Source organism: Procambarus clarkii, chromosome 90 (assembly GCF_040958095.1).
Source record: "Procambarus clarkii isolate CNS0578487 chromosome 90, FALCON_Pclarkii_2.0, whole genome shotgun sequence".
NCBI classification, from domain to species: domain Eukaryota; kingdom Metazoa; phylum Arthropoda; class Malacostraca; order Decapoda; family Cambaridae; genus Procambarus; species Procambarus clarkii.
In genome coordinates, this window is record NC_091239.1 from 13,939,829 (window position 1) to 14,011,917 (window position 72,089).

Sequence of the window (72,089 nt, forward strand, 5' to 3'; positions counted from 1 at the left end):
CGTGATGCATGAAATGAACATATCCACATGGCCGTGACTCCTCGTCACGGCTCTTGTGGATTTGTTCATTAGTTTTGAAATAAAGCAAGATAATAGATACAACAATTTTGGGTTAGAAGATATACAAACAGGTATATTTAAGCAAGGATGTGGGTGAGTATATACATATTAGTAATCCAATATTAAATTTTAATATACTACATACCATATTAATAGACCCTGTACCAAGATTGGTCCAGGCCATCTTTCTACTGAATGAGGTAGAAGAGTCCACCACTTCCATGCTATTGGAGTGGGAGGGAGGCCCTTCACACTATTGGGGTGGCATGGGTGGGCACCCCATGCTATTGTAGGAGGGTGGAGCCCCCCCATTCATGCTAATGGGGTGGGATGGGCCCCCCCCGAATGCTATTGGGGTGGGGTGGGAGGGGGCACCCCACATGCTATTGGGGTGGAGGTGGAATGCCATGGTGGAGGTCACCCACCTCCACCATGGGTGGTGGTGGGTACAGGGCCCAACAACGCAAAAGGGTGGAGTCCCCCCAACCACTAGAGGGTGGGGGTGGAAGGTCCCCCCCCCCCCCCCAACACTGTAGGGTGGGGGTCGAGGCCCCCCACACTGGAGGGCCCGCCACGCGTGCCGCGGACCCCACGCCGCCGCCGCCCCCCACCCTAACAACGCAACAGTCCCCAACAAACCCCACCCCCACACTACCCACCACAGCCACCACCCCACCACCACCCACAGGAGCCACAAACCAGCCCAAAAAGTCAGTAAAAGAGAGCGTGGGGTCGGCGGCGGCGGCGCCACGCGGGGGTGAGGCTCAACATGGCGTCAGACGCCGCCGGTGCTCCTCATCCTTACCTCCGTCAGACATGACACAGCGGCGGCGGGCACGACGGTCGGTCTCTGCGGCGGCGTCCTCGCGGCAACCCTCGGCTGGCCCAGCTACACGATGCCACCAATAACCCAGAAAGTACAATGAGTGGGGCGATATACTAACCCGTGAGGCAGGAGCGTGAGCCTACTGGCGGGGTCAACAAGCGTCTGTGGCGGCCCGCCGCGGCGCGCGCCTCCCCCCCACCACCCGCGGACCAATACATCACCCGCCAAATTTGAATCAATTTTATAATAAAAATAATAATTTATTTAGAAACAGTACATATATAGTTGCAGAGTTACAGTACAAGGACGGGAGACATCTCCCGTCACGCAGTCGCACCTCCACAGATCTCCAGAATCAGCTTTTCAGATTCAGATTCAGATTCAGATGTTTATTCAGGTAAGGTATATACATACAAGTGATGTTACATTAATGGATTGATATATAGATAGAGCTAGTACATACTAGTACATGCTAGTACATACATATTTCATACTGGTAATGGCTCCAAAGGGCCACCACTTACGGGCTATTCATGCCCGTGCCACTTTTTGGATGGCTTAATCTTCATAATCATCATCATCGTCTACAGTACAAACATTCTGTTAGATTTAAAGATAGAGGTAGTACATACAATACCTAAAGCCACTAATATGCATAGCGTTTCAGGCAACGCTATCTCTCAATATGTTAAAATTCAAAATTCAAATTCAAATTTTTATTCAGGTAAAACTATATACTGTACATAGAAGATGAGTTAATAATATAAAGTTGGATTTACAGATAGAGCTATTACGTACAATACCTAAAGCTACTAATACGCATAGCGTTTCGGGCAACGCTATCAATATCTCCTCTCTGCCTGGCCATTCATATATTATTTTCATGTGTTACGGTGTTTCATGTTATTGTATCATCTAGTTTGGTGTTTTTTCTGCATCTTAAACACAGTTGGTATTTTCGTAGTCATCATACAGAGGCTAGTCTTCAGTACTGCGTCCATTCAAGCTTTTTACGGGACAATATTTTCCCGTACTCACGTTTTCTTCTGTACGATACTTCAAAAGTACTGTACATAAACCAACACTGATATATGTAAATCGCTCAGTAAGTCAGTAATTCATGATCTTAATATAATATAATAATTATTCAAATAAACCCATATGAAAACCAATATTTGAAAATAACGAAAATCACTCATAACTTTAGCTAAATGAATTGTGGGGTTCAGTCCCTGAACCCATTATGTGCCTCTAACCTTTTCCACTGCCGCCCACAGGATGGGTATACGGTGCATAATAAATGAACTAAACGAACCTGTTAGGCAAATATATATTACTACTAGTAAATGAACAAATCCACAAGGGCCGTGACGAGGATTCGAACCTACGTCCGAAAGAATCCCAGTCATCATAGTATACTACTAGTATACACTGTAGTGTATACTAGTAGTATATATATATATACTACTAGTAGTATATATATATATATATATATATATATATATATATATATATATATATATATATATATATATATATATATATATATATATATATATATACACACACACACAGTATAAATGAAAACTCCACACCCCAGAGGTGACTCGAACCCATACTGCCAATAGCACTATGCAACTGGTGTACAGGACCGCTCGACCATCACGACCGAACAAAAGATGATGGTAGCCGAGGCTATTTCTCCATCATCCTGCCGGCGCTCTGATGGTAATTTTGGGCATGGTATTTTATCAAATCACCTAATTTTTTGGGGAAACGTGAGCAACACAAATGCGAACAAGCGTGGCCCAAAAAAATGAGGTGATTTCATAAAATACCATTCCCAAGATTACCATTAGAGCACCGGCGGGATGATAGGGAAATAGCCTCAGCTACCTTTCCTGATATCCTTAAAAAAGCAAGAGTAATGCCAGTTCATAAAGGAGGCAATCCAGCAAACATAAACAATTATAGACCAATATCAACCCTACCCATACTATCAAAAATATTTGAAAAAATTAACTACAAATAACTCTACTCCTACCTCGTAAAATTCGACATACTCAGCCTCTATCAGTTTGGCTTCTGCTCCCAAAAGAGTACCAATGATGTAATTATTAGTCTCCTTGATATAATTTACTCAGCCCTTGAAAAAATGAGTTTCCAATTGGACTCTTCATTGACCTGAGAAAGGCCTTTGATACTGTTAATCACAACTACCTCTTACGTAAACTCCATCATTATGGAAGCCGAGGCCTTGCCCTGGACTATATCCGATTCTATCTTAGTGATAGACACCAATGTGTGGCCATCAATGATATAACCTCTCCCACTCTACCAATGACCGTTGGAGAGCCACAGGGCAGCATCTTGGGACCTCTCCTATTTCTTATATACTTCAATGATTTGCCTATGTCTCAAACATTCTTAAACCTATATTGTTTGCTGATGATACTACCCTCATCTACTCAGACTCCAACCCACACACACTAAATGTTGTGAATAATGAATTAAAAAAAGTCCACTCATGGATGTCAACCAACAAACTAACACTAAACATAGAAAAGACCTACTACATCTTATTTGGAAGCAAATCAACAAATGTAATTCAGCTTCAGATAGACAATGTTAACATCAGTAATAAAAATAATGGAAAGTTTCTTGGCCTATTCCGAGACAAGAGACACCAAAATCAGATACAGTATTATGTACCTAATTCTGCTCTCATCTCCCTATATTATGCACTAACCCTATCCCTATCTTAATTATGGTACAGTATCTGTGTATGGGGTTCATCCACTGCAAACCACCTCAAGCCCATCATCACCCAGTAAAAATCTGCTATCAGAACAATAACAAGCTCTGCTTTCAGACAACACTCAGCCCCTCTGTTTAAATCCCTAAACATGATAAACATAAACTCATTCTACACATTCTCTTGAGTCAATTACATTTACAAAGCCCTGTTCTTAAGTGAAAACCCTGTTCTGAAACTCTTCTTGGACAGATGTAATAGAACACATAATCATTACACCAGAAATAAATATATCTTTGATATACCCAGAGTCAAACTTAATCTGTGTAAACACTGTGTAAATAAAGGGACCAAGTCTATGGAACTTGCTCCCTAACGAATTGAAAAGCTGTCAAACTTTTGCCTTATTCAAAATAAAACCAAAAAATACCTAATTTCATCTTCATAGTTTCCTACCTAGTACTTGAAACTTGCACTGTATCTAGTGCTACTCAATTCCTCAATATATATGTACCTATGCCATACAACTTTACCATTGTAATCATTGCTGTTATCTTATATCATGTAATACACATAGTTTACTACATTATACCTTGTAATAATCCTCAAATTATGCTACAATGTACCTGTGGATAACCCTTTAAATTTACTTTAATATACCTACTAATCCTGTCAAATTTCTTATACAATGTATTTTTTTAAAACTTTCTTACAATGCATTTTTATACTTTTTTTACAATGTATTTTTATACTTTTTTACAATGTACTGTACCTGTAAACATTTTTTTAATTTTGCTAGATATTACCTTTTTAAAAATATATGTTAGATTAAGGATCTGCCCAAAACGCTACGCATTCTAGTGGCTTTACAAGAATGTAAAATTTCAATACTCTGTACCCTCATAAACCCAATGTACTACAGTACCTTCTTGTATATAAATAAATAAATAAATTTTATGTGAAGGGCTTCAAGGATTTGTAATTTTCTTACATATTGGGTTTTGTCTAATAGGCAAGTATTTTTATTCAGCATTTTGTTTTTGTAAGGGTGATGTCATGGGCCCCTTTCATGTGATTTTATGGGCACCTGATTGAAGATGATAGGTAAAACACCTCATGAGCTTGGTCAACGTCATACCTATGTACAGTACTGTACTTAGATTGAAGGCTACATCCTTTGTGAGGGCAGGTGTAAATACGTATATATATATGTACCACATTTGATTGCTGTAAAGGTTTCTCAGTTGGCTTCAGGCTCAATTTAATGTGGTGGTCAGTGGTCTTCTTTGTTTTAAAGTATATGATGATGTCTATGTTTTGGTTATGGGCTGTGCTTTCATTAGAATAATGAAATACCCATAAAGAAGTAAAAAGCACAACTGCTAATCAAAACAGACATCACCATCAGCCATACATATATCTCAAGTTATCATTAAGGATGCTAACACAAGCGCGGAAAGACAAGATAAGCAGTGTTAAATAAAGCAGATTCATTCAGTATATTACCGAGGAAGAAATGAGCAAAAGTGGCATCTTTATTTATTGTACAGTATTTACTTAATAGTTACGATCGCTAATTTAGTTATTTATTTATTTGTTTATATATATATACAAGAAGGTACATTGGGTTTGTGAGGATACATAGGATGGTGTTAACATTCTTGTAAAACCACTAGTACATGCATCGTTTTGGGCAGGTCCTTAATCTAACATATAATTTTAAGTACATAGGTGAATTTTAGCAAAATATATAAAGTGATAACAGGTACATTGCAAGAAAAAAAAAATGAGATGAGAGAGATTAGTAGGTATATTAAAGCACATCAGTAGCTGTGATTGATTGCATTGACAGCTTGATTGGTAATTTAACAAAGATTAATAGGCACAATACAGCATATTGATAGCACATAAGAAAAACAGCAATGATCACAATGGTAAAGTTGTTTGGATTAGGTACATAAAGATCGGGAGATTGGGTAGCACTAGATAGTGCAATTTTACAGCACAAGGTAGGACACTTATGACGATGAAATTAGGTACTTCTTGGTTTTGTTTTTGAATGAGGCAAAAGTTGGACAGCTTTTCAATTCATTAGAGAGTGAGTTCCATAGACTAGGTCCCTTTATTTGCATAGTGTTTACACAGATTAAGCTTGATTCTGGAGATATCAAAGAGATATTTATTTCTGCTGTAGTGATAATGGGTCTTATTACATCTCTCCAGGGAGAGTTTCAGAGCAGGGTTTGCATTTAAGAACAGGATTTTGTAAATGTAATTGACACAAGAGAATGTGTGGAGAGAAGTAAGTTTATGTTTAGCATGTTAAGGGATTTAAACAAGGGGGCTGAGTGTTGTCTGAAAGCAGAGTTCGTTATTATTCTAATTGTGGAATTTTGCTGGGTGATGATGGACTTGGTGTGTTGCGAACCAGTGTTAGCCTCAAAAGAAAGATTTCCTCTGTATATTTACTATGAACTCAATAACAATGCCATTTTCTTTAATTGGAGTAATGTAAAAAAATGTAAATGCCCAGTCATTTAGTTAAATTTGCAGATTATCTTTTATGGAATTTCTAAATGAAAGGTATTAGTCAATAATGTATATGTAATTTGTTTTTACTGTTATTACCAATTCATTTTTCGATCATTACTGGCTTCTTATCACAAACTTGGGTAGGAAACTTTTAAACTAAGATATCGCAAAAATTTTATTACTATATGCACAGTTGTAGATAAATATAACATAAATAAGTATTTACATACATGAGCATATGTACATTATAAAACAATATTCTTAATTACAGTATATTATATATGATCTTATAAGCTCCCAATGTACATTTACCCTATATAATATATACTTGGCAACAAAACATTAAAGTCTGGAAATACCCAGCACAAAGGTTCAAATTCTCATCACAGCTCCTGTGGAATTTCTCATTAAAAGTACTGTATATATACCTTTCATGATGACTGATATACAGTAATGAAAACAATTACTGTGTGAATGAGACCTTGAATTTGCATCTGCCCGTCCTCCCTATCTCTCAATTTCCCTCCCAGTGGGCAAAACATGCTCGAATAACATCAAGAGTTCATTTGAGTATGCTTTGGGTTTGGTCAGCTTTTATACTGTTGCTCCCACTTGCTGTGGAACTTTCAATGACTGGTGGATCAAAACTCCTAGGTCCTTTTCTTCAGTATGAGTGTGATGTGGATATGATAGTTGTGATGTGCATTATTATACCCTAAAAGCAAGGTCTTGCATTTTTCAGCACTTAAATGTATTTGACAGTTAGCTGACATTTGTAAACTTCATGTAGATCTCTTTGTTAGGCCTCAATATTGCTTTTACTTCCTAATTTGCCATAGATTTTTGCAACATTTGCAAATTTGATGATGTGGTTTGTAATATTCTTATATATGTCATTGATGTCCATAAGAGAAAAGGCAGACTCCAAAATGGAAACTTGCAGTATCTGATTGACAATGTTTTTTCCAATCAGATTCATTTCCATTTCCTTTACTTCCTATGCTCTAACCAATGTTTTATCCACTGTAGTATTTTACCATTTACTCCATTTGCTTGTAATTTCCTCTCCAATCTTTCCTGTACATGTAGTATCTCATCAAAATCTTTAGAAAAGTCAATGTATACTGCAGTAAAACTACTGAAAGTCCTTAGTCTGAATACCTGATTATCATTAAAATATTTACTATCATAGGAGCTACTTTTAAAGTGGTGTATGGTATTAACTCGGGACAATTTTTTCTTTACATCTCAGACCATCCACTGTTAGCAATTATGCCCTTTGTAGGCGATTTTCCGAAAGCTTACGAAGGGATATTCACCTAATCAACTATGTGACTGGTTCCTTCCCTTTCCTCATATAAGCAGCCTTTCTGTTCCACTTTTTGTTCAATATGGTCTCAGATTGAGACTAAATTACTATATTCAGTATTTCATTTCTATGCATTTTTATCACATTACAGTATATATATACTGGCAAACAATATATACACGCATCATAGCACACATCCAAAAATATAAGTTCATCACAGTACAGACACACGAGATCCATAAATTTTGACTTGCAGTATCATGACAACACCAACGGTCGTCCTCAGAGGCCCAGCTACCCGGTCACCATATTCTAAAACTACACAGTACAAAAAATTGTCCAACATATATGAAGGCAGATCTCTGCGATTAGAGGTTTGTGATTTTTACATGCCCATAAATTGCTCCGATTGCATAATTTTTGTTAATAGTGAAGATCTAGCTGCCATTACAATCTGCTACTGAGCCCATTCTAATAATTTACCATCTCACACCTGCCTTAGTGATTCCTTGTGTAAAATAGAGTACTTTGACCATTTCACTGGTTCCATCATACTGTTTCAAGAACATAATCTATAAACTGAAGTCCACTGAGACACTTTCTCTCGTCCACTCTGATTTTACTCATGTTGATGTTGTCGATCAGCACTGGAGAAAACGATGGCCTCCAGCCATTGATTAGTGAATGTAGAAATCTCCAATCTTCGATCAAGAGTGAATGCAGAATTCCATTCCTAGGTCACAAATCAGGAATGACCAGAGGAGCCTTTGTTCAAGGATCAAGAGTGAATGCAGGAACCTCTGGTCAGGATTCAGTTGTGACTGGAGAAGCTTCTGTTCAGGAATCAGGAGTGACTGAAGAAACCTCCAGTCAAGGATCAGGAGCGGTTGCAGGAGAATATCTCGAAATGCATGTTGTCTGTGAAGCCCTGATGTCCAACGTCAGCCAGGGTTACCTGCTCCTGTCCAGCTGAGAGAAAGCGACCTGTGAAAAGTGTGAAATTCAGTGATGGTTGTGTTGAAGGTCAGTGAGTGATTGGGAAGGTCACTGAAGATGATAGGATTAAATCAAGATACTTTGATAGTATTGATTATTATCTATTTGGAGACTAAGGTAAACAAAAGTCTCTATACCAACACCCACCTCTTCACTGGAAGAATAAGGATTAATTGATAACTTTAATACCACAATAAAGAAGGCATAAATTTATATGTTACTCCTACAAATTAGTAAGAAGTACTGAATTAGCAACTATGGCAGGAGGATATGATAATTGTTTGACGTGTGAGAGGAAAAATACTTTCAGGCAGCAGCCAACTGAATGCGGGCCTGGGAGTAATTGAGAGCATACAGTACCATAAAATATACCACAGCAAATGTAAAAAAATCTTAGATAAATTAATCGAAGCGTACAACAATGAGCAAACTGAAGGCAAATGCCATTTTCGTTTTTACTGCTTAACCTGCAATAATCGTGGCAATGGCCTAAATGACCCAAGCACCACTATCATTAATAAGGATGAAAGTAATGAGAAGAACAGGGAGAAAACTGGTAACATAATTAAAGAACTACAAGAAGGTCAGAAAGTTTTTATGAAACAGTTTATGGACTTTCAACACTCAATAATTAGCAATCGTGTCGTGCTAAATGGGAACAAACGAAGGGTCATGCTAAATGTGAAACAGTCTAACTGGAGAAATGTAGTGAGTGGGGTGCCACAGGGGTCCATTTTGGGGACAACCCTTTTTGTCATATACATCAATGACACAGATGAGAATATCATAAACCACATCATCAAATTTGCAGAAAACACTAAGAATTATGGTAAAGTAGGAAGTGAAAATGATATCGAGTCCTTACAAAGAGATCTACATATACTCCACAAATGGTCAGAAGACTAGCAAATGCTTTTTAATATCGACAAATGCAAGACCTTGTATGTGGGGCATAACAATCCACATCACAACTACCAAATTAACAGCATTACCTTGCAGTAGATTGAAGAAAAGGACCTTGAAGTCAGAATCTACCATTCACTGAAAGTTGCACAAGTGGGAGCAGCAGTAAAAAAAAAGAAAGCTAGCCAAACCTTAGGAATAATCAAGTTTACTTTGACTTTAAGGAAAAGAAGGTAGTTATTCAATTTAAGGCCTTCGACAAGTCGCCGGCTTCCTATCCTCATTGAGGCCACTAGTGTGAGTGGCTCTCAGGTAAACTCGAGTAAATTGTATAAGACTCTGGTGCACCCCATCCCCCTGGATTATTGTATCCAGACATATCTTGAGATCTTGAGATGATTTCGGGGCTTTAGTGTCCCCGCGGCCCAGTCCTTGACCAGGCCTCCACCCCCAGGAAGCAGCCCGTGACAGCTGACTAACACCCAGGTACCTATTTTACTGCTAGGTAACAGGGGCATAGGGTGAAAGAAACTTTGCCCAATGTTTCTCGCCGGCGCCTGGGATCGAACCCAGGACCACAAGTCCAGCGTGCTGTCCGCTCGGCCGACTGGCTCCCTAAGACATGGAGACTTCATCTTCAGAAGATAGCTTCATTGGAGAAAGTACAGCACTGGGCAACAAAAATAATTTCAAAACTAAGTCAATTCTCATGCCAGGACAGGTTGAGGGCCACAGGGCAAGCAACACTACAAACCAGGCATTATAGGGCTGATCATCAAACTATTCAAAATACTGAACAATTTGGAGGACGTTGATCTGGACAATTTCAAAAGGTCAGATGTAATACAGACAAGGAGTAACAGTTTCAAGCTCGACAAGCTACAGTGTAGAACTGAAAACAGGAGATGCTTTTTCACCCATAAACCCATGGAATTCCCTACCCGCCAAAGTCGGAAATGCCAACATGCTGCTGAACTTTAAAATCCAGCTTGAAAAAATCATCAGGACAAATGGGGATATTTGAGAAGCCAACAGCTTCCAGTCCTCATCAAGGCCACTAGAGTGTAAGTGACCCTCAGGTAAATTCAGGTAAATAATAACATTTCTTTTCCTGTAATACAAAATTCAAAGTTTTTGTTTAACAATTAATGAATTTATTTATTTTACAGGAATTAGTTATGTAAAAGTCAAACAGTAGTTATGAAACAGACCTTTAGATGTACCATATATGACAGTAGTACTCTCTGATTCATAGTAACCTAACTGAATGATAATGTTAACTTGTGGTAAGTTTAATTACTGATCTTTCGTGGCCTGAGTTTCAATCCTGTAGGATACATAGCATGGAACCTGTGATGATCTGAATGGTACTGACATGATGACCTGAGTCATATTGTGTAGATCTGTGGGAAGGCAGGAGGTACTAACCTGAAGTGAGGTGTTTGATTCTGTAATGGGAGGCGCCTCTTGGTGAGTATAATAGGAAGAATTTGTCGTCTGTACGATTGAGACTGGTAACACTGCTCTCAGCGCTCTGTAACAATACAAACAATAATTCACTTTTGTAAACAGAGTGGTAGATGGTTGGAACAAGTTAGGTGAGAAGGTGGTGGAGGCCAAAACCATCAGTAATTTCAAAGCATTATGTGACAAAGAGTGCTGGGGAAACAGGACACCACGAGCATAGCTCTCATCCTGTAACTACACTCAGGTAATTACAATAGAGATCAAGGAACCTGTGCTTTTCTATTTACATGTACCAAATGAACATCACAGACAAATAGGGTATAAACCTTTGACATTTCTATGTGAATGTCAAGTGGTCATGACTTGCTGCCACTAGATAATAATAATTCATTGTCGGGGAACTGGTAACCAGTTTACACATATAATACATACAGTACATGTTAGACTTATATCAAAGTGTTCCCCAGGCTCAAATTACTGACTCTCCCCAGGATGCAACCCCACAACAAGGTGACGAACTTCCTGAGTACTTATTTATTGCTAGGTGAACAAGGGCATTAGTTGATAGGAATCTTGCTCAACCATTTCTGTCCTGCCCGGGATTCGAACCCCGGAATTCTTGAATGCAAGGCAAGAATGAACTTGACTGTACTCTCAGGACCCTTTATACTGTATATATTTTGAATTTATTTATATATACAATTCTTACAGTCAGAACAAATATATAAATTGTGACACTAGCTCTCCACATATGTCAGTTGCTTAATTTAGAACCTGTACTTGAAGTCAATCTCGAACCCATTGTTGATGTGACAACTTATATTGAATTTTGTAACTAGCTCATCAAGATTGTAACTTGCTTAGCTAAATGAATTGTGGGGTTCAGTCCCTGAGCCCATTATGTGCCTCTGTAACCCTTTCCACTACCGCCCACAAGATGGGTATGGGGTGCATTATAAATGAACTAAACTAAACTTGTAAAGCCACTAGTACACAAAGCATATAAACACAGACAATATCAACTGTGGACAGCACTTGGTATATATTTTGGACTTCTGAACATTATTGTTCACCTTATGGTTTTCCTGGCCAGGAGCAAAAAATCTGTCAGACTTATCGAGGTCTCCTTTCACTATTAACCTTTTCCGGAAAGCAATCCACAACAGTTGCATAACTGTCATACTTCCCAACAGCACTATCATACAGCAGATTGATGAAGAAAAGGATCTAAGAGTTTTGATTCGCCAGTCATAATAATAATAATGATCTAACATCTAAGCTGTAATGATTAGATGTTGAGATGTAAGTCTCATCCTAATCACACACTCAGAAATTAACAGAGCACTCAGGAAAGTGCGAAAGACTTTGGTGTAAATTCCTTACATAAATTTCATAAATACACAAATGTGGTTTTTTTTATCCTGTTATTATGTCTGTGAGTAGACATTACCATTACAGTACTTAAATAATAATAATCACACAGAAATCACATAAAAGTGATATTTATAATGAGAAAATCCACTGGAATATATAGGTCACTTTTTGTATGACTTTTTACAAGTCAGCCCTGGTTTAGTGGTAGAGTACGTGACTGGCAATGCCAGGGTTGTAGGTTCGCATCCACTTAAAGTTGTAGTGGATTTTCTCAATAATAATAACAAAAATAATAATAATACTGTAAAAGCTTCCTAGAAAGTTGTAACAGATCCCATGAGCACCACACCAGAAACAAATACATATTTGATATTCCAGGAGTACGACTTAGTCAAACTAGAAATGCTTTACAAATCAAGGGACCTTGAATGTGGAATGACCTTCCAAATTATGTTAAAGACTGTACCTCTCCCAACCAGTTTAAGATAAAAACTAAGTACCACCTAATTAACTCAATGTAACCTACCTCATCCCCAAAATGTCAACCCATGTCTACTACTGTATTTTAAACAATGCTGTTTGTTGACCAAATTGTATTTTTGCTATTTTTTCTGCCATGTTTCCCCCCCCCCTTTTTTTCCATTTTTTCTTATTTTTTCTCAAAACAATTTATACTTTAATTTCAATTAGTATTAAGCTTTAGTCTTAGTGTTTTTCCTGCCCGAAACGCTTTGCGTAATAGTGGCTTTAGGCATTGTATGTACAGTACTAGCTCTATCTATAAATCCATCAACTTTTTTATCTTACCTTGTAAGTATGTACTTTACCTGAATAAATATTTGTATTTGTATTTTAATAATAATAATAATAATAATAATAATAATAGGCATTAAAAGTTGCACAAGTGGGAGCTGCAGTAAAAAAAAAAGTTAACTAAACCCAAGGAACTGTCAACTGAAGCTTTGACTTCAAGGAAACGAAAGTGGTTATTCAACTGTACAAGTCACTGGTGTACCCTTATCTGGAATACTGTATCCAAGACTTGACGGCCACAGGACTAATAACACTACAAGCCAGACATGACAAGGCTAACCTATCGAGACCTTTAAAATAGAGTATACAAATAAAATTGGAAGAAATAATACAGCCACTTCTTCAAAAGATCAAATTTAATACAAAGGGCAAGAGCTTTAAGCCCAACTATCCACAATGTAGGACAGAAAGCAGGAGATGCTTTTTCATCCACAGAGTCATAATCCCATAGTGAGTTTATAGTTTTCCTAGCCACCAAAGCATTACTTCAGTTCAAAATGCAGTTGGAAACAAGCCCCATGAATAAGAGAAGGGGACCTTTGGCAAGCTGCTGGTTTCTTGTCCCCATTGAGGCCACTCAAGATGGTGGCCCTTTTGTAAATTTAGGTAGTGTAAATTTGAATATATATGAGTCTTGGGGCACCTCATTATTTAAATAAATCACATCATTCATCACAAAATTAGTGTACAGTACTGAACATTACCCAGCAGTCATCACTCACAGACTCGCCTTGTTTCATTAAACAGTTTAAGTAACAGGTGGGAACTGTTCAATAACTGGCCTTCCAGTAAACCAAGAGACGATGGGGACTCACACTGAGGAAGAGGGTGCCAGTAGCATCACCATGGAGGAAGTGGCTGCCATCATGCATCTGGAACACCACCACTTGGCCACCTTCAGGGTACGGAGTCAGCACATCGAATGTGTGTACCCGGAAACATGCTGTGGAAGATACACGTAATACAACAAATTATAGTACTGCACAAAATTTTTAACTTTACGTGTAATTACTGTTTGTATTACTGAAGCATTTTATATTTAAATGACAGGAATAATGGGGAATCTATGATGTAAGGAAAGCTTTCTGTTCCTTCGGTTTAACTGTGACAGGTAATTTCTTGTGACAGTCAACTTAGCTGCTGCCTTGCCTTTGCACTGATGCCATTTACCAATGGGGAACCAATGTGCCCACAATCTGGTGTGTGAACATAGCTGTCAAAACATAATACTACAGAAAATATTTGGTAAATTTTAATGATAATTTAGCTACAGTGCAACTTGCCACTAATACACTGAAAAATACAAGGGTAATTTTTTCTGATTCAAAGTCTGCTATTCAAGCATGTGAAAACTCAGCACATAATATAGATACAGTACTTCAAATGTTGTAACATCAAAGAAAAATATAATTGGTGCATAGAGAAAGTTTCAGAATCTTCTCTTATTTATTTACTTTATATGTACTGTACAGTATTGCAGTACTCAGTACTTAGCTTATTTAAAATTAATTCCCTATTGTGCATTTTGCTCGACCTCAGAAATATAGTTCATCTTGGCTTCCCATAGCAAAGAACATGAAGTGTGTGTATGCTTATTCAACCCACAACAGTTGCCTAACTCCCAGGAATTATTTACTGCTAGGTGAATAGAGGTATCAGATGAATGGATAGATTGCCCAAACGTTTGTCCTGCCTCAGGGATTGAACCCAGGACCTTTCAGCTGTATTTACACCATAGGGTGAAGGCATATACAGGAACCGGAAAGAAAAAGATTTGAGAGGCACACATAAAGAGGATAACTTTGACAGCATATGGGATATTGGCAAACATTAAAACATTGTTTAGGAACCTAAAGTGGGGCTATTTCAAAGCAACCTACACAACATTCGTTACATCAATGCTGGCATATGCAACACCAGCATTACGCAGTCCCCATGGCAAAGTGGTGAGACACTCGCCTGGTATTTCACAAGCACTTTGTCTTGGGTTCGTATCCTGACTGGGGAGGATTTTCTGGGCGCAAATCCTTAACTGTAGCCTCTGTTTACCCAACAGTCAAATGGGTACCTTGACTGGTACCTTACCAAAAAAGTAAGAATAATAATTCTAACACAAATTTTCTCAATATTTCTTATGTTTCTTTTTACTGTCGATGGCAATTGAAAAATCAATTCTCCAAAATTCATTTATATTTCTAGTCTGACACGACGCTTGAACGCGTTTCGTAATAACTTATTACATTTTCAAAGACTTTAGTTTACACACACACATCTGTAACCTAAAAACACTAAAGAGAGTTTTACTTAATGCTAACATTGAACTGCTTAATGTTAGCTGTTCAATCTTAGCATTAAGTAAAACTCTCTAGTTTTTCAGGTTACAGTTGTGTGTGTGTGTAAACTAAAGTCTTTGAAAATGTAATAAGTTATTATGAAACGTGTTCAAGTGTCGCGTCAGACTAGAAATAAAAATGAATTTTGGAGAATTGATTTTTCAATTACCATCAACAGTGAAAAGAAACATAAGAAATATTGAGAAAATTCGTGTTAGAATTATGAATCTTACTTTTTTTTGGTCATATTTAACAACATATATATATATATATATATATATATATATATATATATATATATATATATATATATATATATATAAATTATATATATAATATATAATAGAGGTTTTCAATTAGATTGATGCCTAATAGTTTAACCCCAAGGCTAATGGAACTAGCTCTCACAACCCTAGAAGATAGAAGAAACAGAAGGAATATGATCACAAAATTCTGAGGGGAAGAGACAAGGTAGACAAGGATAGCTTCTTTAAATTGAAAGAAAGTAGGATAAGAGGATACAAGTGGAAGCAGAAAATGCAAATGAGTGGAAGAAATGTAAGGAAATGTACGGGTGGTCAACAAGTGGAATGCACTGAAAAAAGTTGTAGAAGCCACCCTCATCCACAACTATATAGTTTTGATCCGGAATTCTAACATTAGTATTGTTAAATTATAACACTACAATTAAAACAAGGCCAGTAGGCCCGGCATAAAGAGCACTCCACGTAGACACGGATAGGTAAAAACCTATAGGTGAGTACCTATCTAGAGAACCTAGAGAACCTCATCTTTTTTTCTTGCAATGTGCCTGTTATCATTTTTATAAATTTTGCTAGTATTTACCTACTTAAAATTTTCTTAGATTAAGGACCTGCCCAAAACGCTGCACGTACTAGTGGTTTTACAAGAATGTATTTACTATGCTATGTATCTTCACAATCCCAATGTACCTTCTTGTATATATATAAATAAATAAATAAATAGGTGAGTACCATGGTTGTTAGGGCCGGAGCGCTGAGCAGCTATAACTATGACGCTGCCTGACTGGTCCGGCGTCAGGTACAACGGGTACTCCCCCTGCAGACGGAACTTCCTGCTGTAGAGTCCTCTGTACTGGACCCGCCTCACTGAGGACTCAGTTGACCCTGAGAGATGAAGAGCGGTGTGTTAACGACCGGAAACTACCTGATGGAAAGTTAAGGAGTCAAGGGAAGTGGTAAACCTTTCCTCTCTACCAAGGGAGGTAGGGGTCCTGGTAGTACAGTGGGGTTCGTTCTGGACGCACAATCCAGAACTCCGGGCGGGACAGAAATGGTTGGCCAAATTTCCTTTCACCTAATGCACCTGTTTACCCGGCAGTGGGTAGGTACTCAGGAGTCAGTCAGCTTGTTGTGAAGTTGCATCCTGGGCGGGGTCAGTAATTCGACCCTGGGGGAGGGCTCTTGATAAAAGCCTAATGTGTATGAATACAAACTGGCTTACCTGTCCCCCGACACAATGAATTAAACCCCCGGGAGCAATGCATAAGCAAATTACAGGGGAGGTAAAGTACTTGCGGTTATGTTGAGGAGAGGGTAAACCACAGGAGGGCTATGCGTAATTAAACTATGAGAGGTCAGTTATGGGGCTATGCTATGTATAACTACATGGGGGGGGGGAGCAGGTAAACAATTGAGAATACTGTAGACTATGTACAGTACAAGTAAGCTACGAGAAAAAGCTATGAATAAGTAAACTACGGAGAGGAAACCACGGAGAATAGGCAATGTATATATATATGTATTGAACAGAGCCCTAGATGAAAGGAAAAGTGCCCAACCATTTCTGTCAAGACCGGGAACATGTAAGCTATGGAGAAGTAGGAAATTACACACTTATAATAAATAATATGATCATATTAATATTCTGCTTAATTAGTGATGTATAAGATATAGGAAAATATTATAAAACAATAAGATCTTAAGCATTCTTCCGTGTTGAATACATATAGAAGACTGTATAGTCATACTAGAAATAAGTTCAAAGGAAAATATAAGATACTACATACTATGTACAGGTGCTAGATACAATATGCAGAGGAATTGCAGTGCATATCTAAGGTGCTAGATACCATATATAGGGAAAATACAGAGTAGATAAGTCGACTCACATATCAGGAAAGGTTGAGGGCAACAGGGGTTAACAGCACTACAAATTAGACGTGACATGACGGATCTCATAGAAACTTTAAAAATACTAAATAAGTTGGAGTATATTAATCCAGACCACTTCTTTAAAAGGTCAAATGTAACACATACACGGGGGCAATAGCTTCAAGCTAAACAAAGCACAATGTAGAGCAAAAAATATGAAATGCTTTTTCACATAGGGTTACAACACCATAGAACCGCCTACCCGCCCAAGCCGTAAATGCCAAGCCATTACTACAGTTTAACATCCTGTCCCCGTGGTGGCTACTAGATAAATCGTGACCCTTAGACAAATTCAGTTAAAAGTGCCAGAAAATATATAGAGGGAAGTATAGTGTACGGAACGGGCAGGAACGAAGACCTTGCAAGAGAGGAGGGAGCGTCGGCGGTCCAGACAAAAAAAAATCCCGTAGTTGCAGGAAATTCCAACAGGTTCATGTTGAGTCAGCGGAGAGGATAGATAACTGTGGGTCTTAGTCATCCTCATTAATATTTATTTTACCTCTTAGACCTGGGAAGGAGAAAGGGAGTGGGTGGAGGGGAACAATGACCCCGTTAGGACCTTGAGACCATCTCCTCCAGGATCTGAGAGTAGCTTTGTGGACTTGTGAGAGAAAGCGGCGGGAAGCAACACTTGAATGTTAAGTGCAGGAGTCATACGACAGACGACGACAGGGCAGGTGGAGGGTGGAGAGACAGAAGCAAGAGGTGGAGGGTGGAGAGACAGAAGTAACAAGTGAAGGGAGAAGCACCAGGTGGGGAAAAAAAAGAGACACAAGTAACATGTTAGGTTAGGTTTAGGGAAAAACAGAAGCAACAGGTTTAGGAGAAAGACAGAAGTTTACCTGAGAGCCACTAACACTAGTGACCTCGACGAGGACAGGAAGCCAGCGGCTTGTCGAAGATCCCCCCACTCCCACTTGCCTTGATCTTTTCCAGTTGTACTCTAAAACCCAATAGAGTTTTGGCATTAAAGGCTTCGGCGGGTAATCGGCCCCATGGGTTTATAACCCTGTGGGTGAAAATGCATCTCCTGTTCTCAGTCCTACAGTGTGGCTTGTTGAGCTTGAAACCATTGTCATTTGTTTGTGTTACATTTGACTTTTGAAGAAATTTTCCGGATCAACATCCTCCAATTTGTTTAGTATTTTAAACGTTTCAGTATGATCCGTCCTGCCTGGTTTGTAGTGTTGTTACCCCTGTGGCCTTCAACCGTTCCTGATATGTGAGTCGACTTAGCTCTGGAATGATTTTTGTTGCCCGGTGTTGCACTTTCTCCAGAGCAGCTATATCCTTCTGAAGATAAAGTCTCCATGCATGGATACAGTAATCCAAATGGGGGCGCACCAGAGATTTACACAACTGAATCACAACCTTCTTTTCCTTGAAAACGAAGGTACGCTTGATTATTCCAAGTGTTTGGTTAACTTTTTTCTGCTGTTCCTAGCTGCTGTGTAACTTTCATTGAGTGGTGGATTTTACCTCCAAAGACCTTTTCTTTATCAATCTGCTGTAATGTAATGTTATTAATTTGGTAGTTGTGGCGTGGGTTGTTATGCCCCACATGCAAGGTCATGCATTTGGGGATGATACAACATTGCATTCAATATTAAAAAGCATTTGCCAGTCATCTGACCATTTGTGGAGTTCCTGCAGATCTCTTTGTAAGGCAACATCATCATCATTTCCCACTGTCATAAATCTTTGTGTCATCTGCAAATTTGCTGATGTGCTTTGTAATATTTTCATCTATCATTGATGTATATGACAAAAAGGGTTGGCCCCAAAATGGACCCCTGTGGTACTCCACTTACCACATTTCTCAAATCAGATTCATTCCCATTTAGCACCACTCTTTGTTTTCTTTGTTTTAAACATTGTTATCCATTCTAGTATTTTTCCACTTAATCCATGGGCCTGTAATTTTCTTGCCAGTCTTTCATGTGGTACCTTGTCAAAGGCTTTAGCAAAATTCATGTATACTACGTCAACCGGAAGCCTTTGTCTGAGTAGCTAGTTACCGGTTCCAAAAATGTGAGCAGGTTTGGAAGGCAGGATCTATTTTTAACAACCCCATATTGTGTTGATTTTTACAAGATTGTTCACTGAAAGATGGTGAATGATTCTCTCCCTTAGAAGTCTCTTCGTGAGCTTGCAGATGTGTGATGTCAAGCTGATTGGACGGTAGTTATCCGCTGAGCTCTTTCTGCCTGCTTTGAAAATAGGGGTGACAGTTGCATATTTCCAGCCTAAGGAGGGACTATCCCTTGGGATAGAGACTTTGTGAAGAGTAATTTCAGTGGAAGGCGTAGTTCTTCTGCCAGTTCCTTTATGACTCTGGATTGCATTCCATCCACACATGGGGCTTTCGAATCTTTCAGTTTGTCAATGTTCTTCCTGATTATGTCACATGTTATGGTAATATTCTTAAAGTCATTTTCTTCGCCTCCTTGAAATATTTGTGTGAGTGTTAGCTGCCCTTCTGACGTTCATTATTGTTTGGTTAGTCTCATATTTTAGAGGTCCTACCGAGTCCTTAGTTTTGGTTTTACTTCTTATATAGGCATAGAACGACTTTGGATCTTTATTTAAGTTTTCTGTCGTAGTTTCTTTTGGCTGATCTGATTTCCTGGATGGCTGAGTTTAGTGCCCTATTATATATCTCATTATCAATGATGTCCAACGTGGAATTATACGTTCTCCAGAGGTTCCTCTTAGTTATCATTGCTTGTCTTATTACTTGAGTCATTCATTTAGTTCCATTTCGTTTCCTCTTCCTTTTTGGCACAGAAGCAACTGTAGGAGGGAAGCGAGACAGAAACAATTTATTTAGGGAGAAGAGACAGGAGCAACAAGTGAAGAAATATACAGAATCGATGACATTCAAGAGCATGCTAAAGGTAAGATGAGACGGAAGAAATAGCAGCATAATGTGTCTCTCAGGCAGCGTTGAACACATACATACTCACGTCTCCTGCGAGCAGTTCCTCTGGGAGTGTCGACCAAACATGTACATCTCTTGTGAACGGTTCTTCTGGCAGTGTCGACCAAACATGTACATCTCTTGTGAACGGTTGTTTTGGGAGTGTCGACTAAACATGTACATCTCTTGTGAGCGGTTCTTCTGGCAGTGTCGACCAGACATGTACATCTTTTGTGAATGGTTCTTCTGACAGTATCGACCAAACACCCACATCTGCGAATGTTTCTTCTGGTAGTGTCGACCGAACACCCACATCTGCGAATGTTTCTTCTGGTAGTGTCGACCGAACACCCACATCTGCGAATGTTTCTTCTTTTAGTGTCGACCAAACACCTTCTCCTGCGAGTGGTTCCTCTGGAGAGTGACTGACGAGACTGCATCTTGTATTTTGAAATCTGTGTCTTCTGTAAGAGAAATTAAATTACAAATTCATCAAGGGAGCTAAAAGCGGTGCAAGAAAAGGTTGTGCAGTTTCTGACTGGCGACCAGATTTCCTGGGGAGATCAGAATCATCTACCTACCCAAACTCACCCTTAACATTGACAAAACTTTTTATATTCTGTTTGGCAATAAATCCTCTAGTCATATAAATCTCAAAATAAACAATACCCAAATTTGTAACAAATTAGATGGCAAATTCCTTGGCATTCTCATTGACCACAAGCTGAATTTCCAGGGACACAGTCTAAATATATCAAAAAAAGTTTCAAAAACTGTGGGCATTCTTTCTAAGATCAGATATTATGTACCACGCCCTGCCCTGGTGACTCTCTATTACTCCCTTATCTATCCTTATCTCAACTATGGTATTTGTGCTTGGGGTTCTACTACCCAAAATCACTTACGTCCTCTAATTACCCAACACAAAGCTGCTATTAGAACAATGTCCAACTCTGGCCCCAGACATCACTCGGTACCCCTACTCAAATCTCTGAATATGTTAGATATTAAGTCACTGCACATTCTCTCATGTGTATTATACATATATAAAACGCTAAACTATAATGCCAATCCTGATCTTAAAAGCTTCATAGAAGGTTGTAACAGAACCCATGAGCACCACACCAGAAATAAATACAGTTTTGATATTCCTAGAGTACGTCTTAATCAAACTAGAAATGCTCTGCAAATCAAGGGGCCCAGAATGTGGAATGACCTTCCCAACCATGTTAAAGACTGTACCTCTCTCAACCAGTCTAAGATAAAAACTAAACACTACCTAATAAATTCCCTGTAATCTACCTCACTCCTCTATTGTCAACCCATGTCTGTTATTTTCTTTTTTTTTTTTTTTTTAATCAACACTGTTTGCCAACCTATTGTATTTGTGCTGCTTTTTCAGTCATGTTCCCCCTTTTTTTATCTTTATTTGTATTTGTTCTCAACACTTTTTATTCTTTATGCTCAATTAGTATTAAGTTCTAGATATTAATGTTTTTCTTGCCCGAAACGCATTGCGTAATAGTGGCTTTAGGCATTGTATGTACTAGCTCTATCTATATATCAATCCATTAATGTAACATCACTTGTATGTATATACCTTACCTGAATAAACATCTGAATCTGAATCATCTACCTAAATAGAGGAATAAGGGGTCGCCCTGCGTACAACTGACCCCATGGTCAATTTTTTTTTTTCAACTTGAGATTTGAGTACCTCCCATTTATTTAATTAATGAAGCATTATAATTAATAAAATTGAGTTGCATATTAGATCACATGCAAATATATTAGCAATAAAATTACAAACTGCTCCTTGTTTTCACCGCAGAGAATTATATATTAGGTGGGACAATTATTTTTCATTAGATACATCAGTTTCCAATAATACATTTTGATTAATACATTTTAATTACATATAAATATTTATCTTCAGAAGATGTGAGGTAGCCAGGATGAGGACTCACTTTAGAATAAGGCAGCAGCAGGGTGCTAGTGAGGGTGGTAAACATGTCGGGTGACTGAGGTGCGCCAGGTGACCCTTGCAGCTCAGGTGATCCTGAAGGACTTTGTATACTAGGAAAGTGAGGGAGCCTAGACGTGCCAAGCTCCACAGGAGAGTCTGGCAATGTAGGTGAGACAGGTGGCCTAGATGAACTACATGGTGACCTGGGTGAAGCAGGATTCACCAACGACAGCACCCACGCCCTCACCTCCTGCGCTTCCGTTCTGAATAGAAGAATGACGAGAATTATTCAGAACCAGCAAAGAATAGTTTAAATAATATAACATACAAAACACTGAGTAAACACAGTTATATACATATTGCCAGAATGTTATCACGAGAGGGCAGAGAAGATAGATGTTCTCTAACCACTATTATAAGCCTTGTGTTCTGAGTGGAAGCTCTCTCAAGCATCTTAGATGTCAAGCGCATGACTTGTATCACAAAGACTCTGGAGTCGTTACATTGACCTGTACGAACTCGCTCCCTCGGGTTGGTCGTTCATATAAATTGGGAACAGTGGCGGTTCCAGAACCAGGCCTTGTGAGGCTACATATGTTACATTTCTCCTGCTCGAAGCCTCATCTGACAGTGACTTTGCTTTCGTTACTTACCTGGAATATACCTGGAATAGGTTCTTGGAGTTCTACTCACCAAGCCTCTCCTAGGGTCAGGCTTGACTTGTGATAACTTGATCCAACAGACTGTTACTTGGGGTGGCCCACATATCCACTAAAACCAGATTGGTCCGGCACCTCTTGCAAGAAAAAGTCCCTTTTTTCTTGAAGTCCACCTTTCTTCCGGCAATATTTCTGATGCTTGCTGGGAGAATACTGAATAGCCGGGGATCTCTATGTTCAAAGTGTGCTCTCTGATTTTGTCTGGCACCTCTAGTCCTCATTGGCACTATTCTCAATTTCCTAAACTATCGCTGGCTCCAGTATGTTGTTATTTTATTCTGTAAATTTGGGACCTGGCCATCCAATGGCTTCCATATATATATATATCATGTATTAAATATTATGTGATACATTTCTAGAGAGTACATTTTGAGAGCTTTGAGACAGTCCCAATAATTTAGATGCTTTATCGTATTTTTACGTGTTGTATATATACACACACATATTATATATTGCTCTGAAAGGGGGAAGCGAGAATTCAAATTACGTCCAAATTTAGCCATATCGCGCATACCAGCCAAAAGTGACGTTATTTTTAAGAGGACGGGTTGGAGCACGGACCAGTACACAAAGCCCGGCAGCACAATCAATTTGAAGTGACATTGCGGGTAAATCCCTGGATTTGAAGGTTCTCATAATCCATCCTATAACTGTCCTGGCTGACGCTATATTTACTTGGTTATGCTCATTAAACGTCAGGTCTTCAGACATTATTCCCAAATCCTTTACATGTTGTTTTCCTTCTATGAGATCTGAACGTGTCTTGTACCCTGTATTTCGTATAAGTTCTTCATTTGTACCATACCTAGGTAGCCGGAATTTATTATCATGTTATTTTCAGTTGCCCAGTTGAAGACTTTATTGATATTGGTTAGTAGTTTTTTCAATGTGTTCTACAGAAGTAATTTTCATGAAAATGTTCAAATTTTCATTTTTGTATCGTCTGCAAGGGAGGACGCGCAGCAGCCATGGTGACATTAAGTTTTGTCATCCAGGTTTTTTTTACCTCTTCTACAATGTTATTCATTACTTCTTCTAGCCTTTCATCTCGCAACCTGGTTATCTACGTTGGTTCTATTGTAAAAACTTTCAGAAACGTTCTTAATTTCCTCACATACATTCTTATCGTTTTCTGTGAGAATTCCTTCTTGACTCAACCTGATTATATTGTATCTCATCTTTTTTCTCTATATGGCTATATAACAGCTTTGGTTGGTTGTATGTGTGCGTGTTTATCATTTATATTTACTATTTGTATCTGCAGAATCGAGCTATTAGCTCTTGGACCCCGCCTTTCTAACCAATGTTATTTTCCCTTTATTATGTCAACTACATATATTTCTCTTATGTACACACACGCACACATCTCCAGGAAGCAGCTCGTAGCTGGTGTCTAACTCCCAGGTACCTATTTAATAATAGGTGAACATGTGCATCAGGGTGAAAGAAACTGCAAATTTGTTTCTGCCTCGGCCGGGAATCGAACCCAGGCCATTAGGACTACCATCCCCAAGCGCTGGTAGGCCACAAAACACACACACAGACACACGTGAGTGTGTGTGTGTGTGTGTGTGTGTGTGTGTGTGTGTGTACTCACCTAGTTGTACTCACCTAGTTGTGTTTGCGGGGGTTGAGCTCTGGCTCTTTGGTCCCGCCTCTCAACCGTCAATCAACAGGTGTACAGATTCATGAGCCTATCGGGCTCTGTCATATCTACACTTGAAACTGTGTATGGAGTCAGCCTCCACCACATCACTTCCTAATGCATTCCATTTGTCAACCACTCTGACACTAAAAAAGTTCTTTCTAATATCTCTGTGGCTCATTTGGGCACTCAGTTTCCACCTGTGTCCCCTTGTGCGTGTTCCCCTTGTGTTAAATAGACTGTCTTTATCTACCCTATCAATCCCCTTCAGAATCTTGAATGTGGTGATCATGTCCCCCCTAACTCTTCTGTCTTCCAGCGAAGTGAGGTTTAATTCCCGTAGTCTCCCCTCGTAGCAAAGTCTCTCCTGTGTGTGTGTGTGTGTGTGTGTGTGTGTGTGTGTGTGTGTGTGTGTGTGTGTGTGTGTGTGTGTGTGTGTGTGTGTGTGTGTGTGTGTACACAACATAAACGGCAAATGTGCTGTCACATTGAAGGGGGAGAGGAAACATAGCTATTAGTCTCATCCAGGTACGAGTAGCCAACGACTGGCCATTACCACGCAACCCACAATAGTTGCCTGACTCCCAGGTATCTATATGTAAAAGAATGTGGTAAACGCCGCGCCCTACCCGTAGCTCTAACCCGGGACCTTTCGGTTGTGAGCCAAGGACTCCACAAACTGCACAAAAGAAATATTGAACGAAGGATAATTTGACTATATGATTCCTGCTCCTTGCATAGAGTAAGTACTTCATTATATACACTTTAGGAATAACGGCACAGCCAGCACCACCACACTGACACAGGTGGAAGCTGAGTACCCAAATGAGCCACAGAGACGTTATAAAGAACTTTTTCAGTGCCAGAGTAGTTAACAGATGGAATTCATTAGGCAGTGATGTGGTGGAGGCTGACTCCATACACAGTTTCAAATGTAGATATGATAAGAGCCCAGTAGGCTCAGGAACCTGTACACCAGTTGATTGTCAGTTGAGAGGCGGGACCAAAGAGCCAGAGCTCAACCCCCGCAAGCACAACTAGGTGAATGCATTAGGAAGTGATGTGGTGAAGGCTGACTCCATACACAGTTTCAAATGTAGATATGATAAGAGCCCAGTAGGCTCAGGAACCTGTACACCAGTTGACTCAGTTGAGAGGCGGGACCAAAGAGCCAGAGCTCAACCCCCGCAAGCACAACTAGGTGAGTACCACCCGAAATATTAGAGGACTCTTAACAGCTGGCCTGACGACCTTGGCCCTCGAGGAGGGTCTCTTCCACATACCTCGGCCCCGGAGTGGGAGGCTTGGTCTCTTATATTATAATAAGAATAATAATAATTTATTTAGGAACAGTACATACATAGTTGCAGAGTTACAGTACAAACATTCTGTTAGATTTAAAGATAGAGCTAGTACATACAATACCTAAAGCCACTAGTACGCATAGCGTTTCGGGCAACGAGGATATTCTCGATAGGATACGATAGGATATTCTTAGAGGATCTGTCTCTCACATAACTCTTTATCATACTAGTACGTAATACAACTGTCATCATTGCCACCTCCGCCCCAACCATACCCATATGGTATGGGTTGGGGCGGTATTTACGAATTACACATACGTAAATTGAAAAACTTGTAAAACTGAAACATCCATTTTTACTCCTGGGAGAGTGAACCGTCCCACACACACGGAACAGCCACTGTGATCCAGTCAAATTGGAATATTCCTATTTCCTGATATTGTCACCCTGGAACGTTTGATATTTGCTTATATGGTCACCCTGGAACGTTTGTTATTTCTTTATATTGTCACCCTGGAACGTTTATTTCTTTATATTTTCACTTTCGAACGTTTGTTACTTTCTTATATCATTACCCTGGAACGTTTGTATCTCTTTTTTTTTCTCAATGCATGCGACTAGTCTGGGAGAGGGTAACCTGGCTCCACAGAGTGCTCAAGTATCTTGTTTTAAATTTTCTTAAGCGTAAGGGGTACACAGCACTAAGCTGTTGCTTCCCTAATCTATATGAGGTGTTAAAGAGTGTAGGTCAAGAGGTAGCTAGGTTAACCTAATATAAGCTTATGCACGTTAACCAGAGACACAGATAAACGTTGGGTAGAGTATATTTTCTAATGTACGCGAGTGATATTTACTATTTATGGGCTCACTATAGGCCGTGCTACATGAGAAATTTTGTTCAGAGTAGCTGAATGCAAAACAAAGAGATATTTACAAAGCTCGTAGCCTGCAGTTACCTACAATAAGTAATGATATCCCAACCAAATTTCGACAGTTACTGTTTCAGTCTCTGGTGGACGCTTTACACATACATTCACTGGATCGCGGAACTGCTGCGAGGGATAATGTGTTTTTAATATAACTGTGCTTGTAAAGACACTATTATTGTGTGTTTTTATGTAACTAGGCTTGTAAAGACACTATTATTGTGTGTTTTTATGTAACTAGGCTTGTAAAGACACTATTATTGTGTGCTTTTGTGTAATATGCTTGTAAAAGACATTATTCTTGTGTGTTTTTATATAACTATGCTTGTAAAGATACTATTCTTGTGTGTGTGTGTGTGTGTGTGTGTGTGTGTGTGTGTGTGTGTGTGTGTGTGTGTGTGTCTGTGTGTGTGTGTGTGTGTGTGTATTAGCGCGCGAAAACCAGGTAGAGAAAGGAAAGAAGGAAACGGAGGACGAAGATGTATAGAAAGAAGAAAAGCATGAGAATGGGGGTAGGGAGGATAAATTCTTGCTACTCATGAAGGCACCTCTGAGTAGCTGTTCTCCAATATGAACCATATAAAGTTGACGTACTGATATCAAAAGGTTCAGAATTGAAACCTCATCCCTTCGTTCACATCTATACATGCTGGCAGATATATATGCCTAAGCCATCCTTCATGCGCGAGCTAGCCATGACGCAAGCGCTTTGTCATGGGTTCGTATCCTGGCCGGGGAGGATTTACTGGGCGCAAATCCTTAACTGTAGCCTCTGTTTAACTCAACGGTAAAATGTGTACTTGGTTGTAACAACGATTCTTCGCGGAGGGGATCGTATTCCAGGCACCTGCCCGAAACGCTACGCGTACTAGTGGCTCTACAAGAATGTAACAACTCTAGTATATATCTCAAAAAAAAAAAATATATATATATGGGACTGTAAAACGATAAGTCACTTCGTATACTTTTTTAGTAAATAAATAGCATACATTTTGTTATTGATTTCCTTTAAAAGAACCTATCCTTTTTTAGTGTACCCGTTACTTCCTGTGGTTGACATGAAGGAAGTGAATGCTCTTCATAACTCACAGTAACCAAAAGTCACCCTGCAGAAGCAGCTATATCACTTTACACTTTCTGGAAAGTAATGCAACTTGTCGTGTCAGTGTTTAATAATTTTTTGTAGGAGAACAGTTACAGTGTTTTTGTAACTGTTTATGCCAACAGTTTTATATAACTTTTATATAACAGAGGTATATATACGCATATTTGTTTAAGTATATGAAATATATATATATACACACACACACACACACACACACACACACATATATATATATATATATATATATATATATATATATATATATATATATATATATATATACACACACACACACACAACTATATTCTACCACACAAATATATGCACCACAACTATATTCTACCCACTTCAGGACCCCGAACCAATATGGAAGCAGCACGAGGAAGTATGGGCCAATAGGCCTTCTGCAGTTACTTCCATTCTTATGTTCTCATTTCCAAGTTATACCCATTGTTTTGGGTTCTGTCTTGTGTTTGTCACAAGTTTGTTCACCTCACCCAAAACTTTTGTACCATATCACCTCACCCAATAGAGTATAAGTACGATGAATTTGTGTGTAAATTAAGTCCTTGAAAATGTAATAAGCCATTACGAAACGCGTTCAGGCGTAAGATCATAAATAAAATATAATTTTGGAGAATTGATATTTCCATTACCACCGACAATGAAGAAAAACATAAGAAATATTGAGAAAATTCGTGTTAGAATTATTAATCTTACCTTTTCGGTCATATTCAACACAAAATATATATACAGTATATTATAAGAAATTAACATGTGGCAATGTTCGACCACGAAGGAAGGATTAAGACAGGAATTTCCTTAAGTACTTTCGTATTTAATAATAAATCTACACTAAATTAATATATTTTCGGAGCAGGTTTTCTTTAATACACATGTCATTAAACACAACAGCATTGTGACTATTATTATTTTTTTTTTTATATTTTCCATTCTACGGAAATATCACTAGATCACTTACTCTTCCATTTTTATTGTTCGACGTTCTGTCAGCAATGTGACATCTTCAGGAGAACACTGTTGACCTGACACAGCTATACTGAGCTTATAAGGAAAAATCTAGACATTTATAAGTATGGTTACACCACTCTACGATTCTACCCTTAATCATAAGGGGCGCCGAAGGATAGCGTGAGGTGATGGTTGCCTGACTCCGGCTTCTCGTTGTCCATTAGTAGTTCTCCAATAAACTCGCTCTCTAAGGCAAAACGGAAAAATTAACACATATTTAGACTACACAAATGAGAAGTGTGGGAGAGGAGCCGTGACGGGCCTCTGGCAGGGTTGGCGGACTCTTAACAAAGATGTACACGGAACCTCTCCTCTGCCACTCGTGGTGCAGTAAGACATGAGAGCAACCACTGTTGACTGCTGTCTCCAGGCCAGTCCCACGAGGCCCTAGCTACCCCGACCTCCCAAGACTCATCCCTCCCACCCACAACTAACACCCTCTTTGAAATAATAATAATTAATAACGAAGAATGCATAGCATACGTGTACTTTTAAGCGTTGTTAGGAAGTATGCATCAAAAACGCAATTGGGTCTATGTACGGTATACTGTCTATAGGTGAACAGGTATGGGTCTATGTACGTTAAGGTATACTGGCTACAGGTAAACGTGTATAGATCTATATGTACGTTAAGCTATACTGGCCACAGGTAAACAGGTATGGGATGTGTAAGTTATGCTGGGTGCTATGCGTATCTCAGGCAAGGCTGGTTAGTTAAGATTAAGATGGATTGCCAAACCCTATGGTAGGATGGTTTAGCCTACAGTAAGATGGTTTTAGGCTATTGTATGATGGTTTTTGGCTACTGTAGGATGATTTAGGTTGCTTTAGGATGGTTTAGGCTACTGTAGGAAAGTTTAGGGGTACGGAAGGATGGCTTAGGCTGCACACCCATGGGTTATCAGTTGGATGGGGCTAGTCTATAACTAATGGCTGTATTAAGTCACGAAATACAACCTATCATTATGTTTAGATAGTACTGTTTGTAACTATGTGCACCATAGTACAAACATCGACGTACTAAGCAATTAGATAGTAGAATTTTGTACTATTCACTTTAAAGTCCGAAAAAATGAAGCTATAAACAAATTAAATATTCCTAGGCCTAGTGTCGCACACTTATGTACTATATTAGGCCTCAAATAGCGTGTATTATACCTAGGAAGGTTAGGTTAGGTTAGTCTGTCTTTGCAACATAAATATAAAATCCTTTCTAATCTGTACAAATTCAATGTCTGATTTCTACTTTCTAATTGCGTTGTACCTAGATATATGTACTATGGACTTCATCGTTACTGAAAGTACTACCAAAAATAAGAGGATTGGCTGGGGATTCTGGGTTAGGCAAATGCAGGTTAGTCCATATATAGTCTTGATATATCCAGATTGCACTAGCTAAATACATATATATATATATATATATTATATATATATATATATATATATATATATATATATATATATATATATATATATATATATATATATATATATACATATATATATATATATTTTCCATCGTTCATTGGTATACCAATGTTGTATTATTTGATATTAAATTATTCTTTAGCTAGGATACTACTCAGCATAATTTAAGAATCTCCATACTTTCTGTAGGAGACATTTATAGCATGTATATTCTTGTCTTAGCGACTCCATCCAGATGTTTACTGGTCAGTCAGGTAGAGGTAACTGTTTATTTTGCCCACATTGTATATATTCACTGTAGCCTACTGTTTCTATGCCAAATATATGATTGGACTATGATTAACGTGCGTGTTAAATATGTTATTCTGTCAGCAACACACAGCAAAGTTAGGCTTTCATGTGACATACTTGAAGGCGTTATGCAGATATATACGATGGTGCAGTTGTGTGCGTCACATGTGTAGGGGTGATCTGTTGCAGGTGTGAGCTACACAGGTATATGGGGTACATGTGCTGGGGTACTGGGCAGCGGGGTAGATGAAGCCTGGCTCACGCTGGCGCCATCTATCTCCCTTATCAGTTGACATTGTGCCAAAGTTACACCCACTACACAAGGTGTCACTTCCACCCTCCTCTCACAGGTGTCACTTCCACCACCCTCCCCCACAGACAGGTGTCCCTTCCAACACTCTGTATAATCCTAATAATCTGCTCCCAGCAGTAAGCCATAGATCAAGCAGGCAAGGCAGGTATAATAAGGAACAGTGTAAGATGGCACCTTAGCACCAGACTCCCTGTGTCGTCAGCCTCTCCAAACACCCGGGTTTATATTCACATTCCAGTGTTATATAATAAGTCCAATTAAATATTTGAAATGTACATGTAAGCTCTATTTTGGCTTACAGTCCATTGTACCCGCTTCTGTAGGCCTACCCTCCATTTAAAATAGACATGTTGACATACAGGAAGATGAAGAGATGTAGATGGAAAAGTAAGTCCGATAAAGAGATGGGAAAGGAGTACTGCACTATGCTAGTTACTGTGATCTGGTGAGAGGAGGGCCCGGTGTGTGTGTGTGTGGGGAGGGTCTGAGTCGGTGTCTGTGTGCCGGTGAGTCTGTAGGTCAGAATGTCTGAGGGTCGGTAAGACTGAGGATCTGCGAGTCATAATAAAAGAGATAATGCTAAAGCCCAGTGAGTATGTGGGCCGGTGGTGAACCATGCAGTGCCTCTGAGACGCTGTATTACTTAGACACACGCCCCTGGGGTACTGTGTTACTTGGATACACGCTCCTGGGGGCGCTAATGTTACAGTATAAGATAAGGTACTATGTTACTTAGATACACCCCCCCCCCCCTCCTTAGGGCGCTAAGTTTCTTGGATACACCTCCTTAGGCCTTAAGGAGATTCACGAGCGTGTTAATCTAAATGTTACGATAAGATAAGGAAAGTATTTCATTAGGCGTACCGTTATAACCAGACAAATCCTTCAAGCGGGAGGACGGGTAAGACTCGCCAATCCGCACATTTGCAACGCTGCGTACCCACAGTGACTAGGGAGGGGGGGGGGCCTGACGGCACAGTGGACAGCGCTCGGGATTCATAGTACTAAGGTTCCGGGTCCAATCCCCGATGGAGGCGGAAACAAATGGGCAGAGTTTCTTTCAACCTCATGCACCTGTTCACCTAGCCGTAAATAGGTACCCGGAAGTTAGACAGCTGCTACGGGCTGCTTCCTAGGGGATGTGTAACAAAAGGGAGGCCTCGTCGAGGACCGGGCCGCTGGGACACTAAGCCCCGAAATCCTCTCAAGATAACCCAAGGCTGGCAGTGGCAGCTTACACATGTGAGAGAAAACTCCGTCCATAGTGATAACTAGATAGCATGATATTGGAATTGGAAAAATGTATGTAGACAACTAGCAAAAACCTTCTTCTTAATAATTAAATTAACATCTTGAGGGATGAAGTTTGACTCGTCAAATGTCCATGAAGTCACGATTTGAACCTTGCAAGCACTCGACAGTAATGGTTGTAAAACCTTATATGGAAGCACAAGTTAGCTCCCATCTTGAGTATGCTTTTCAATACATCAGAACCCTTAATATCACAGAGATAATACTTTTATGTACCAGGCCAAAATATGGGCAAGGCTGTTCAAATGGACCAACTTTGTGAACTCTCAAACGTTGGCAGTCACAATACAAGGCTGTTGTTGTTGTTAAAGATTCGCTACCTGGAACAAAGTTCCATGTAGCACGGGCTATGGGAATACAAGGCGCTCCGACAAGCCTCATGCTGGCCGTGTGCCGTTTTGAAGAATATCTATGACTCCCAGAGTGATCATTCATTGCATATGCAACATATCTCAACATATAGGTACGTCTGAAATCACATGAAGGTTCTGATACACAGCTGGCTCCAGCTTTACCCCGAACCCATCATGATGGTATCTTAACATTCATAAGTGTATTCTTAATGAAAAACTAAGAAGCAACGGTTATTAAATAATATTAGTTTGTTGAGCAGACCACACACTAGAAAGTGAAGGGACGACGACGTTTCGGTCCGTCCTAGACCATTCTCAAGTCGATTGTGATGAGGGAAATTATTAAAGGCAATAAATAGGCAAGAAAGAGGTGAGAAGAAATCATATTAGTAATGATATTACTGTGATCTGTGATAATCGCAGGGGTGATAATCTGTGATAATCATATAGTCATATATAACTATGATAAATCATATAGAAATCATAATATTAGTTTCTATGTGCAAGCTTCGCATGAGGTGATGTAGGCTAAAAGGTACACAACCCCATTCTCCTGTTGACCAGACCACACACTAGAAGATGAAGGGACGACGACGTTTCGGTCCGGTCCACAATCGACTTGAGAATGGGTCCAGGACGAACCGAAACGTCGTCGTCCCTTCACTTTCTAGTGTGTGGTCTGGTCAACATACTTTAGCCACGTTATTGTGACTCATCGCCTGCCCATTCTCCTGTTGAGGTAGTACTTACAGTAACGATGACGACCGTCGTACATATATTGACGTAAAAGGCAATTAGAAAGTAGAAATCTATTGTACTATTGAATGTGGACAAACCAGAAAAGTTTTTGTAATGATGTTGCAAAGAAAATTTAACCTAATTTAAACTCTCTAGGCCTAATACACGTTTGCTAAGGCCTAATATAGTACCTATATGTGCTATACTAGGCCTGGGAATATTTAAGTTTGGTTTTTAGCCTTATTTCTTAAGCCATATATATATATATATATATATATATATATATATATATATATATATATATATATATATATATATATATATATATATATAAATGTGAGAGTCTGGAGCCAGACGTATTGGATAAGGTTCATCCAGTTTTCCCCCCCAGCAACATGGGTGAGTCGAGACTGATATTAAATCACAAAAATTAAACTTACACATTTAAACTGTCCCTCACAAAATCAAAGAGAAAATTGACGTTTCTACTCAGTTTATGGATTGCATGTTTAATGTCTGGTTGGTAATGTTTCATAACGTAGCCAAGGTTTGCCAGTGCAGGCTACTGATCACATGGCCTCTGTCTGACTAACCATCCTGCGAGATGGAGATTTTTCTTAGTATCACGTTGCTCTAGTCTAAAAGAATATGCAGACTCCTCTCCCACTTTATTTGCATCAGACATTGCTTAGTCGATAGACCCTCCTCGGCAACTGGTATTCAAATAAACTAGGAAAAGAGAGAGAGAAAGCTTGAGAGAGAGTATGAGAGAGAAAGCATGAGAGAGCGTGTGAGAGAGAGAGAGAGAGAGAGAGAGAGAGAGAGAGAGAGAGAGAGAGAGAGAGAGAGAGAGAGAGAGAGAGAGAGAGAGAGAGAGAGCATGAGAGAGAGAGCATGAGAGAGAGGGAGCATGAGAGAGAAGGAGCATGAGAGAGAACATGAGAGAGAGAGAGAGAGAGAGAGAGAGAGAGAGAGAGAGAGAGAGAGAGAGAGAGAGAGAGAGAGAGAGAGAGAGAGAGAGAGAGAGAGAGAGAGAGAGGAGCTATTTAAAGATATCATAACACTTATTTATGGTTGCAGGTTGAGACCAAAGCCAGGCCCAGACGGACAATAATGTGTACAGACTAGACCAGCTGACAAGCTGCTGCATGAAGAAACTCGTATATAATATCTACTACTGAAAGTATGACACGTGCCAAGATAGATAACTAGAGCTTTAAGACTATATTAGACATTAAAATAAAAATGACTTGTTGGCGAAGTTTGTCGGGTACGCTGGCCAATGATTTAGGAAAATATTTACAGAATGGTTGAGAAATGATCGTAAATGTCAAGGTTAAACTTGTGCGCAGGAGAGAAATGTGTTCCTTATTAACACCCTTTTTTTTATTTTTAGTTCTTCACAACTCCGATACAATGCCACACAACACTATTTTAGAAAGGAGGTGTTTTCTTGATTTACTTGCCATTCATTTACAATAGTAATCATCACACATATACATTATCTTGTTCTGTATGGGCAGGATTAGTTAGACTACTTGCAGTGTAGAGTTACTGTGAGTGTGTGGCTCCTATGCTCTGATGAGACACCCCAGAAGCTGAGCTGTCTGCCTGTAGCCTCGTGGCGCCCTCCCCAGGGCCTGTCTCAGTAACCATCGTCCATTTTGCTCGTTTATTATTAACAACTTTATTGACAAAAATGAATTACAACTTTGCCTCATCTGAGTAATTCAATTAGCTCTTATTAGAGTGAGGATAAAGCTGGTATTCACTGTCACACAGGACAAAGCATCATACACAGACAATAGGTCTAAACTGTAGGCTGAAGCGCACACACACACACGCAGACACACACATATATATATATATGTGTGTGTAAATCACGAAAATTAACACGCGATGAAAAATGTGAGTGTCAGACGACGGAGGAAGAGTTGAAACAGGAATTTCCTTAAGTACTTTCGTATATTAATTCCTTCTAGAGATGTATTAATATACGAAAGTACTTAAGGAAATTCCTGTTTCAATTCTTCCTCCGTGGTCTGAAACTCACATTTTTCATCACGTGTTAATTTTCGTGATTTACATACACACACACATATATTGTGTGTGTGTATTGTGCATTGCCACACAAGGGCAGGAATAGGTTCATAAGAGATGCCGCTTAAAAATAAAATTGTTCTTCATTCTTTCAAATGGTTAGGGACCTCACAACCCATCACTACTTTCCCGCTATTTCTGAACTAAGTACCTTGATTATATACTGAATATCATTACGTACATATACAGCATAAATAAGTTTATGGTATTAGCAACAGAGCCAGATGAGATTTGGTGCTTGGTTGCATAATATAGACACGTCAGTCAAGGTGCCAGCACCCTCTTGTTACTGAAGAGGGAGGGGGGGGGGGGATGGAGACAGCAGAGTTGAGGGTTAGGCTACAGGGGGAACAAGGTGGGAGGGAGAAACAGTGGGGTTGAGGGTTAGGCTGGGGGAAGGGTGGATGATGGTTGGGGAGGAGAGATAGCTATGTAAAACAAGAAAAAGACTGGGTAGTTATGTTATCTGCATGCAACTGTTGGTCTTAATCACACACATCATAACAGCAACGTACTGCTACAAGAACGTCAACTCCGCAGAATTCTGACTAGTTGTAACTACAGTATTTACATGACATCGAATATAAGATCTCGGTTTACTGGGTGGGGTCAAATTAGTCACATGGCCCACACGGTGGGGTCAGATTAGTCACATGGACCCCCACACAGTGGTGTCAGATTAGTCATATGGATCAAACTTTACGGTCACACAGAAACAGAGCCTATTCACGTACAATCTGACAATAAAGTTGCTTAATGACGTGAGGTTTTGCTTCGAAGATGAATCGAACTGGCTACAGTAGCTCTTGGTGGCTAGCGACTTGTGATTTAATGTCACAGATTTAATGGCTTGCTGCCATGGATAGATCTTAGGGTTTGTACTGCTTGCTACCATAGATAAGAGCAGCCTACACAATCACCGTCATACAGCTCGATGGATCACATCTGTTCTGCGAGGACTTGATGAATATCGATAGTTCACAAACGTTTTGCGAGGTGTTGAAGAACAGCAATCTTGATTGCACAGAACTTTGGAGATTACTGCTATGAATCCCGATGACAAAATTTACTGCCAAAGACCTTGATGTTACGTGATCTTATTACAAGATATTAATAACCTAAAGGGATTGGTAATTCATGGCCTTGTTTATAAAGGTTGTGATTATTCACAATCTCTCCGCCTGAAAGCTCGGTTACTCACATTGTCAATACCAGAGATCTTAGTTACTCACGATTATCTCCTGGGAGTTCATGTGTAGCACATCGAAGATTTTCACTCGGACGTGTAGAGTGATGACCGAGGGTAGTAAATGATTATGACAAGGCGTTCAGCCAGTACGTATAAACTTGCTAGTATCAACCAACCCTTTACAAGGTCCCATTCAGAGAACAAACGAGTCTGTAGCATGATGAGCTGGCCCGGCTCACCACTATCAGGACAAACACGTGGCTCGGGGAGCTTGGCCGGGCCACTCACCTGCTTGACTACCTCACCAGTTGGCTTGGTGAAGCAGGTCAACCACCTCATCTAGGTGAAAAAATAATAATAAAAGGTAAACACCTGCTCCACCAACTGTTTAGGCACATGTTTTTTTCAGGCACCAGATTTGTTTTCTTCAAATCTTGCCAGAAACGCTGTACGTATTAGGCATAGTATATATTAGGTTTATCTAGAAATCCAACATTATCTTTGTAACTTATTTTGTATGTATGTACTTTTACCTAAATAATTAGTATATTGTTGATCAATCCACACACAAGAAATTGAAGGGACGACGATGTTTCGGTCCGTCCTAGACCATTCTCAAGTCGATCTAATTATTATACATGCTTAACACCTCACCTTTCTACAGGTGTTGTGATGGGCATCTCCTGTTGTCTAGCTGCCACCTCACGTGTGTACAAACTGGCACTTATAACCTGACTTACACAATCATGAGTGCTCTCACTGAACGTAATTATTTTTATCAACTTAAGCACTTATATGGGATACATAATTTCTTAGCACAAAATTCACATGAATATGTGTGAACGATTGTATGAATTATACGATATTTTATAATTTCTCATCTTTAAGTCACTTAATAAAGCCGTCTACTTGATGCCACTACTATGCACGATATATATCAAATACAACACAGACATTACCTCATCTCACGATCTTTTGCAAGTACTAATATATAAATTAGTGCTTGCAACATATTTACTAACATTAGTGCTTGCCTACATTTATTCAAGCATTTCTGCATCCTCACACACTTATAGCAGTCACGACTTACCCCGCTTTATGCAAGTATATGGCAATTGTTAGCACTAACAAGCGGTATAACGCCCGCATACGAGAGGCCCTGAGTTCGAGCCCCGACTCCACATGTTTTAGTCTAGTGGAAACCGGATCTTAGTATTTGTACCTCCCTCACACCACAGCACCTGGAGACGCTAGCGCACACCCACACCCATTGATGTCTCAGACAGCACTGAGGTTCACCGCCTTTCCCCGCGGCCTCCTCAGCGTTGCCAAATGAAGCAAATACTCGTCTTCAGAATATACGTGGAGATTACTGGAGGAATTGAATAGTTTGTGTAAATCACGAAGAAATTAACATGCGATGAATTATGTGAAAATGTATAACCACGAAGGAAAAATGTAACAAGAAATTAAATTTTATGTGGTGAGGTACACATTAGCACTCCAGTAATTTCTTGTTACATTTTCCTTCATCCACGCGTGCGCACACACACACATACACAGTGGTGTGTGTGTGTGTGGTGAGTATAATATAAAATTGGTGAGTACACACACACACACACACTAGGGGGGTACCCGGCTTTCCCCGCGTTCGTCTGTCTCCTTGAGAACTTAATCACCTTCAGTGGTTAAGTTCTTAATTGCACACTAGCTTCGCTGTCAGCTATCTCACCCTGTCAGAGTAAGAGAGACAAATGTATGTGTGTGTATATATGTATATATGTGTGTATGTATGTGTGTAAAGTATATGTGGAAGCTGATCAGTTACGTTTCGCCTTTGTAAATGCACATTAATGACACTATGTAAAAGACACATCGAACACTTTATGTAGCATACATAAATCTGTGTATCTATGCATTTACGTATGTAGGTTAGCCTAGCATTTTAAAAGCACTACAATCACCGTCTGTGGTTGATTGGTCAATAAATCCCTGAATTGTATGTTTGGCAAATCTCTCACCCTGTCCATGGAGGACAGAAGAAAATGTATATATGCTGGTTACCATTGTAAATGTGTGGCCACGTCTGTGGTAGAAAATAATAATAATAAAAAAATCTGTCTATCTCTCCGTCATATAACCTCCAAGCGTTAGGACTAACTCATGGTTTCCAATTTGATTACCTTGCTGTACGAATATGATCATGACAACATCCGACTAAACATGAAATTTTAGCATCAATGCATACATTAAAACGTCAGCGTCGTCAAATACTTAGTAAAAGGGTACTAAGTCACATTAGAATAGCAGTGAATGATACAGCAGAAGCTACAGAAACGGGAACTATTAGAAGAGAAGAGACATCAACACAGAGCACAGATCACGAAAACAAAATATATAATAATTAAAACGCAGCAGGATAAGCCTAACAGGAACCCTGTTATATAAGCTTATCGAGTACCCACTAGGCCACATATTTATGACCCTACATATTTACAGACATATTTACAGACTGCAACCCACAACAGTTGCCTAACTCCTGAGAACTATTTACTGCTAGGTGAACACACATATCCGGTGAAAGGAAACTTGCCCATCCGTTTCTGTCGAGCGGGTTTGAGCCGAGGACATATAAGTCCATTATGGCACAGTTCAACTCAGCCTACCCATGAGATATAATAACCCAGAAGTTGTAGAACATACTGGATATAACCTTACTGACACCATTACAAATACTCATGTCATAAATACTCACACACCTCACAAGCAATACTCACATGAGTGAACAGTGAGGACCAGCGGGGCCTGTGTTTGGGACCTGAGGCAGAACAGCTAAATGGGTCCCGCCCTCTGCTCAGTGTGGCTATTCAAAGACTAAACATGTAGCTAGCTCACATTATAATATGTAATGATTAATTATCAAAGTTATATTATGACTATCTGCAGAGGAATGCATTGAGTTACTAATTGATTACTCCAAGTATGACTGTATTTGATATTTGTTCATTTTATGAAGAAAAAAAGAGTGGTAGGTCCTAGGTTATGGGAGCCAGGGAGAGCTTGCAGGAAATATGAACTTTATTCGTAACTTAATCAAATTGTCACAATTATGGATTGAATAAGTGTACAGTGTTGTGTATCAAACTTCAATTTTAGTCAAATTAAATAACACCTACATAGCCTTTGGCCTCTCACCACACTACATCCATATATCACCCTCGGCCTGGCCCCCTTCAAGTAGCCTGCCCCCCCCCTCCCCCCTCCCAATCCTCATCCTCCTCTCAATCTTCGTATCAATGCTCAACATTCTTCCTCTCTCCTTAAAGTGTTCTTGGAACACCTCAAGAGATCCATCTTACTTAGGCTATCATGTGTTGTGGAAATCCCAAACACATACTCACCTAAATGTCGAGCTTGGCTCCTAGCCCCACCTCCAGAATAATATTGGTCTATTAATAATGTTACGACTTAGTTCCTACTTTTTTGTTATCCAAATTACATTTAGATACTGTGAGTCGAGGACATAGACCACTATCCTGTCAATTTCTAAGCTATTAGCCCGTTAGACACGCAAAATATAATTAGGTCAGCGTTTATTGGGTGAAACATAATAAAAGCAAGAGGTAAATGGAGACAATAACCTTAAACAAGGAATATTATGAGAGTAAACTTAACTACTCATAGATGTGACAAATTAAAGAACGAGTATAATGTTCTGCCATTTACAAATGGTAAACCCAGGTATACATCTGGACGTCACCAAGTATTACTTCAAACGGGACCGACATACTTGCATTAAGCGTCTTCCACTGCATACTCGTGTGAGCGTCTTGTATTGCATACTTGTGAGAGTTGCATTGTATACTTGTGAGTTGCATTGCATACTTGTGTGAGTTGCATTGCATACTTGTGAGAGTTGCATTGTATACTTGTGAGTTGCATTGCATACTTGTGTGAGTTGCATTGTATACTTGTGTGCCTTACATTGCATACTTGTCTTACATTGCATACGTGTGTGCCTTACATTGCATACTTGTGAGTTTTGCATTGCATTAAGCACGCAAGACACTAACAACTAAAAGTGGTCGGAAATGTTTAACACTAAATGAAGATTAACCTCTATCTACTACTCCTGATATAATCTAGATAATTGTACTCTTACGAAATCAAAAGGTAAACAAGGCTAATGAGACAATAAGGTCAAACTTGGAAGGGAGGGAGGGAGGGGGCAGTAGAAGGCAGCAGAGTGACACGTCTCACCTCCACGAAGGTCTGGATTCAACTGGCTTTTCAATAGTTCAAAACTGACCCAATGGCTGCCCGTCAGTTGGGCATACTAATAAGTTACGAATATGAATAAATAGATGGCACATGATCATACAATTAGCGCATGTTTTCAAATAATATGTAAGTGAAGTTTTTTTACATTTGTCATACAATTTAATGAATAAAAAGGCTTTCCTGTCTTGAAATTTAAATTGAAATAAGTTTATTGAGGTAAAAAAGGGATGAGGTAGCTCCAGCTATTCTCACCCCGTTCAGTACATCGTGTTAATACATACATAGACACACATCACAAACAATAAACATATTACCAAACATTCTGAGAGATAAACATACATTTCCTCTTTCCTGCCTTAACATCTTTATATTATAATAATTACATTAACATGACCAAGTATTTTTTGTGTGAAATGATGTTATTATATGCATAATTTGTTGTTTTAATAATATTTTCGGACTAATGATTTATTAATTAATAATTAATTTATTTTGAAATACATCACATCTGAACAAAGATGGTACTTCCTAATTAGGTGTTATATGATGATATCCTCACGGCTAAAACAACAGTAATTGCAGAACTTATTCCAGTTACCTAATACCAGTTTGGTATAAAACCTTAAACTACGGGATTTGTAGATCAGTGTTTAAAGATAATTCGGAAGTAATAATACTTGTAATGCCATCTGTCGGCAGAAAAGAACACTATCAACACCCTAGTCAACAGTAGCCATAAGACACAGCTTATGCCATCTGTTGACATCAAATTACACTATTGACACGCCACCCTTCAAAATACAACTAGCGACATCTAGTGCGTCGCCCTTGCACTATCAATAGCCGAACAGCAGCCCATAAGGCGGGTTGTTGAGCTGAAGTAAGAATTCCTGCGCTTGTATATCATTGGAAGATATTCTTTGTTGACATTCGCCACAACACCCAATCACAGGAGCGGATCAGCTAAAGATTCCATCCCATTTATTAAATCATTTTTGAAATTTAAATTGAAGTAAGTTTATTGAGGTAAAATACACACAAAGGGATGAGGTAGCTCAAGCTATTCTCACCCCGTTCAGTACATCGTGTTAATACATACATAGACACACATCACAAACAATAAACATTACCAAACATTCTGAGAGATAAACATATACATTTCCTCTTTTACACAAGTAGTATGGTATCAGACGTATACATAAATACTTTTATGACCTAGGTATACTGTATAGACAATTTGCAAGAGACATGCAGATAATTCAACAATCATTTTTGTTCAGAACACCAGCCCTGCTTATGACAGTCTGCTTCAAATTTAATATACCTAAAAGGGAAGTGTTAATTATTTAAAAGCATCAATAAAGTGATAATTATTGTACGATGTAACAGGTATAACAATATAAATGGAAAAATGGCCTGGCTACCTAACTAACAACCCACATCAGTAGGGGTTACCTCCCACAAATAACATCTATGATACAATGCTCCGCCCTCTTATTGGACTACATTATTCATTTACATGGAAATTCCTGTTAGATACAAAACAAAGAGGTTGTACCAAAGGACGCATTTCTTAGTTTGCATTTCATTCATAGAAAGAGTGTTGACATTCCCTGTAACAGCCATCACAGGAAGGTATTGGCTACAAGCTCCTCCTTATTGACGTCATCAGAAGCGTTCAGTACAGTGATCTAGTTTATGGCTTTCTGTTTCATCTCTTGTACTGTATATCTAAAATATGAATTGATCTATTACTATGATAATTAAAAAGTATGAGATATGATAAAAGTTGTTACGCAAAATGGCTAAATTCTGCCATTAAAAAGAGCTCATAATGGTTTTTATAATAGTTTATGGGAGGTATGTTATACCATTTTTCTAAATATCTTCTGATATGGGTGTTGACTTCTCTATAAATGCGTTTATTACACTAGTCTGTCAGGGCATTCATACAATTCCAATGTTGATGGGTTCAGTTCAAACTTGTGTTTTGACAGTATTTCTTTCATTCTCACGAAGACATTGAGGAAAAGAAGCGCCTAGCTCATGGGTAAAGTCAAGCACTGTTTCGGGTAAGTAGATTCCTGTAGCCTAATTATGGAACATATTAAAATCACTGTAATTACATGTAATCTCTATAACACGACCATTACATATTACTTTACATGTATCTGTGGCCTATATAGGCCACATGTATCTTACATGTGTTTATGTTCTATAGTCTAAAGAGTCTTTATATACAAGTGAGATAAGCGAAGATTGAAATTTTCAAGTCCTGCCGTTCCTGACGTTCTCTTTAGACTTTATTGTGCTTAAAAAACGTCGCATGGATGGTTGCAGGGGATTCTCTTAAAATTATAATTATTTAATTTAACCTGAGGGGGGTCCCCCTTTCTCGATACACCCCTTAACAGGGGAAAAAACGCCGGCTTGTAAACTGTATCCTATTATTGCTGATAATTTATTTTTCAACTAGACATTTACGGCTTCAGTGGGTAGAGAGGAATCTATGGGTTTACAACCCTATGGGTAAAAAACATCTGATATTTTGTCTTATATTGTGGCTGGTTGAGCTTGAAGCTGTTGCCCCTTGTATGTGTTACATGAAGGTGTGGCTACAGATAATCTTGAAGATGTCTCCCCTCTCCCTCCCCCACTCTATCTCCCTTACATTGTCTTCTCCCTGCCCTCCATATTTCCCCTACATTGTCTCCTCCCTGCCCACTATATCTCCCCTCCATCCCCACTATATCTACCCTACATTGACTCCTCCCTTTCCTATGTGCTCCTTTTACAGACTACGTCAAGTTAATGATAACTGCCAAGACGAAGGTGGAACTATGGCAGAATTCAAGAGGATCTTGATAAACTTCAGAGATGGTCTGAAAAAAGGCTGCTTAAATTTAATCCTGGCAGTTGCAATGTAATGAAGATTGGCGCAGAGGAAAGACATCCCAGGAACAAAACCGGTTGAAGAGAAGACACCTTACACTAATAGTACAAGACAAGGGCATAAGGATTGATGTAACTCCGCACATAAATTGAATAACGATAAAAAAATTTATAGCAATATAATGGATATAAACTTGCTTCCCAGACCACTTCATTGTTAAATAATAATATTAATAACAATAAATGATTTATCACCCTTTTGTGATTTTATTGTGCAATCTAAATAACAATCGCAGGTACACAAAACTGCCGAATGTCTCAATAGCCTTCGTGAAGCTTGATACTAAAGGCTTTAGAATGCTGAATGCTTCATGCAAATGAGCTGACCTCTGACGCACAGCTCCAACATGGAGTCTTCATCTGAATAAACTAAAACTAACTTCTCAGAACCATACAGCAAGGCTTGTCCCGGAATTTAGAGAAATTTTAGTTTAGAAGAATAGAAGGGGTAGGAGATGAAAGAAAAGGGAGATGGAAGGGATGGGATATGAGAGATATGGGAGCTGAGAGGGATGGGAGATGAGAGGTATGAGAGTGGAGCCTACTGAAGTACAGAGGAACGCGCTGAGAATATAAGCTGACCACTTTGGAGCAAGCAAAAGAGTGAGGGAGGCACTGTACACAGATACGATACAAGAAAAGATATTTGTGGGTAAACACACAAATATAAAACAAAATAAATTGCTTGTGGTTTCAGAGGACTGAGAGTGTTTGAGCCTGGATAAGAGACAACGTGAGACGAGTAGAGATCAGCTTTACATGCCCTCGCTGACGTAAGCACTACGCAGAAACACTATATACTACAAGAATTGAATGTAAACCCCTACTTCGCGTAGGAATCTACGAATAAAGGAATCTCCCTTGACGTAACTGGGAGCCAAAAAAAAATTCAACACTCTAGGAACATATTTACCCAGTGCTTAGACGCAGACCGTGGAGACGCTAAGGATGACGCGAGATGGCTACAGCGAAATTCAAGATAGACGTCAGGAGAGAGGAGCAGGGGGATGGGAAAGGGGGGGAAGTAATGCCACAGGTGTCGTCTGGTGGCGTTAATGTTACGCAACCGGAGGAGCTTCCGGCCAGCCCTTACTCTCTCCCGTATAGCTCCAGTCCTTACCTAACAGTGACTACGAGGGGCGTGAGGTGTATCTAGTTATGCCCAGCCTTTTATTTATTAAAGCTATATTTTTGCGGGCACTTGTAGCACTTGGCCATAACTCGTGCTGCGTGGATATTTTAGTTCAGAGTAGCTATATCTAGAGCAGCAAAAACAATGACATTTAATAAGGCCCCCATTCTAATTCTGTGAGTGTTGATGAAAAGATCTGAGTCTCACAATGAGTTTTCCGGTACTATATAATTTTGAATTCAGTATTCAAACATTTATAGTACACTTGCTTACGAATACATGTAATAGAAGACTAGGCTACAACTAATACAAACTAATATATTTGATCATAGTTGTATAAATATTTCGTTTAATATAAATTCAGACCGTAAAATTGCTTTGAACAATTAGAGACGACTGAGATATAACAAAGAATCCAGCCCCAGCCAGATATAACTTGTTCAGTAATACATAACACGTCAAGATAAAGAATAGTCCGCAGCCTATTCCGCTGATCTGCTTAGACCTCCTCTGTCTGAGACTGACTTCCCTCCTAAGTGTCAGCACAGATGGACAAGATTACCTAAGAGAATATGCATAATTTTGTAGTCCAAGCCGAGTCAAAGTACCATCTATATTTTGTTGGATGAAATATAGACACAGCTCGTTTTGCATGGAAGTTTATTATTATATATACCTAGCGGTGTTGATTTCATTCTATCAGGCAAACAACAATAAATACCCGACCATTTATTGTACACTAATCTTTATACAACGTTTCTGTATCTTTTACAATGTTATCATTAACGTCCTCTTCCACTTTTTTAGTTAATTTTTAATTCGTATATCTTTTTTCGATATACCTTGTAATATCTTGTATAATATCTTGTATATTTAATATTTTGTAAATATATCTTGTATATTTTTAATTCGTATATCGTATATTCGTAATATCTTTTTACCATTGCTGATTTTCCTCATCATACCTGGGAGTAGCATTGTGAGCTACTGTGCCTGTATATGGGTAAAAGGGGTCTTTCTCCTGAGGGAAATCACAGTTTACTACTCGAGATGAATCACAGATCAGCAAGAGACGGTGTTTTCCCCCAGACGAAACGGTGAACGTTATTCGCAGGAGAGGAAATGCCTAGACGCCCCTGGGAACTCCCGTTCAAAGCAACCTTGGGTTAGGTTAATGGGTTGATGTGTGAAGGAATCTAGTGAGCGTAGGTTGGATATTTTTATTGCAAGTACAAGTACACGAGAGGATTAATAAAGGGCGTGCATGTATTTGATGGGATTTATCTGGTGGCCATGTCGCCTTCTCACCAGGAATATTACGAAATGCTTCTTCTACGTTACTGGCAAACATTATTTCCGGGACGATTTCTCTAGAATGACCCCAGTAAGTCTCATTATTACAGGGATACTTCCCCCCTGGAATGTTACCAGTAGGTCCCATCATTACAAAACAATGATGATTTAATATATTAACACGACTACAGGAGGCGGACGCTGATGGTCTCTGCCGCTTATATAATTCTTGAATCAATGTCAGCCACTTACACAGAATTAGTGTCATCCACTTATGTAGAATCAGTTTTTATTTTATTGTATTATTTTCTACCACAGACGTGGCCACACATTTACAAAGCTAACCAGCATATATTCATTTTCTTCTGTCCTCCATAGACAGGGTTAGAGATCTATTAAACATATAGTTTTGTGATTTATTGAACAATCATCCACAGACAGTGATTGTAGTGCTTTTAAAATGCTAATCTAACCTGCATACATAAATACACAAACTTATGATTGTCTTACATAAACAGTATTCAAGGTATCTTTACATAGTGTCATTAATGTGCATTTATAAAGGTGAAATGCAATCAGTATCAGCCACTTATATAGAATCAGTGTCAGCCACTTATATAGAATCAGTGTCAGCTACTTATATAGAATCAGTGTCAGTCACGTATATAGAATAATTAGTGTCATCCACTTATGTAGAATCAGTGTCAACCACTTATAAAGAATCAATGTCAACCACTTATAAAGAATCAGTGTCAGCCTGATATATCAATAAGGAGACCAGCCTGATATATCAATAATATCAGTATTTTACCAAGTCTCAGAGCCGGTAACAATAGATGACAGAGGGAAAGTATAATATATATATATATATATATATATATATATATATATATATATATATATATATATATATATATATATATATATATATATATATATATATATTAACATTTGTTGTCATATTTATTAACAATCTGAAATATAGTTACACCTAACAATTACAGTCTGTAAACAGACCCATCAAACCCTTACACCCTGGATTCAACACTATATATCCTTGATCACCTCATGAATATAACTTATAAATCCATGCTACACCCATAATCTACATTTGTTACTCCGCAGCCTAATTCCTCAATACAGAACTCTCACTATATTACGGATTAATGACACTATATAAAAGACACATCGAACACTTTATGTAGCATACATAAATCTGTGTATCTATGTATTTACACATGTAGCTTAGCCTAGCATTTTAAAAGCACTACAATCACCTTCTGTGGTTGATTGTTCAATAAATCCCTGAACTGTATGTTTGACAAATCTCTCACCCTGTCCATGGAGGAGAGAACAAAATGTATATATGCTGTTTAGCATTGTAAATGTCTGGCCACGTCTGTGGTAGAAAATAATAATAATAATAAAAATCCGTCGTTCTTGGCAACAGGTTGAAGCCTATGAACACCATTTCATTTTAGGTCTTTATTATGCATCGTAGGCGGTGGTGGAAAAGGTTACAGAACACATAATAGGTTCAGGAACTAAACCCCATAGTTCGTTTAACTAAGCAAGTGACAATCTTGTGAAGCTGGTTACAGAATTCCAGACTATAGAAGGGAAGGGTATTTACCTGTCGCTATGGTTAACGTCAGCGGAAGCTTATGCCGAAGTCACCTTAAATGGACAATAAAACTTTTGTTTTTGGGGAGCTTGTTCAGGGGTTGATGTGTCCGGTCTTTGGTGATTACGTCTACGAGAGAGAAGAGAAGAGTGGATAGAAAAAAGGAGCAAGTAAAGAGGATTGAGGATTGTAAAGAGGTAAAAGCAAGAAGAGAGGAAGATAGAGCGAGATAGTACACAATATATGAGAAATGAAATATGACATATACTTGAGTAGACACTCTGAACAGAGATATACCGCCTGCAGGAACTTAACCGTGACGCAAAAGCAGGATAACTTCCAGCAAAAATTTAGTTTTCTTGAATGGGACCCGGTATACTAAAGGTGGGCAGGGATTTTCCAGTACACTAGGAAACCGGAAACAAGCGGCGGGATGCGTATATAAGGCAGCAGCAACCCGTTCACATTCAGTAAGCCAGTAGCATCCGAGACAGAAACAGTGCACAGTCAAGGTCAGCATCCAACACCCGGTGCAATATATATATAATAGCCGTCTGGTGTAAATACTTGATAACGCTTGAACCTTACGAGTTTTTTGGCAGTTTTAAAAGTTACATATAAACGTTATATATTGATTACAAGTGTGGAATACAAGTTATATATCATTACAGTTTCCGGGTCATCGTCCGCATCAAGCCAGTGTTCCCTGTACTCTACACGAGGACTCCGACAGACACAAAAATGGTCATCTCAGAAGCCTACTTTGGAACTTCCTATTCTCTGGTAAGTCAGTTTAGTTTATATTAGTATAAACGTACAATGTTACATATAAACACGTAATGCATTATCAAGGGATCCAACTCTTGAAATCTGAGTGTTAGGTGATCTTGGAGACTTTAGTGCACCTTGTCACCTTACTGGTTTCTTATATCTTGAAAGATGAATGAAGATATTTTGTTATGTAAAGATTTATTTATGCTGGGTGGTTAATGCTCTCTTGTTTATTCTTCAGGAGTACCCACATGATCTCATCCATGACTCCATCACTACCCGCGTCAGACGTAAGTATTCCTCACATGACTGTCAGCACACCAACCCTGCCCTACCATGACTGTCAGCACACCAACCCTGCCCTACCATGACTGTCAGCACACCAACCCTGCCCTACCATGACTGTCAGCACACCAACCCTGCCCTACCATGACTGTCAGTACACCAACCCTGCCCTACCATGACTGTCAGCACACCAACCCTGCCCTACCATGACTGTCAGCACACCAACCCTGCCCTACCATGACTGTCAGCACACCAACCCTGCCCTACCATGACTGTCAGCACACCAACCCTGCCCTACCATGACTGTCAGTACACCAACCCTGCCCTACCATGACTGTCAGCACACCAACCCTGCCCTACCATGACTGTCAGCACACCAACCCTGCCCTACCATGACTGTCAGCACCCATACCCTGCCCTACCATGACTGTCAGCACCCATACCCTGCCCTACCATGACTGTCAGCACCCATACCCTGCCCTACCATGACTGTCAGCACACCAACCCTGTCCTACCATGACTGTCAGCACCAATACCCTGCCCTACCATGACTGTCAGCACCCATACCCTGCCCTACCATGACTGTCAGCACACCAACCCTGTCCTACCATGACTGTCAGCACCAATACCCTGCCCTACCATGACTGTCAGCCCCAATACCCTGCCCTACACTGACTGTCAGCACTAATACCCTGCCCTACCATGACTGTCAGCACCAATACCCTGCCCTACCATGACTGTCAGCCCCAATACCCTGCCCTACCATGACTGTCAGCACACCAACCCTGCCCTACCATGACTGTCAGTACACCAACCCTGCCCTACCATGACTGTCAGCACACCAACCCTGCCCTACCATGACTGTCAGCACACCATCCCTGCCCTACCATGACTGTCAGCACTAACCACCTCCCTAATTTCAATCAGTGATAGTATTAGTTAACTTCCCTTGAGTTTATTAATGCTTATGAGAAGTTCGTATCAATAGACGAAGATGTGTCCTCAGCCAAGTAAAAATGGTTATGCTGAAGACTACAACAGACAATATGTCATCACAATGTATATTTGTTCATTTCATCATATGTTTTAAATCTTAAATTCTTATATAAATTAGACTACGAATGACAGACATGCTCATATTAGGCTACGAGTGACAGACTTGCACATATTAGGCTACGAGTGACAGATTTGCACATATTAGGCTACGAGTGACAGATTTGCACACGTTAGGCTACGAGTGACAGACTTGCAATCCAAGCTACGAGTGCTGAGTGTAATATGAAGTATATTGAACCTTCTCAGGGTCGGTGAGGAGTGAGGCGCCGAGGACGGTCAGCTACTCCTCACAGGTCAACAAGAAGATCAAGGTCAAGGGAGACACGGCCGACTACCTGCAGGTCTCTCCTGCCAATGACCTTATCGTTGGGCCTCAGAGTCAGCAATCCGCTGCAGGTAAGATCAAGAGTCATCTATTGACTTTAGAATATGAAATGATGTTTTCACAGCATATACATTTTGGACGTTAATTCAGGTTGTGTAAATATGTGCACAATTGTAGCACAAAACGTATATATAGATTGTATTGTAGCACAAAACAGATATACAGATTGTATTGTAGCACAAAACAGATATACATAGTCCTAAGTATCAGATTTAATGATTGATTATGATCAATCATATTCTCAGATAAACGCCACTGTACATGAAGAGGCGAGGAATTATGTTGTTTAGTACTAGGCTATTAAACTTTAATTAATTCTAAAACACCATCACATTTGTAACTTGTGTGTCTCTTACAGCGTGTTTCCAGCTACACACGTTTGACGTGCTGACGCCGTACCCTGAAGGTGGGCAGGTGGTGGTGTTCCAGACCCATGATGGTAGCCACTTCCTCCACGGTGATGCCTCCGGCAGCCTCTCCCTCAGGGTAAATATTTGATGCCATTTTTCCTATTACATTGTCTCCCACGATATAGACTTCTCACCACTTTATCCAAAATGATTTATAATAATCACAATTAACCGTTCGACTGCGACTGGCGTCTGTGGGTGCAAAAAATAATGTAGGTTCATAAGAGGTTAACATAAATATTGGTTAATATTGGAGAATAATGTTGAGTGGTTTGTGTTACAGCAAGGATCGAGCGAGGACCTGCAGGAGGTCACAAGCACAGATGACAGGTTCTTCCTCCTGTACAACGATGCTGGGGACCGCTACTCCAAGATCAAGCACATACACACAGGTAACCTACTGCAATGTGAAGTTTAAAGTCAATAGAACATTCATTCTTTGTAGTTATGACCAGATTCTTAGACACCTTAAGACGTAATACAAACCAAGTTGTTACTCGGGTCATTGATAACAATATCTTAGAAAAGAGACGACAAATATTGAATATAAATATCTTAAGTTTAACAGTAATACCGTTGTTCTACTAAAGGCTTAGCCGGGTAGTTTTGTAATTCATTAGAGACGAAGTACAATGATGTGTCCATCATTAGTGTAAGAAAACATGGATCTAATGCTTATTATCTGTTCTACAGGACTGTTTCTGTCAGCAACATACGATTCTGTGTCTCTGGTCAGTCACTCGGGCGGCTTCTCTGATCACATGTTGTTCGAAAGTTTCCAGTGCAGTCACTCCTGAGGCGTCCTACGTCAGCTGCTGACACATGGCAGACTGTCAGTCCTGAAGCACCCAACGTCAGCTCTTGACAGTGGCAAACAGTCGATCTCCTGCCTGATGAATACTCATGACAGTTACTGTCAATATATAAAATAATTGAACTACATATGCACAACATTTTAAAATACGCTTAACACAATAGTGTATATTTTGTAATTTATTTGTTTAAATTATTATTAAAAAATTATATATTTAAGAATTATATAATTATAGTGTGTCGTCGAGGCGCTGGATGTCTCAGATCTTCACAATATTCTATAATTTAATTTCATATTTTATGATAATAAATAATTTTTTATATGATGAATTATTTTTTTTCCCTTATGCTGGTGTACGCTTTATTTTTAGAGCTACATGTGGTTTTTTGACTAGAGCCAGGTGTTGTGTATTAGGCTATTTAGAGCCACATGTGTTTTACCAGATTATATAGAGCCACATGCAGACATGGCCACACATTTCTACCACAGACGTGGCCACACATTAACAATGCTAACCAGCATATATACATTTTCTTCTGTCCTCCATGGACAGGGTTAGAGAACTGTTAAACATATAGTTTAGGGATTTATTGAGCAATCAACCACAGAAGGTGATTGTAGTGCTTTTAAAATGCTAATCTAATCTACAAACATAAATACATAGATACACAGATTTACGTCTGCCCTACATAAACAGTTTTCGATGTGTCTTTTACACAGTTTTTACTGAACAGGTGTGCAGCAGAGTAAATTAAACTTACACTTTCAGACAAATTAAACAAGTAGTTTACATTTTAAATGGTGTCATATATAGGTGAACCACTGTGTAATATCAATGGCAACAATGGTAGTCAAAACGACTAAATAAAATTATAAACTGTGAAGAAAAATCGTCTAGGTAAATACAAACAATTGAAACATAAAATTGTTTACAATTTACCGACATTATGCGATATATTATAAAAGACAGATCACATAACAAATGTCCTGTGTTGAATATAACGAAGCTCCTCCTCCTTCCTCCTCGAGGTGGGGGTCCCTCGATAGTTTCAAGAGCAGGTTGGACATGTTTATGAGTGGGATTGGGTGGTTATAGATAGGAGCTGCCTCGTGTGGGCCAATAGGCCTTCTGCAGTTACCTTTGTTCTTATGTTCTTCTGGTAGAGCTCCAGTGGCTCCCGGCACCTCAGACACAGTTGATGTATCTTGAGGTTATCTTGAGATGATTTCGGGGCTTAGCGTCCCCGCGGCCCGGTCCTCAACCAGGCCTCCTTTTTGTTACACACCCCATGGAAGCAGCCCGTGGCAGCTGTCTAACTCCCAGGTACCTATTTACTGGGAGCATCAGAGTGAAAGAAACTCTGCCATTTGTTTCCGCCTCCACCGGGGTTCGAACCCGGAACCTTAGGACTACGAATCCCGAGCGCTGTCCACTCAGCCGTCAGGCTGTAGACAAGTGTCTACATCAACACGTTGTGTAGACAACTGCTGTTTTTTAAACAGCAGTTGTAAATTGATGTAGATGCACACGTGTTGTGTGTTTATATAAATATACACATGTGTTGTAAGTTTACGTAGAGACAAATGTAAGTTTATATAAAGAAACAGGTGTTGTGAGAGCTTGTGTAGTCAGACGGGTAGACGAGAACAGGTGCACTGCCCAGGACAGGAACCCGCCCACCACAATGCAACTTGAATTGGTAGCACTACTGGTAGCACTCAAAATTGACAACACTGAAGTAGACAGCCTAATTATTTCCGATTCCCTTTCCTCACTACTAGCATTAAATAGTTTACAATCAAGTAATAACATGCTTGTCTCCGAAGCCGACCCTAGATATATAAGCATAGATAATAAGGGGATAAATATAAAAATGTTGTGGATTCCTTCTCACATTGGCCTGCTGGAACATGATAAAGTTGACGCCCTTGCTAAGGCTGCAGTAAATAAAGACAGTATTAAACGGAATCTTGAGTGGATGAATTTGAAGAAAGTAGAACAGTGCAAACTGGAACTAGCAGGTCCATTGTTTATCACAATGAAATGTGTGAAGTAAAACATGTGTATGGGGCAAGTAACAAAGTCAGTAGACTAACAGATGTTGTCACAGCTCGAATAAGACTTGGCTACAAGTATCTCTGGCAGTTCGGCTTGTATAGGGATCTAGATGAAGTAAAGCGTAAAGTGTGTGGACAAAGACAGGGACACACACTCGAACACTATATCTTGGATTGTAGTAAAACTGAGCCATTTAGAGATAAATCTAAACTCACTCTGTATTATATGACAACCTATCTTATTACTAAGGATAAAATACCCGAAATCTTCATATTTCGCTCCCAGTAGATAAACGACATATGAGATTAAGAATCAAGTAGTGCTTCTTAATGTAGCAAGACTAATATTAACAAACAGCAGCTCCCTATGACCTAGTAATATCTCCATAGCTCAAACAATTATGTATTAGCGATAAAACCTACCATCAACGTATAATGATTAACTATAAATACATAGCTTTTGAAACAGAACATTCTCTGTAACTAGTTGACATTATAATTATCAGATGTGAAGAATAGATGAAATTGTTTTAGTAATAATCTCCGTTGAGATCTCATAAAGACCTTTTGTGCCCTCTGTAATCCTTATTTTGCGCTACCGCTCACAGGATAAGTATGGGGTGCACAATTAACTAGCCCCCTCCGGTGGCAACATTCCTCGCGAGTTGCCACAATGGACAGAAATTTTGTCCTAAAATTGATCCCGGTTTTGTCCACGCGGTGACCAATCCAGTTGCTGGCCAGAACCAACGGCGCTTATCCTGGCTTTCCGAAGTACGTTTCTCTAAGATACGGCCAAGCATAAAGACCATAGAGCTAATAAAAGAGAATTGGAAAAGTTTAAGAGGTAGTAGAGGACGGGAATCTGTTAGGGGGGATTGGGAATGTATACTATAGAGGGTGGGATTAGGGCATTAAAGTGATTGAGGTAGTAGACGGAGCTGGTAACAAGGTCAAAGGATTGAGGCTCTTAAGGGTGCGGGTCGGACAATCCCAGGGGTGGGGGGGGGCAGTTTAGTATAGAAGGAAAGGGTGTTTACCTCCAGTTATGGCTGACGTCAACAGAAGCTTCCTGCCGGAGATAGAGACAGCGAGACAGACACTCAGAGACAGAGAGACAGACAGACAGAGATAAAGAAAGAGAGAGACACAGAGATGACATGAGACAACTTGCCCAGAGAACGCAGTCATCATACAGCGTCATCAATAAAAAAGACAACTAAACCCAGTCTTTAGTTTAAATAAAAGCCAAGGAAAGAACGCGCCGAAAAACGCCATACTAGGAAGATCAACGTCAGTAAGGACAAAAACGTTAGTTTTCCTGGTAAGTGACTTACAGGAGATCACGGGGACGTCTGGCCGACGTGGGCCATAACAAACAGGTAGTTCGGGTTATCCCCAGAACACTAGGAAAAGGTCACGCTAATGACGCCTGTTAAACAGGTTAGTTCTTACGGGCTATTCATGCCCGCGCCACCTCTTGGGTGGCTTAATCTTCATCAACCATCAATCAGGTTAGTTCATTTATTATGCACCCGAGACAGGTGGTATGTTGTTGTTATTTCGCTTTCGCTACCTGGAACGAAAGATTCGAAACGAAACGAAAGGAACGAAAGATTCGCTACCTGGAACAAAAAGTTCCAAGTAACACGGGCTATGGTGAGCCCGTAGGTAGTTATTACAGGTGGTAACTTTGAGGTGACTCCGGGGACTATGTAACACCATAAAGGTGTTTTGTATTTTATTTAAACTTGCTATACAAACCAGTTCATAACTTACAATAAATCAGAAATCAGTTTTACAGCAGTAGTCGATGTAGTAATAAATACAGCCCATGTTACATAGTGTTCTATACTGCTGCATGTGCTGCATTAATAATGTTCATTTTTGGATTACCGTGAACACTTTCCCGGGTGAATGAGACCGTGATGCAGCAGTATGGAAAATGTATATATGCTGATTAGCATTGTAAATGTGTGGCCACGTCTGTGGTAGAAAATAATAAAAATAAAAAAATGTATATCCATTGAAATTGAAATAAGTTTTTTGAGGTAAAATACACACAAAGGGATGAGGTAGCTCAAGCTATTCTCACCCCGTTCAGTACATCGTGTTAATACATGCATATAAACACATCACAAACAATAAACATATTACCAAACACTCTGAGAGATAAACATTTATATTTCCTGAAAGTATATCCACTTCCTTCTGTACAGTCCTCAGACACCCTCGTTAAGCAACTGCCAAGCCTCTTCACGCTCATCTTCCTGTAATTGTACCAGCATCTTCCCGATTGAACGTATACAATTTTGCATTAGCCAAGTACCCACCACCTGAATCCTCCACAGTTCTGGAAACACCATACAGTACAGTTGTCAATCCTTGTTGGACAGATTCTGTTTCCTCTTCACGACTTTGAACGACCCATCACAGTGGTAAGACACAAATGTTTCCACACCTGGTATCAAAGCCACAAAGCAAGGAGCAATGGTGTCAAGCTCAACAAACAACAATGTAGGACAGGAAATAGGAGAAGCTTTTTCACTTATTGGGTTATAAACCATTGGAATCACCTGCCCACTAAAGCCGTAAATATCAAAACAATGTTGCATTTTTTGGTAATATGTTTATTGTTTGTGATGTGTGTCTATGTATGTATTAACACGATGTACTGAACGGGGTGAGAATAGCTTGAGCTACCTCATCCCTTTGTGTGTATTTTACCTCAATAAACTTATTTCAATTTCAATTTCAATGTTGCATTTCAAAATCCAGCTCGACAAAATCATCAGGACAAATTGTAGCGACCTTCGACAAGCCGGCGACTTCTTGTCCTCGTGGAGGCCACAGAGATCATGAATCAAAATTTGTTATGTACTTTCAAGAGATCATAAATTACTTAAATGTCTTTATTGTATAATGCGCTATGCAAACTTAAAGTGCACTAAAGTAAACCGACATATGCTCAGTTTTATCCAAAATACTTTACCGGAAAGACATGCGGAGACTTTTTTAAACCGGACACCCGGCATCCTCCATCTGGCTGAGGTAGCCTCGTATATAAAAGGTAGCGCGTGTTGTCGTCGCCACAGTCTTAAGAACCACAACAGCCAAAGCACATCAAACAGAACATAAGAAGAGATCAACATTACACAAGACTGACGCCCAGCTCATCCTCCTACAGCTTTAGCACCCGCCATCTGGCGCTCAAGAAATATCGCATAAACACATATTTGAGAGAATTAATTAGGCTATCGACTCAGAGCTGCAGTAGAATAATAAAAAGCGTGATATAGTTGTCATATATCACTGACGTTTGTAGGTCATCTTCCGTGCTCAAGATAACAAGGTCCTGTTTGCTGTAGTTTCCGCGAGAGCTCTGGCAGACATAATGGTTGTTCCCACCCCCAGTACTTTTGACACATTGTTTCCACTGGTAAGTCAGTTTTGCATAGTTTTTATATTTAAAGCTAAACGTTATACCGCATTTCAATATAATTTAAACAGTTTTCCTCTTTTAAATATATTGACATAAACATGTGCTCTGGTCACACGTAATAGGCCACTAATAGGAGGGTAGACATAGCCTAAGCTACTCTATCCCTTTGAGATGTATTTTAATGTCTCAATAAACGTACTTGAACTACAACAGGCCACTACCAAGGGATCCAACCCTAAGCCTGGACGGCTTGGGTGACCCTTATAACTATGGAGTACATTGTCACCTTTACTGACATGTTGTATTACAGCTTTGTCAAGCAGGTGTACTTAGTTTAGTAATTCAGTTATGTTGATATTGCTATTTTATGATGGAGTATGTTGGATGGTTAATGTGCTCTCGTGTTTCTTCTTCAGGAGTACTCCCACAACCTCATCCATGACTCCGGCGCTATTCGCATCAGGCGTAAGTATTCCACCCATGACTGTCTACCCTACAATCTTACCCTAACACAACTATCAACACCAACATCTTGCCCTATCGTAATTGTCAACACCCTCACCTTGCCCCTACCATGAGATTGTAACAACGTTGTGGGTTGTGGGTTAACAGCTAAAGCATTGGTGAAAACCCAAACCCCCTTTTTAAACATCACAGGAGCCACCGGAAGTCGGAATAGGAATCGATCTTATTAAAGGGACAATGGGGCTGACCCCGACCCACCTATGACTATCCCTGAACTAAGACCAGTCACCCTGCAAAGTTGGACGAGGCCGGTCTCAAGCGTCTGGCCTCCAAGCTCAGGCACAGATAGAATTACCATTTATAAATATAGATAATGGTAAAAAAAAGAGATTCCTGAAGATGAGAGCCAAAATATCCTAGTTCATCCATTTGTAACAATATTCTTCCTTTGATTGTGTGTATTTCAATAAATAATCTTCTTATAAATAATGAGTTTAATGAGCTACATTATGGAACTGCCACCTCATACATCTCAGTATCATTAGGCTACGAGTGACAGACTTGCACATATTAGGCTACGAGTGACAGACTTGCACACGTTAGGCTACGAGTGACAGACTTGCAATCCAAGCTACGAGTGCTGAGTGTAATATGAAGTATATTGAACCTTCTCAGGGTCGGTGAGGAGTGAGGCGCCGAGGACGGTCAGCTACTCCTCACAGGTCAACAAGAAGATCAAGGTCAAGGGAGGCACGGCCGACTACCTGCAGGTCTCTCCTGCCAATGACCTTATCGTTGGGCCTCAGAGCCAGCAATCCGCTGCAGGTAAGATCAAGAGTCATCTATATATACCAACTTGTCCAAATCTGTGATTAAATTTTCCTAAAATTATCTAAAATCATGGTGATGCAGTCATCAAATATATTATGACAGAAATAATGCCAAGAAAAATAGCATAGCTGTAACTTGTAAATATATTTGATAGATTAAAATGTAAATATATGTTATAAATTTATGATCAAGTTAAGAAATATATTTTTAACTTGATGATTATCACAAGTTTTGTTCACAGCGTGTTTCTGGGTGCTGACGTTTGACGTGCTGACGCCGTACCCTGAAGGTGGGCAGGTGGTGGTGTTCCAGACCCATGATGGTAGCCACTTCCTCCACGGTGATGCCTCCAGCAGCCTCTCCCTCAGGGTGAGTTCCTCTCTCTCTCTCTCTCTCTCTCTCTCTCTCTCTCTCTCTCTCTCTCTCTCTCTCTCTCTCTCTCTCTCTCTCTCTCTCTCTCTCTCTCTCTCTCTCTCTCTCTCTCTTAATCACCATCATTTTCTCTATAAGTTTACGGGAAGGAATTATGTATATAATTTTCAAACAAATTCGTAATGGAACATGGACTGTTGACTAGGAGAAAAACTAGTACACACTCACCACTGCCTGTAAATTTATATGTACAAAATATATAGATCCAATTTTCCATTTGCATCATTAAAAATATAAACTTCAAAATATAAGTTATATTAGGATTGAATATTTTAAGAAAATATTGGAGAATAATGTTGAGTGGTTTGTGTTACAGCAAGGATCGAGCGAGGACCTGCAGGAGGCCACAAGCACAGATGACAGGTTCTTCCTCCTGTACAACGATGTTGGGGACCGCTACTCCAAGATCAAGCACATACACACAGGTAACCTACTGCAGTTTGAAGTTTATTTAAAGTCAATAGAACATGCATTCTTTGTAGTTGGGACCAGATTCACGAAAGCATTTATGCAAACACTTACGAACCTGAACATCTTTTTTCACTTTTTGGCGGCTTTGTTTACAATTATTAAACAGTTAATGAGCTCCGAAGCACCAGGAGGCTGTTTATAGCAATAATAACAGTTGAATGGGAAGTTTTCATGCTTGTAAACTCTTTAATAAATGTAACCAAAGCCGTCAAAGATTGAGGAAAGATGTACACGTTCGTAAGTGCTTGCGTAAGTGTTTTCGTGAATCTGGGCCCCAGATTCTTAGACACCTTAAGACGTAATACAAACCAAGTTGTTGCTGGAGTCATTGGTAACAATATCTTAGAAAAGAGACGATAAATATTGAATATAAATATCTTAAGTTTAACAGTAATACCATTGTTCTACTAAAGGCTTTGCCGGGTAGTTTTGTAATTCATTAGAGAAGAAGTACAATGATGTGTCCATCATTAGTGTAAGAAAACATGGAGCTAATGCTTATTATCTGTTCTACAGGACTGTTTCTGTCAGCAACATACGATTCTGTGTCTCTGGTCAGTCACTCGGGCGGCTTCTCTGATCACATGTTGTTCGAGAGTTATCAATGCAGTCACTCCTGAGGCGTCCTACGTCAGCTGCTGACATGTGACAGACTGTCAATCCTGATAAGGCGTCCTACGTCACCTGCTGACATGTGACAGACTGTCAATCTCCTACCAGTCACCATGATCTGTTCATCTCCAGTCTACAAAATACTCTTAACATCATGTACATATAATTTTAGTATATATTTAATAATAATATTCTATTTATTGACAATTTATTTAAATAATAATATTAAAATAATATTTAAGATATACTTTATTGTAAAATATCACTGGGTTGTCTCAGATGTTCATAATTATGTAATTTATTCAATAGTCACATCTACATTAACAAGTAAATTATCTATTCGACAATAACTTTTTTCTTTCGACATAACGAACATTATATTATATAATTGTTTTATAGGACCTTTGACAAGCCGTCGGCTTCCTGTCCTCGTCGAGGCCACTAGAGAGAAGCCTCTCTCTAGTGACCCTCAGGTAAATTCAGATAAAAGCTACTTCACAAGTAGCTTTTTCTGTGGACTCATATGAGTAAGTCTCCCTATTGAGGCCCATGCATAGAAAACGTAAATATTTATGCTTAATATGTCGTATTTGCAACGTTGGTTACAAAAATATGACTAACACGACCTATTGGTTGAGACCATGAACATGTATTAAGAACAGTATAGTTAACGCATAGGTGTTGTCACAAGAATCTCTCTAGGAAAAGAGATTGAGCCTATTCCTTCATCACCTGTTCAATCACAACACGTCTGCATGCTCAAGAATAACGAATTAACAGCGAGAGCAACAATAACTATTCGTCTAGACAAGATTCCACTACCCTCTACACCACAGGACCCCAGATCCCAGGACATCTGGTGTCGGCATTCAGGCCCGCGCCATTCGCCGGGTCAACAAGCACCCTGATAAACAAATCCACAAGGGCTGTGACGAGGATTCGAACCTGCGTCCAGGAGCATCCCAGACACTGCCTTAATAGTTTTGATAGTTTGCGTCTCCGTGCTACTTGCCCCGCTCCTGTGCCAGGTAAGTTACGGGCTCACCATAACCCGTGCTACTTGGAACTTGTTCCGAGTAGCTGAATCTATAACAACACTACCAATTGATATGTTTGTCCTGCACACCGCCCCCCATCCAGTGGGCAGCGGTGGATAGGTTACAATCACTTACTAACTAGGGACATTTGAGTTAAGATTTCTGGTAGCAGATCCTACACATAATTTGAACATTTGTTATAGAATTGTCTCTGAATTCACGTATCTTTTCTCACTCCATCACATAGTGACGGAGGGTGTGCGAATAATTTTGTTGACATAGTTTACATTTGGTCAGGTCTACATCAGCAGATAATGAGAATTCCCAGAGATACTTGTAACCGAGTCTAAGCCGAGCAGCAGTAACATCTAGAAGTCTGCTGATTATATTGGATGGTCCATAGATGTGAGGCAAAGTGAAATCGACACCAGTAATTACATTTATCATCATACTATCATGCAAGAAGAGCCACACCTCTATGGACATTTATAAGAACCGGAAACAAGCAGTGACTGTTACCAATACAGGAGTGTACTGGTCACTTTCCTTAAGGCGGATATGACATAATTTCCACTCTATAATTAGAACCTAACATAAATGAGTTAAAATATTATTATACATGTTACATAAAGGCCAATAGAAAACAAAAAACGTTTCTAACATCATTAAAAAAAATCGTGAATTTTCTGTAATGTATTCTTCGATTAAGTCTTCTACTATAAAACTACAGTTTATAGTAGTTGCTTAACTAGTTACCCAACGCACTTCCAGGTCTCGTCCTAGTGATTTTAGCATAGCCTTCCACTTTATGCTACGAGTGACAGTCTGTTGCACATTATACTACGAGTGACAAATGCACATATTAGGCTACGAGTGACAGACTTTCACACATTAGGCTACGAGTGACAGACTTTCACACATTAGGCAACGAGTGACAGACTTTCACACATTAGGCTACGAGTGACAGACTTTCACACATTAGGCTACGAGTGACAGACTTGCAATCAGAGCTATGAGTGCTGAGGGTAATATTTATTTATTTATTCAATAGTTCTTACCTTCTTGTACAGCCACTAGTACGCGTAGCGTTTCGGGCAAGTCCTTAATCCTATGTTCCCTGGAATACGATCCCCGCGAAGAATCGTTTAACAACCAAGAATTTTACTGTTGTGTTAAACAGAGGCTACAGTTAAGGATTTGCGCCCAGTAAATCGAACAGAAACGAACCCAGGACAAAGCACTCGCGGAACGCTAGGCGAGCGTCTTAACCACTACGCCACGGAGACTTGTATGAAGTATATAGTTATATGAAGTATATTGAACCTTCTCAGGGTCAGTGAGGAACGAGGCGCCGAGGACGGTCCAGGTAAGATCAAGAGTCATCTATATATATAAAAATTTAACTGATTGTCTCTTAATCGTGAGTTGTAAGACTAAAATAGTGAAAGACTGCAGTCTCCGTGGTGTAGTGGTAAGACACTCGCCTGGCGTTCCGCGAGCGCTATGTCATGGGTTCGTATCCTGGCCGGGGAGGATTTACTGGGCGCAAATCCTTAACTGTAGCCTCTGTTTAACGCAACAGTAAAATGTGTACTTGGATGAAAAAACGATTCTTCGCGGCAGGGGATCGTATTCCAGGGACCTGCCCGAAACGCTACGCGTACTAGTGGCTCTACAAGAATGTAACAACTCTTGTATATATCTCAAAAATAAAAAAAAAATATCAGATATTACCGGATATATGCAGCAAGTAGTATCCGACGGGGAATTTGGTGTTGTTAAACCGGAAACTGGGGCCTAAAGATGTGAAGTTTCATACTAACGCCACAAATTATCAGGAGACGATGTTGTTGTTATAGATTCAGCTATTTGGAACAAGTTCCAAATAGCACGGGCTATGGTGAGCCCGTAGTGGACTTACCTGGCACAGGAGTGGGGCAAGTAGTACAGGCTATGGTGAGCCCGTAGTGGACTTACCTGGCACAGGAGTGGGGCAAGTAGTACAGGCTATGGTGAGCCCGTAGTGGACTTACCTGGCACAAGAACGGTGCGCAGGAGACGAGTAGTTAGCTGTCTTAATGGTACAGATTATTGACTACACTCCATCAACATAGGTTTAAGGGAATGTCTCCAGTAGCTAAATGAACCCCAGCTGAGTGGTAACTGAACCCCCACACCTAGTATTTTTTGTATTTATATATACAAGAGTTCTTACATTCTTGTTAAGCCACTAGCATGCACAGCGTTCCGGGCAGGTCATTAATCTTAATTTTCCCCGGAATACGACCCGCCAAATCGTTTAACAACCAGGTACCTATTCACTGCTGGGTGAACAGAGGCGTACAGTTAAGGATTGGCACCCAGTCACTCCTCCCCGGCCCTACCACTTGGGCTGGACGGTAGAGCGACGGTCTTGCTTCATGCAGGTCGGCGTTCAATCCTCGACTGTCCAAGTGGTTGGGCCACCATTCCTTTCTCCCGTCCCGTCCCAAATCCTTATCCTGATCCCGTCCCAGTGTTATATAGTTGTAATGGCTTAGTGCTGTCCCCTGTAAATTCCTTCCTTCAGCGGCCAGGATACTAACCCGGGCAAAATCGCTGGTGAAGCGCCGGGCGAGTGTTTTCCCACTGCGCCACGAGGACTGAACTTCATAATACATTGTAACCCATTGAATGTAGACTATACTATGATGATATATTCACTCGGAGCATGAGTGACGCTGCCTAGTACTGTCACTATGCTGGGATGTTCACTCAGAGGGTGAGTGACGCTGCCTAGTACTGTCACTATGCTGGTATGTTCACTCAGAGGGTGAGTGACGCTGCCTAGTACTGTCACTATGCTGGTATGTTCACTCAGAGGATGAGTGACGCTGCCTAGCAAACTCACCCTTAGGGGCAAAATTTACAGATTTACACACACGCTTAAAACATTGCTACTATGACATGTGTTAATGGAGCCCATTACTCGCTGCATCTATACTCTACAATCCCTCATACATAATGGGGGTAGCAGGACACTGTTGTATAGTTTTGTTAATACAATAATACACCAGCCAGCATTAGATTGCCACATCTCCACTGATATAGTTTTTTTCTACCAGTATTTCGTAGGTAAGAAGTGTGGGAAGATGTCGTTCGGTCTACGCGACAATTTTGAGCATTTTATGCTAGTACAGATGTGCGTTATATTTTTTTCATGAGAGATTTTGGTAATAATGATTGAGCGAAGAACCATATTGTGTTAATATTTTAATTTAGTTGGCAACAGTGGCGTGTGGACTAGCCAGAGTGTAAAAATTTTCACAACGTTTCGTGTAATGATCACCGCGCATCACCCACCGTTAACTGCATCTAGGCAAGAATGTACATAAGAAGAAATAAATCAAACAAATTTAAACTTGACACATAAAACAGAAATGTACATAAATAGTATGTATCAGTTGACAAATATTTTCTAGAACACATATGACTGATGTAAACTGTTATGTATTGTTCACTGGGTAAGTTGTCCAGTCGAAAGTTAGTGAGTCGACCCCGGGACCCAGCCAGTCAGGTTACAACAGTCAGAAGAGGAGGACGCATACAGTCATGGCTCAGCCTATCAGTTACTTCTCTCCTGGACCCGCCAAAATCCCCGATGTGGTTAGTGACATTCATTATGCATATCAGTGTTAAAACCCATTCATGATATCATATAAACTCTATACACAGCCTGTGAATGATAGTAGAAACGCTAAGCATTATACATGTTCAAGGAACTATATATAGTTTTCATTTGCCTCAAATTTGTGATCATATTTTAATGGTAAAAGTCCAATTACAGTTTTGTAGTTAGTTACAATGGTCATATGTGATTAGTGGCTATATAAACAAATGAAATAACTAGTATGTAAATGTTGTAGTGTATATACCTAGTGTAATATTGTTTATAAGTAAATATTCCTTGCAGGCAATCCCATCTTACACTCCATATACCATCTTCTTCAACAAACACCAACATACTTGCCAAGGATCTAATTCAGACAGTAATTCACAATTGAGATACATCATCTTGGATATGTTATCCTCGTACCCTCCACTACATAATGACGCAGGGCCTGTGAAATAGTTTTGCTGACTAGAAGTCAACATGAAGTCATGTCTACATGAGTCTGCTCACCCAGATGGATGAATCATTGATGATATGGTTCGGTTGCATAGTAGTGTGAGGAGGAGAGAGGGATGGATGGGTGGCTGTAATAGGAGGATGAGAAATGGGTGACTGTAATGGGATGAGAGATGGGTGGCTGTAATAGGAGGATGAGAGATGGGTGACTGTAATGGGATGAGAGATGGGTGGCTGTAATAGGAGGATGAGAGATGGGTGGCTGTAATGGGAAGATGAGAGATGGGTGGCTGTAATAGGAGGATGAGAGATGGGTGGCTGTAATGGGAAGATGAGAGATGGGTGGCTGAAATAGGAGGATGAGAGATGGGTGGCTGTAATGGGAGGACGAGAGATGGGTGGCTGTAATAGGAGGATGAGAGATGGGTGGCTGTAATGGGAAGATGAGAGATGGGTGGCTGTAATGGGAAGATGAGAGATGGGTGGCTGTAATGGGAAGATGAGATGGGTGGCTGTAATAGGAGGATGAGAGATGGGTGGCTGTAATGGGAGAGATGGGTGGCTGTAACAGGATGAGAGATGGGTGGCTGTAATGGGAGGATGAGAGATGGGTGGCTGTAATGGGAGGATGAGAGATGGGTGGCTGTAATGGGAGGATGAGAGATGGGTGGCTGTAATGGGAGGATGAGAGATGGGTGGCTGTAATGGGAGGATGAGAGATGGGTGGCTGTAATGGGAGGATGAGAGATGGGTGGCTGTAATAGGATGAGAGATGGGTGGCTGTAATGGGAGGATGAGAGATGGGTGGCTGTAATGGGAGGATGAGAGATGGGTGGTTGTAATGGGAGGATGAGAGATGGGTGGTTGTAATGGGAGGATGAGAGATGGGTGGTTGTAATGGGAGGATGAGAGATGGGTGGCTGTAATGGGAGGATGAGAGATGGGTGGCTGTAATGGGAGGATGAGAGATGGGTGGCTGTAATGGGAGGATGAGAGATGGGTGGCTGTAATGGGAGGATGAGAGATGGGTGGCTGTAATGGGAGGATGAGAGATGGGTGGCTGTAATGGGAGGATGAGAGATGGGTGGCTGTAATGGGAGGATGAGAGATGGGTGGCTGTAATGGGAGGATGAGAGATGGGTGGCTGTAATGGGAGGATGAGAGATGGGTGGCTGTAATAGGATGAGAGATGGGTGGCTGTAATGGGAGGATGAGAGATGGGTGGCTGTAATGGGAGGATGAGAGATGGGTGGTTGTAATGGGAGGATGAGAGATGGGTGGTTGTAATGGGAGGATGAGAGATGGGTGGTTGTAATGGGAGGATGAGAGATGGGTGGCTGTAATGGGAGGATGAGAGATGGGTGGCTGTAATGGGAGGATGAGAGATGGGTGGCTGTAATGGGAGGATGAGAGATGGGTGGCTGTAATGGGAGGATGAGAGATGGGTGGCTGTAATGGGAGGATGAGAGATGGGTGGCTGTAATGGGAGGATGAGAGATGGGTGGCTGTAATGGGAGGATGAGAGATGGGTGGCTGTAATGGGAGGATGAGAGATGGGTGGCTGTAATGGGAGGATGAGAGATGGGTGGCTGTAATGGGAGGATGAGAGATGGGTGGCTGTAATGGGAGGATGAGAGATGGGTGGCTGTAATGGGAGGATGAGAGATGGGTGGCTGTAATGGGAGGACGAGAGATGGGTGGCTGTAATGGGAGGACGAGAGATGGGTGGCTGTAATGGGAGGACGAGAGATGGGTGGCTGTAATGGGAGGACGAGAGATGGGTGGCTGTAATGGGAGGACGAGAGATGGGTGGCTGTAATGGGAGGACGAGAGATGGGTGGCTGTAATGGGAGGACGAGAGATGGGTGGCTGTAATGGGAGGACGAGAGATGGGTGGCTGTAATGGGAGGACGAGAGATGGGTGGCTGTAATGGGAGGACGAGAGATGGGTGGCTGTAATGGGAGGACGAGAGATGGGTGGCTGTAATGGGAGGACGAGAGATGGGTGGCTGTAATGGGAGGACGAGAGATGGGTGGATGGATGGAGGAGGAATGTCTGGGTGGATGGATGGGGGGGGGGCATCTGCAGCAACATGGCAACAATCTCCATCGTGGGAGGAAGGGAGGTGGAGGAGGACTGGAGGGTTGGCAGTGATGGAGTCAGTTCTGGGGTGGACGGGCTGTGAGGTGCCTGTGCTGCTGCGCACTTGCTTGGTAGCCTCAGAGGAAGAGGTGTTACTCCATTGATGTAAATTAATAAATAAAATAAATATATAAGAAGATACTATGGGTTGTTAAGAGTACATATGTTGGTGGGCGAGTAGTACATTCTTGCAGAGGCACTAGTACACTTAATCAGCCACTTTCTAATAATAACTTATCACTAAATTTTTCACACGCATTGCACACAACGCTACAAAAAAAATACTCAATGTTATTTTCTTCGCATGAGATTGGGTCAACCTTATAAAGGTTAAACAATACTACACCAATAGACCAATGCCATACGGCTTCCTTTCCCTTCTCCAGTTGTGACTTGCAGGGAAGCGCGCACTAAAAATGTTATTCATATCAAAATTATTTTGTATAGTAAAATTTTAATAAATTCAGGTGGCCCCAGAAAATATCCCAGCGGCAGGGCTGACGTTTGGCCTTGGGAGTTTGGCGTCTGGTATGGTTTACATGTTGGAGGTTAGAGGTTGGCCAAGCGTATCAAACTAGTCTAATGGGGTTAATGATCCCGATGTTGACACTGCTTCTGTACGTGCAGCAGTAATTGGGTCCAATAGATGGATAACCAAATAGGTTCTACATGCAGCAGTAATTGGGGTCCAATAGATGGATAACCAAATAGGTTCTACATGCAGCAGTAATTGGGGTCCAATAGATGGATAACCAAATAGGTTCTAGTACCCAGTCTTCACGTAAATTATCCCCCTCCTTCCCTTGTGGATTGCTACATAGTCTCCCCGACTTAGTGCCTTCATTTGATAATTACTTCCATCATGGGTCCAGATCCAGATCACAGATCAGATCGCTTCCAGATCACTAATAATGCTGGCGACACTCTTAAAAAACAAAAAACAAAATCCATGGGATCTTGACAAAATAACCAGCATGGAGACTTAGAGTTAAAAGATGAAAGTCCAGAGGCAACACTGAATACATCATAGTCCCTGTGGAGGAGATTAAGAAATACTGTACTTGGAAGAATTAGATGCAGCATAATCAGTAGAACCAAATTTAGTATTATGGCTATTGAAGAAGACTGCAAAGGTACTTTGTCACCTGCTAACTAAACTTTTCAATAAAATACTTGAGACTGGAAACTGCCCTGGATTTTGGAAAAAGGCAAACGTTGTCACAATATTCAAAAAGGGGTACAGACAGGCGACACCAAATTACAGACTAGTGTCACTGACAAATATTCTGTGTAGAGTGATGGAGAAAATAACCAACTTGAGAATAATTGAACACTTTGAGAAGATAAACTTTGTAACAAATAGGCAACATGGATTAGAAGAGGAAAGTCGTGCCTGATAAACTTGATAAGAGATCTATGCCAAGGTTGCTAAAATCAAACAGGAAAATGAATGCTGGGTAGACAGTACTGTACTTTTCCTAGACTGTCAAAAAACATTTGATAATGCTCCTCATGAAAGGCTGGTCCTCAAGATGGAGAAGCAAGCAGGTATAACTGAGAAGGCACTGGGTAAGGGACTACCTGAGGATAGAAAATAGTCAGATATGAAGTTTCAAGTTGGAGGAGGGTAAGAAGTGGAGTTCCCCAAGGGTCAGTCCTGGGAGCTCTACTGTTCCTAATTATTGTGAATGACCAACTAAAGTGAGTGAGCTCATACATGTCAATGTTTACAGACAACGCAAACCTACTGTGGCATGTTAAACTTGATGTACTGCAAAAGGATGCAGAATGACTTTGACATTACAGGAGTGGGCAAATGAATGGATGCTAGAATTCAATTCCAACAAGTGCAAGGTAATAAAGATGGGAAAGGAAGAAAGGAGACCAGAAGGTATCTACTGTACATCATAAAGGGAAGGCAACTACAGGAGTTGGGGGAAGAAAAAGATTTAGGGGTGGATATAATTCCAACATTATCTCCAGAGGCATACATAAACAGGGTAACATCAGCAGCATATGGTACGCTGGCAAACATATGAATATTGTTCAGAAACAAACCAGGGCTTTATTTCTAAACATAAAATTATGTTGGTCATTACAGTATTTCAGTATTGGTCTAGTGATAGACCTATACTGGAGTACGCAGCATTGGCATGTAATTCATACATTGACGCATAAAACCAAAATTTAAAAGTACTGTACACTGGTTTCCAACAAGAACTAAAGAATAGTCTCAAGAATGATGAGAATAGTTCAGCCACCAGATTAATCCTAGAGCCATAAGGTATAGGTTACAAAGCAAAACTTAAGAAATTAAACATCATTTCACATGGCAATAGAAAGAGAGGAGTCGGGAGACATGATTACCCTATAGAAAAGTCTCGGGAAAATACAATACACGACAGACAAGAACACTATTTGAAAGTGGTGGTACATGGAAAAAGGAGACAGCATAATACTTAAGCACCTAAGTTAGCTACATAAAATAATAGAAATGTTTTCACTTAAAATACAGTATGTATTTTAAGTGAAAACAAAATTGTACAAAATTGAATGCACTTGCAATTGCCAAGACATTACTGAAATTCGAAATCCTCAGAAAAAATGGGACCTGCAAGAAATTACCACCTTCCTGTGTACTGTACTTGCCAAGGCCACTAGGTAGATACATAGTGGCCCCTCGGGTAAATTCAGGTATACAGTAGTAATTTGGTGTAGTGTAATAAATCCATACCCGGCTTGAAATGTAGGTATGACAGCCCAAAAGGCTCAGGGACCTTTACACAAGTTGATTGAATGTTGAGAAGTAGGACCAAAGAGGATACTCAATAGGACCAGTACTCAACTCCTACAAATGCAATTAGGCGAGCACCTGACAATTGCCACCACCTACTTGAGGGATGATGCAACTACTTTCCAACAATTTTATGATTTAACCAGCAAACATTGGAAGTTCATAAATATACCAACACCCATATCATGTCAAATTAAGTGTTGTGTCGGTCACAGGTACTGGAACGAGTGCAGGAGCAGCTGGTGCAGTATGGCACCACCGGTGTCAGCCTTATGGAACTCTCACACCGCTCCAAGGAGTTCGCTGTCTTCTTGAATGCAACCGAGGCCATCATCAGAGAATTAATGTAAGTGCACTTAAATATTAATATTCTAATTTGAGGTACTTAAATGCTCACCCAGAGTCTAAATAGTATGGCATCTCTGCAGGTGTATACCGGACAACTACAAGGTGCTATTTATGCAGGGTGGAGGTTGTGGTCAATTTGCAGCAGTCCCACTTAACCTCATCTCACGGACAGGCAAGGCTGACTATATAGTTACAGGTGAGTAGCAGGGGAAGAAACTGAGAAGGGATGGGGGAAGAATTAGCAAAAAATTTACAGTATGGGAGAATGAGGAAAAATAGTGATTTGCAGAAAGATGCGGGGGAAAGACAGCTATAAGAGGTGGGAGATGATGGGAATTTGAGGGAAGAATTTGTTACAGAAGGAGAGAGCATGAAAGAAGAGATGGGCAGATTTACAGAGGGAGACTTTCCATACAAATAGTGGTAGTGATGTTCAGTTATGATGGCCAAGGGCGAGTTAACAAACGTGAAGCAAAGATAGACGATGAGCTTGAAATTTGAGAATAAAGATGAAGAATATAATAAAATTGTACCCAGCTGGATAAAATCATCAGGAAAAGGGGGGAGGGGTTAGACTTCTGAGAAGCTGCTGATTTCCTGCCCTTGTCGAGACCACTAGAGAAATGGTGGCCCTCGGATAAATTCAGATAAATTTACCATCTTCTTTAACTTTAGTACAGTGCCGTTTATGTTGCAGGGTCATGGTCATCTAAGGCAGCACAGGAGGCTGCCAAGTATGGAAAAGTGAACCAGGTGGTGCCCAAGAGGGAGCGTTACACAGGTGTCCCAGACCGGTCCTCCTGGACGCTGGATCCAGATGCTTCCTACTTCTACTACTGTGCAAACGAGACTATCGAAGGTATGTAAGTGTACTCTATATACGGTGCATATATTACTGCACTGGTTTATTCAAAGTTTTCTGGAAATCATTACATAATATATATTTAAGGTATAGTTACTGTATTTATAATTTAAGGCACACTGGAACCCCTAAACAAATAACATGCGATAAGAAAGTGAATTTTAACGAGCCGTCACTTGACTTGAGTTTCACAAACCACCTTAAGCTGAAGTAAAAGATCTGCCTCAGTACAAGATCTGCATTAATGTGCCAGATATAATCCACTTTCAGCCACTCAATGGTATTGAATCTTAAATGTTAACATGGAAAGCATAGTTATTTACTACAGTATTTAGAAATGAAGGCAAAAATAGTACAAATTCATTGACAAAAGAAAAGATGATCTTTTCTGACCTTTTGCTCTCCAGTATTAGGATTATGTAGTCAATGTTTAGTCCTATTTTATGCCCAGTAACATTACTCAGGCATTATATATACAGTATTAATTTTAACATTAAAATTTTAACTAATTATGGTTCTGTTTCATGTTTAGTCCAGTTGGTGGCTTAGGGAGATGTTGTTAAGCTAAAAACTTCCTATC

At 40.0% G+C, this 72,089-nt stretch overlaps 5 protein-coding genes across 6 annotated transcripts in view; 3 read left to right on the forward strand and 2 right to left on the reverse strand.

Annotated features, from left to right (window-relative positions):
• Window positions 1-1,050, reverse strand: part of LOC138359268 (heterogeneous nuclear ribonucleoprotein H3-like) — a 17,798-nt gene extending 16,748 nt beyond the window's left edge. The window contains 1 exon segment of the mRNA XM_069318360.1: window positions 866-1,050. Coding sequence (XP_069174461.1) covers window positions 866-878 — 13 coding nt within the window. The 5' untranslated portion in view covers window positions 879-1,050.
• A 5,285-nt stretch (window positions 1,051-6,335) lies between these two features.
• On the reverse strand, window positions 6,336-38,177 carry LOC123746546 (uncharacterized). The gene is made up of 7 exons (XM_045728125.2): window positions 37,994-38,177; window positions 22,451-22,712; window positions 20,530-20,947; window positions 16,364-16,516; window positions 13,851-13,978; window positions 10,810-10,915; window positions 6,336-8,466 (listed from the first exon to the last, which is right to left on the reverse strand). Exons 1-7 carry the CDS (start codon window positions 38,050-38,052, stop codon window positions 8,360-8,362), a joined length of 1,233 nt encoding a protein of 410 aa, XP_045584081.1. The 5' UTR covers window positions 38,053-38,177; the 3' UTR covers window positions 6,336-8,359.
• A 10,376-nt stretch (window positions 38,178-48,553) lies between these two features.
• Window positions 48,554-52,231, forward strand: LOC123746547 (uncharacterized). The gene is made up of 7 exons (XM_069318361.1): window positions 48,554-48,697; window positions 48,857-48,968; window positions 49,198-49,246; window positions 50,544-50,693; window positions 51,041-51,168; window positions 51,376-51,484; window positions 51,786-52,231. Exons 2-7 carry the CDS (start codon window positions 48,927-48,929, stop codon window positions 51,887-51,889), a joined length of 582 nt encoding a protein of 193 aa, XP_069174462.1. The 5' UTR covers window positions 48,554-48,697; window positions 48,857-48,926; the 3' UTR covers window positions 51,890-52,231.
• Window positions 52,232-57,069: 4,838 nt separating this feature from the next.
• On the forward strand, window positions 57,070-60,494 carry LOC123746438 (uncharacterized). 2 transcript variants are annotated; one of them, XM_069318362.1, is made up of 6 exons: window positions 57,070-57,403; window positions 57,823-57,871; window positions 58,547-58,696; window positions 58,932-59,071; window positions 59,451-59,559; window positions 60,122-60,494. In XM_069318362.1, exons 1-6 carry the CDS (start codon window positions 57,359-57,361, stop codon window positions 60,223-60,225), a joined length of 597 nt encoding a protein of 198 aa, XP_069174463.1. In that variant the 5' UTR covers window positions 57,070-57,358; the 3' UTR covers window positions 60,226-60,494. The 2 variants fall into 2 exon arrangements, with proteins under 2 accessions (XP_069174463.1, XP_069174464.1); XM_069318363.1 differs by having other exon boundaries at window positions 58,944-59,071; window positions 60,122-60,488.
• Window positions 60,495-64,750: 4,256 nt separating this feature from the next.
• Window positions 64,751-72,089, forward strand: part of LOC123746550 (phosphoserine aminotransferase) — a 13,429-nt gene continuing 6,090 nt past the window's right edge. Inside the window, exons 1-4 of the mRNA XM_045728130.2 lie at window positions 64,751-64,899; window positions 70,515-70,645; window positions 70,728-70,843; window positions 71,345-71,506. Of these exons, the coding sequence (XP_045584086.1) occupies window positions 64,846-64,899; window positions 70,515-70,645; window positions 70,728-70,843; window positions 71,345-71,506 (463 nt within the window). The 5' untranslated portion in view covers window positions 64,751-64,845. The remainder of the gene's footprint in view (window positions 64,900-70,514; window positions 70,646-70,727; window positions 70,844-71,344; window positions 71,507-72,089) is intronic.

Coding starts and splice junctions, on each gene's coding strand:
- LOC123746438 (XM_069318362.1), top strand. CDS start 57,359: ATGGTTGTTCCCACCCCCAGTACTTTTGACACATTGTTTCCACTG. Junction 57,872..58,546: donor CGGCGCTATTCGCATCAGGC/GTAAGTATTCCA, acceptor GAACCTTCTCAG/GGTCGGTGAGGAGTGAGGCG. Junction 58,697..58,931: donor GAGCCAGCAATCCGCTGCAG/GTAAGATCAAGA, acceptor GATTATCACAAG/TTTTGTTCACAGCGTGTTTC.
- LOC123746546 (XM_045728125.2), bottom strand. CDS start 38,052: ATGCGGGCGTTATACCGCTTGTTAGTGCTAACAATTGCCATATACTTG. Junction 22,713..37,993: donor ATATACTTGCATAAAGCGGG/GTAAGTCGTGAC, acceptor TCTTCTATTCAG/AACGGAAGCGCAGGAGGTGA. Junction 8,467..10,809: donor AATCAAACACCTCACTTCAG/GTTAGTACCTCC, acceptor CACTTTTCACAG/GTCGCTTTCTCTCAGCTGGA.
- LOC123746547 (XM_069318361.1), top strand. CDS start 48,927: ATGGTCATCTCAGAAGCCTACTTTGGAACTTCCTATTCTCTG. Junction 50,694..51,040: donor GAGTCAGCAATCCGCTGCAG/GTAAGATCAAGA, acceptor TGTCTCTTACAG/CGTGTTTCCAGCTACACACG. Junction 51,169..51,375: donor CCGGCAGCCTCTCCCTCAGG/GTAAATATTTGA, acceptor TTTGTGTTACAG/CAAGGATCGAGCGAGGACCT.